The sequence below is a fragment of the Adiantum capillus-veneris genome, chromosome 8 (genome assembly GCF_014529385.1).
Source record: "Adiantum capillus-veneris isolate H3 chromosome 8, ASM1452938v2, whole genome shotgun sequence".
Classification (NCBI taxonomy): Eukaryota; Viridiplantae; Streptophyta; class Polypodiopsida; order Polypodiales; family Pteridaceae; genus Adiantum; species Adiantum capillus-veneris.
This window is the reverse complement of record NC_140938.1, coordinates 95819521-95891609: the sequence shown is the minus strand read 5'-3', so window position 1 is coordinate 95891609 and position 72089 is coordinate 95819521. Positions and strand designations below refer to the sequence as shown.

Sequence of the window (72089 nt, the reverse complement as noted above, 5' to 3'; positions counted from 1 at the left end):
TACAAGTTACTTCAACCTTGGAGCGAGGACGTAATTAGCACGGGTAAATACCTATTGCGGTGCATCATATGACGACGAGATTATTTTTGACTCCATGTATTTTTCCTTCTGTTCCTTCCACTGCATGGTGTTGCCATGGATTCGGATATTAATACGACTTTTGATTTCGAGCATCAAACGCTTGATCCTGCCCGTGATGGCTCGCGGTCGGGTGCTCTCACGGAGAGTGCCCGCGACGCTACGGCGGGTGATGACACATATGAACTGCTTGATATTCAAGAATTTCGTGCACTTTAGACACGCACATTAGTCATGGAAGGAAAATTTGCATCTTTAAATGAAAACGTCACTAAATTATCTACATTAATGATACAAATTACGCAGCAGCATGCCAAGGGCCCTATTGCCACACACATGCATGAGCACGCTGCTACACAGGGGCAAGGCCCTTCTGATCGTAGACACTCTCACTGCAAAGGAGGTGGATGAGTTGTTGAAAAACACCAAACCACCGACTTTTAAGGGAGAATATCAAGATCGCAATCAGGATGCAATGAATATCTTTCTCAGCAAGTGGGAAGGAATTCACGCCTTACGGCGTACTCTGGACGTTGTCAGAGCACTGTAAACAAGCTTAACTCTAGAAGGCAAGGCCTACAAGTGGATGTCTCTCAAGGAGAAGAATATCATACCACAGAGTTGGGCAACTTTTGAGGCTATGTTTTGCAAAGAATTCTTGCCTACAAATGAGGCAAATCGGAATTGGACGGCTTGGGACACGTGTTCCATGCGCCAATAGCCATCATTACTTGAATATATATCTCACTATCGGGATGTTATCCTCGAGTTGGAAGGACTAGACACCTTTCAGCAAGTACGTGGGTTTATCCGTGGTCTGACGCTAGAGCTTAAGAAGCACGTCAAGACTCAAGACCCTAAAACACTTGAGGAAGCCATAGTGAAAGCACATATTCATGATGATCCAGATGAAAAGAAATCACATCATAATCACGTGCCTGGCTAATACACATGGTAATACACGCACACAATACGGGCACAATAAAAGGAAATTTATAGTAGCCAATTCTGAAGCATCTAAAAAACCCAAGGAGTCCAGAGGTCCTCTCTCTCCTGAGGACTTTGATAAGGCTAAGAAAGAGAAATTATGTTTGTTGGGGTATAAAGCCCAATGTGGTCGCCCAGGTAAGTGGGCGGGCCGCAAAGGTATGTACACATATTCTTTTGTAAAAACCTAATAACACTACAAGAGGTTGTGTGCTCTTGTGACGCTATTAGCGACGGAAATACATTGGGTTTTTATAACCCCCGGCGTCGCTAAAACCGTCGCTAATAGCGTCGCTACGAGAGCGTCGCTATATGCATCGCTATAACCGTCGCTATGACCGTCGCTATATAGCGACAGTCATAGCGACGGTTATAGAGACGTTTACACAGAAGTCTATAGCGACGCTACAGAGCCATAAATAGCGACGGTTATAGCGACGCCCGAGAGAAATTTTTTTTGGTGACAGGGCATTGAATGCCCTGCCACCCATCAACCATATTGTACTTGATTCACTTTTTTAAAAAAGTGCAAGGGTAGATAATAGACCCAAAATAGTCACCCACAAGACACATTGTTTGCAAAATTGACAAGCGTAAAATTGACAATTGTACACATCATAGGCAAAATGAATTGATTGGCAAATGTAATAATGACAATTGTACAACATCATAGGCATAAAGAATTAATTGGCAAAATGAAGTGCGATGACAAATGTAATAATATACATGGTTCAAAAAGACGTATAAAATCCGTCTCATGATACATAAGCTATGAGAAACCCTAAACTAATGCTATCTAGCTACGGCTAAACTGACGTCGTCTAGTCAGACGTCTCATCGCGTCCAAATGGCGTATCTGTCGGATTCTGCAAAAAAAGACAATAAGACAGCTTTCAGTAAGTATAAACATATAACGACATTTATAAAACAATACAAAAAATAGAAAAGAGTAAACCCTAATACTAACCATGCCACCGCGAGAACTGAGAATGTCCATCAGGGCGTTTAAGCCCTTCCTGCCTGCGTACTCGCGCTCGTACGGTGTGGGATCACGTCCTGTCATCGACCACTGTCAAAACATACAAAGATTTCATTATGTTAGAATTAAAAAACTCATAAACCCTAAACTATCGAACATAAAGAGCAATGCGAAAACACTTACAAAATCGGCCTCAAATGATGCCCATCCACCGCTCCCCAAGTGGTGCGAGCTCCTCATCATCCATACCTGCATTAAACACATGAATATTTAAACTTAATATTGAATGAATAGAGTAGACAATGACGCAAAGACCATTAAATACAATGACGTAATGACGCATATAAATACAATGACGCAATGAATTGAGTGATAGAAGAGGCAAGTCGAAAACTCAGAATTTTCAATCAAAAGATGTGAGCGCGAGTAGAAAAGAGCGTTATACACCATGGAAGGTACTTAGAGAGCCAGAGCTTTTACAACACGGAGCAAAATTGTTCAAATACAATATTTGTGGCTTTAAGAGATCTCTCTCTCATCCTCGCATAACTCAGCATAACTTCCTATATCTATATAGAGCTCTCCGTTTAAACACATATCCTCTGTTTCATTTTGTAGCTCCTTTGCATGCACCCCATATAGAGTAGTAGTATCTTGATGCTCGTCTGGCACCACCGCAGCGGCTTCTGATTGAGCATCTTCTCTGATCTCCTCCATTGATGCCGTTGTGATTGGCACATGGTAGCCTTCATACATCCTTGCACTACGAGGGGCTACCTCTATGACGTACCACCAGTTTGATGTAGACTTTGTAGGATGAAATATTACCTGCCAGAGCCACATAACTTACATGAGAGCTTTCAAGCACATAACTTGTAAAAGGGGGATGTTAACTATTTACATACTTACTTGTTCACAATGCTCGGGTAGTACGAAAGTGTCTCTTAGGTCAGTCCATTTCTTAGTAGAATCCACCTCAAGAAAACCAGACTCTCCTCTACGCACAGTAGCGTTGCGACCCTCCATGATTATCTTGAACAACTCGATCTATAATAGATGGATTGAACTCGCCAAATTCGCGAACGTGCTGCAAAGAAACACGTCTTGTCTGTCGCACAGCATGCTTGCATTGATTACAAGGACATAAGACCCTCGTTGAGAGATAGGTGTTTCGGTTGGACGGTCCCACATCGTCGTCACTACTCATAATGAGGATAAAAATCTTAGAACCTGGACAACAAATTTAATATTCTATTGGCATTCTTCGTCTTATCTCTCTCTCTCTCTCTCTCTCTCTCTCTCTCTCTCTCTCTCTCTCTCTCTCTACCTCACATTCTCTAGTCATGTCCAATCCCCGCACACCTCGGTCTAGAGGTGCACGGAGATCAGAACCACCGGGTTATAATCTCGTCTTTATTGGTCAATACCTATATTTGTGGGTACAAGAAATCTACAGACCCACGTCTACATGATACTGCATGTAGTGGACAAAACCCCTTTGCCTCTTCTCTAGCTGCAGCACTTCACAGCATCTTAACATCTTTTCACAGTAGCTCTTTTCATTGTTCGTCTAACTCTAAACCCTAAACCGTAAGTAATTCTTGCGTGGACTCGATCTAACGTAAATAAGCGTAAATCTAAATAAACGTAAATCTAACTAAAAATAAACCTAAATCTAATTTAACGTAAGTCTACATCTAACCTAATCTTTAACGTCTTTTGGGATAGTTTCCTACGACGTTAAAACTCTCTTCTTCTTGTGTGTGTGTGTGTGTGTGTGTGGGTAAACCTAAATAAACCTAAGTCTAATCTAATATAACATAAATCTAAATCTAACGTAAATTATGTTATATTAAAAACAAAGAACTAAACTAAGAGGGATTATAAGAACCTTAAAACTGATTTAACACATAATTTTTCACATAACTCGGCAAAAGTTGGCATTCTCATCACTAAAGATGTGAGAGTTAACTTCCGGCGGTGACGCTGCCTCATCTCCATCCACATCTGACGACAGCAATTGGCCCTTTGGACCGTTCTTGCTCTTGTTACTAACTTTGAAGTTGCTGTTGAATGACTAGAGGTTGTCTAGATGGTCATTGTCGGGGATGTAGTGACTCTTGCCGCCCTGAAGATCCACCTTCTTCCCTATCTTCTGAAGACATTTCACCAGTACTTTTGGATCGACGGAGCCCACCATGAGTGAAGGCAGCAATACCCTATATTCCATTGAGGGCTTTCTTCACCCGCTTCATGCAGGCATCGTAGTCTATGGAGACCTAAATCTAATCTAATATAACGTAAATCTAAATCTAGCGTAAATAAACGTAAATCTAACTCAAAATAAACCTAAATCTAATCTAATTTAACTTAAATAAACCTAAATCTAATTTAACGTAAGTCTACATCTAACCTAATCTTTAACGTCTTTTAGGATAGTTTCCTACGACGTTATAACTCTCTTCTTCTTGTGTGTGTGCGCGTGTGTGGATGTGTGTGCCAATAAAAAGAGATAAATGGTATAACCTTTCTATCACCCATGCCAAGTATGATAGATTGGTTATGCCATTTCCCTCTTGAATAATAGGTCTTGAGTTCAACTCCTCGTCGGCTAGATCTTTAGGTCTTTTAATTTTAATTAGTTTCCTACGACGTTAAATTAGTTTCTCTCTCTTTCTCTCTCAATGTGTGTGCGTTTTTTTGTTTATCCATGTTTTCTCTCTCTTTTCCTCTCTAAATGTGTGCGTTTTTTGTTTATGCATGTTCTCTCTCTCTTTTCCTCTCTCAATGTGTGCGTTTTTTGTTTATGCATGCTCTCTCTCTCTTTTCCTCTCTCAATGTGTGTGTGCATTCTTTGTTTATGTATGTGTGTGTGCGTTTTTGTTTATGTTTGTACTCTTTCTCTCTCTCTCTCTCTCTCTCTCTCTCTCTCTCTCTCTCTCTCTCAAAAACACTATGTGTGTGTGTGTATGTGTGTGTGTGTGAGAGAGAGAGAGAGGGAGAGAGAAAGAGGGGAAGGGAACATGAGAGTGAGGAGAGGGAAGGAGCATACCTGGCTCTGCTTCCTCTCCTCGTGTGTGTGTGTGTGTGTGGAGAAGAAAGAGAGAGAGAGAGAGAGAGAGACAGAGAGAGGGAGAGGGAGAGCATTACATGCTCCTTGCTTGAGGGCGCCGAAAAACTCAGATCTGAGATCTGAGTTTTTGGGCGCTCTCTGTTATTTTTTTTATCCTAGCCGGTGTCGCTATGAGTGTCGCTATGCGCGTCGCAAATTTACTTGTAAATTTGCGACGCTCATAGCGACGCCGGGATTTTTTTTTTTAGCGTCGCTGTGTGAGCGTCGCTGAATAGCCTCTTGTAGTGTAAGAACTCACTATGCTCTACACATTACAGTAGAGCGAGTTCACCATATCGTCGTGCTCTTCTTCTCGTACTCTCTCTCGCGTCACACTTCCGCTCGTACTCCTTCAACTGGTATCAGAGCTCAGATCGAGGCTCGGGGCAGCATTTGCAGGTAGCCAGAGTCACCTGCTCAGATTGGAGTGAGATTCGACAAGCGAAGACACGGCCCCAAACCCTGTGGGTAAGCCCGAAGGTATCGGTGTTCTCAGAATTTCATTCTGAGGTCATCTCGGCCATCGTTCGGCTTCAACTAAGTTTTGCGCAGGCCATTTTCGACTACGTGGTCTCGGCGGGTGCAGATCCGACTCTGCAAATTTGGGGTTTCGGCCTACGACTGCAAGTGCTGAGGATATCTGTACTTCGAGAGTGCTAATTTGTGGTTGTCTACACAACGAAGGACGGCTCACAGTTCTTGGAGGCGTGTCACATATGACACGGGTGCACCTACACACAGACTGTAGGCGACATCCACTCGTTCATCAGGTAGCTTGTGTTTGCTGCTTGATATTCCAGATTTCATCCTGACATTGCAGGTACTTCCACATGGGATGTATTGTAAGAGATGATGTATGTCTGTTGAGGGTTTACTGGTTGTGAGTCACGCAGCAAACAACCGCCGCAGCGGTTACAGCATACAGTGGGAAATTTGTGGATGTATGACTTTGTGGGAAGTCTATGTATTGTCAGATTTACTGCAGCCTTTGTTGAGGGTCAAGTGAGGTTTTATTGAGCTGGGGGATTCTCGAATGTTGAGATCCTTTCGGTGATACAGGTCTTGGAGCGATCCCTCGAGCACCCTTAGATAGGCAGCTAGGATGTATTGACTGTGAGTTAGACAGTTGGGATTGCATCTTTGCTTTACTGCCGTTGAGGCATTGTCGCAGTCTATGCTTACAGGACAATGACACGGCAGTCAGAGACAGTACAGGTGACACGGCAGTCAGAGACAGTACAGGTGCAGGATAGGTTTACCCGCAGCTTACAGTGTCAGAGAGACAATGTTTTTTTTTGAGCTGTTTTTTGGTCTGTTTTTAGTACACCAGAGCCATTTTACAAAGGAGACTCTGCCAAAATTTCTGCAGAATCTGAAGCTTTCTTGGTTCATTTGACAGGTTGATATTGGTTCAGAGGTCAGTTTACAGGGGAAACTCTGCCGAATTTTTCCCAGAAAAGTAAACTACTGTGAAGCATAGCTATGGTTGGATCATAGGACACTGCTCTTTACAATATCAAGAAGCTGGATGGAACCAATTTCCCATTGTGGAAGAAGCAGATTTGGCACGTGTTGGTACAAAAGAAGCAGATAAAACCTATAAAGCTCAAGGGGATAAAACCAGAAGATATGGACGAAGATGAATGGAACGAAATGGATGAATTGGCACTTTCTACCATTATGCTGACTTTGGCAGAAAGCGTTTACTTCAATGTAGCAGACGAGATGTCGGCTTATCAAGCATGGTTAAAGCTGAGTGATCTTTATGAGAAGCAGAGTGCAGCTTCACAGGTATACTGGCTTAAGAAGCTTGTTGACTTGAAGATGAAAGAAGGGACACCTATGTCGAATCATCTGAATGAATTCAACACAATCTATAGTCAGTTGTCAGCTCAAGGTGTCAAGTTTGATGAACCTGTTAGAGCTATGTTCCTGTTGATCACATTGCCGGAAAGTTGGGACACTTTTCGCACAGCTTTGAGTAATTCTGCACCTCTAGATGGTTTGAACATAGCAGGTGTAGAAGGAAGTCTGCTTACTGAAGAAACCAATAGAAAGACAATGGACAAAGGCAAAGGAACAGCCTTAGTTGTCAGGGGAAGGACCAAAGAAAAGTACAAAGGTGGAAAGAGGAATCAGTCTCGTAGCAAGTCCAGCAGTGCTAAAGGCAAGAGTGACATAGAATGCTACCATTGTGGCAAGAAGGGTCACATGAAAAGAGACTACAGAGAATGGAAAGCAGAAAAAGGCAAAGACAAAGCTGAAGACCATGGTGAGAAGAACAAGTCCTCAATGAAGATTCAAGAAATAAATGTGACAAACACTGTTGCAATGGATGACAGTCTAGTGTCAGGAGACATCTACTTCTTGAAGAATACAATGGACTCAACTCTTCTTACAGCATCTGATGGAAATGCACTGAGTGACTGGATTATAGACTCAGGGGCATCACTTCATGTGTCTCCAAACAAGGAGTGGTTTACCTCTTATGTGCCCACTAAAGATCATGTTCGGCTAGGCAATGGGCAGCCATGTGAGATCTTAGGTGTTGGAGATGTTCAATTGAAGTTTCAGAATGGCTCTTCTTTCACGCTGAAGAATGTGAGACATGTTCCCGCAATTACAAAGAGCTTGATCAGCACGGGTTTACTTGATGATGCTTGCTACGTCACCACTTTTGGACAGAACATGTGGAAGATATCCAAGGGTTCTATGACAATAGCACATGGAGTAAAGTGTGGAGGACTTTACATGATTTATGTATCAAATGTCTCTAAAAATGTAATCAACGTAACCGAGCAGCCGAACGTTTCTTTGTGGCATAGCCGGTTAGGACATATGTCCAAGAAGGGAATGGAAATCTTGTCTCGTTCTGGTTATTTGCCTGGCTTTTCATTTAATGATTTTGAATTCTGTGAACATTGTCTGTATGGTAAGCAAACACAACAGCCACATAAGCATAGAAGCAGTAGAAGGGATACACAGTTGGCACTTGTTCATAGTGATTTGTGTGGACCTATGCCTAACCTATCTCTAGGGGGAGCTTCTTACTTTATGACATTTATAGATGATTACTCAAGGAAAGTATGGGTTTACTTTCTCAAGCACAAGGATGAAGCGTTTAGTGTTTTCAAAACTTTTGTGACACTTGTGGAGAATCAGAGTGGCAAGAAGCTTAAATGCTTACGCACTGACAATGGTGGAGAGTATGTTTCAAAGGCCTTTCAGGACTTTTGTGAGTCAAAAGGTATAAAACGTGAACTTACTGCTCCTTACAATCCTCCTCAAAATGGTGTTGCTGAGAGGATGAATAGGACCATACAAGAGAAGGTCAGAAGTATGTTGTCTAATGCACAGCTGCCAAATGGGTTTTGGGCTGAAGCTGTATCAACAGCTGTTCATCTTGTAAATAGATCTCCTAGCAAGGTTTTGCAGAAGGATTCAGTGCCAGAGATGGTATGGTCAGGCAAAATGCCCTCATACAAGCATCTCAGAGTCTTTGGCTGTGAGGCATATACTCACGTTCCAAAGGAATTTAGGAACAAACTTGAGCCAAAGAGTAGAAAGTGCATCTTTCTAGGCTATGGTAATTCTAGTGAGATGGGGTACAGACTTTGGGATCCTGAATCCAGAAAGGTTGTCCGCAGCAATGATGTTCACTTTAATGAATCCAAATATCATTCTAAACCAGAGAGGGTTGAGGAGATTAGAAGAGTTGTCTTCCAAGAAGATGGACCTGCACGTGCAAGACAAAATGTCAGGGCTCAAGAGGAGCAAGGACAGGATAGAGTGGAACCACAGGTTGTGGCTGAGCCTGAGCCACCTATTGTGCGTAGATCTGGACGTGTCACGCGACCTCCTGATAGGTTTGTTCCATCTATGAATTATGTCATGTTGACTGATTGCAATGAGCCTTCATGTTACAAGGAAGCAGTGCAAATGAAGGACTCCGGGAATTGGCAATTGGCCATGCAGTCAGAGATGACAGCTCTGCATAAAAACCAGACATGGAAGCTAGTTAAATTACCACGGGGCAAAAAGGCTCTACCCTGTAAATGGGTTTACAGGTATAAGATCACCGCTCATGATAGTCAGCCAAAGTACAAAGCAAGGCTTGTTGCCAAGGGCTTTAAGCAAGAACAAGGCATTGACTTTGATGAAGTCTTCTCTCCGGTGGTCAAGATGACTACATTGAGATGCTTTCTTGCATTGGTTGCCATATTAGATTTGGTGTTGCACCAAATGGATGTCAAGACAACGTTCTTGCATGGTGATTTAGATGTGGAAATTTACATGCAGCAGCCAGAAGGGTTTGTTGAGAAAGGCAAGTAAGATTGGGTATGCCAGTTGTTAAAGAGTCTTTATGGCTTAAAACAATCACCGAGGGCATGGTACCATAAATTCCACAAGTTTATGCTTTCTCAAGGCTACAAACGTAGTGAGTTCGATCACTGTCTATATACAAAGAAGGCTAAGGATGGTAGTTGGCTGATCCTTATTTTGTATGTGGATGACATGTTGATTACTGGCAAGCACTTGGAATAAATTCCAGCTTTGAAGTCAAAGATGGCAAAATCGTTTGACATGAAAGACATGGGTGAGGCAAGTCATATACTTGGTATGCGCATTGAGAGAGACAGATCAAAGAAGTTGATTTGGTTATCTCAAACAGAGTATATTGACAAGGAGGTTTTGCAACGTTTCAATATGGAGAAGGGAAAGGCACTGAGTGTTCCATTGCCACCATATGTGAAACTTAGCAAACAAGATTGTCCTGTGTCTGAGGAAGAATAGACTGAAATGGATAAGATTCCATATGCGTCTGCAGTGGGTAGTTTGATGTATGCAATGATTGCTACTCGCCCAGACATTGCATTTGCAGTGGGAGTAGTAAGTCAATACATGTCAAACCCAGGCAAGAAACATTGGGAGGCAGTGAAAGGAATATTGAGATACCTGAAAGCTACAAAGAGTATGCGTATATGCTATGGGAGTCAGGAGCTAAGTGTAAAGGGTTTTACAGACTCAGATTATGCAGGTGACTTAGACAACTGAAGGTCTACGTCAGGGTATGTCTTTACATTGGCTAGTGGAGCAGTATCATGGCGTTCTAGATTACAAGATTGTGTTACTCAGTCTACTACAGAGGCTGAATATGTTGCAACATCAGAGGCATGCAAAGAATCAATTTGGCTTAATCGACTAGTAACAGATTTGGGAATCAAAGAAGAGATGCCTGTGTTATATTGTGATAGTCAAAGTGCTATACAATTGGCTCGCAATCCAGTTTATCACTCAAAGACAAAGCATGTGGATGTGAAGTATCATTTCATCAGGGAAATGCTCGAGGATAAGCAACTTCAGCTTGTCAAAGTTCACACCACAGAAAATCCTGCTGATCTACTTACAAAAGGACTTCCCTCAGAGAGCTTTGCGCATTTTTGCAAGCAGTTAGGTGTAGGGTAGTACATCACTTCTCTACATCTCTTGTATATTAGCTTGTATAGTAGCTTCTCTCACACTTAAAGTACCACATTGGACTTTAAGTGGGAGGTTGTTGGGGTATAAAGCCCAATGTGGTCGCCCAGGTAAGTGGGCGGGCCGCCAGGTATGTACACATATTCTTTTGTAAAAACCTAATAAGAACTCACTATGCTCTACACATTACAGTAGAGCGAGTTCACCATATCGTCGTGCTCTTCTTCTCGCACTCTCTCTCGCGTCGCACTTCCGCTCGTACTCCTTCAATGTTTTCAATGCTTGGGAAGCGGTCATGGCAAAAAGGATTGTCCCAAGGGGAAATCTGCTGCTCATGGCAAGGAGAAAGCAGTACACACGGTGCAACTGTTGCCTCTTCAGTCTTCCTCCCAATTCTCTATAGTGGAAGTAACACACACCGAAGTGGTGCATGAATGCTGTCTCATAGCTTCCATGTGGCAACAGACCTTCGGACCACATGAGTTAGTACGTATGCATGGATCTCTGCAAGGGCACAAGGTGCGCACCTTGGTAGATGACGGTGCTACTCACAATTTCATCAATCATGGATTGGTGAAAAAACTCAAATTGCCTCAAACACCGAGTACCCACCGCTAAAAGGTAGCAATGATGAATGGATATGATGTCGAGATCTAGGATACTCAAGTCCGAGCTGTACCGTTGGAAGTACAAGGTTACTCCATATCCTTGGATTTTCAGGTTATGAATATGGAGAGGGCAGACGTGGTCCTTGGTAGGGAATGGTTGCATAGCCTATGACCATCACTGAAGCGTAGCTATGAGCACAACAGCTTAATGTTTGAATCCCATGGCGCACATGTGTTGTTGTTAGGAGAGAAGGATGAACCTTCTTCATCATTGATATGTACAACTGAGGTTATGCAGCTCGTTTCTGATAATGAAATAGATCAAATTTTATTGTGTTACTCATTGTCTCGTTTTCTCTCTAACATTAAATTTGTTGAACATTCCTCAATGCCGCATGCTTCTCTCTCATCTCTTCCACCAATGGCTACTTCTTAACAAGCAAAGGTTGCTAGTGATTTAAAAATTTATTAAAAGAATTTCACGATGTTTTTCCTAATGATTTGCCACCAGGATTACTGCCGACACGATCGGTGCAACATAGCATCGATGTAGTTGCAGGCAGTAAACCTGTCAGTAAACCACCCTACCGCATGAGTTACTCTGAAGCACTGCAAGGTGGAACGTCAGCTTGCTGACTATTTTAGCAGAGGGTTTATTCAACCCAGTTCTTCACCATGGGCTTCTCCTATCCTATTAGCGAAGAAAAAAGACGATAGTATGCGCATGTGCGTAGATTACTTTGGCTCATATGTGGTTACTATTAAGAATAAGTACCCATTGCCATGCGTGGATGAGTTGTTCGACAAGCTCACTCATGCTCGTATTTTTACGAAAATAGACTTGCGGTCAGGTTATCACCAATTACGTATTCGACTTGTTGATATACCCAAAACTGCATTCCAAACAAGGTTTGGACACTTTGGTCATGCCATTTGGCTTAACCAATGCGCCCGCAACCTTCATGACACTTATGGATAGTGTCTTGAGGCCGTACTTGGGCAAATTTGTCATTGTTTTTCTCGATGACATTCTCGTATACAGTGCTTTTGAAGAAGAACACTTACAACATCTGAGGCCAGTGTTCGAACTTTTACGAACAAATCAATTATATGCCAAGGAATCTAAATGTGATTTTTTGAAAGAAGAAATTCACTATCTTGGGCATGTTATTTCAACTAATGGGCTAGATATGGATCAATCCAAAGTGGATACAATTCGGCAGTGACCTTCTCCTAAAAATCTGGAAGAGTTACATATTTTTTTAGGATTTGTAGTTTTTTACCGAAGGTTCGTTAAAAACTATGCTAATATCAATGTTCCCATGACGGATCAACTGAAAGGCAAAGGCAAAGCTTTTCAGTGGGGACCCGCTCAACAACATAATTTTGATACGCTCAAGGATGCATTAGCTATAGCTCCAATACTAGCTATTGTAGATCCTTTGAAACCATTCGTTTTGGAAACGAATGCCAGTGACCGTGCTATTGGAGCAGTCCTGTTACAAGACGGGCGGCCAATTGCATTTGAAAGCAAGAAGCTTGATGCAGCACAACAGAACTACTCTGCTTATGAACACGAACTCTATGCAATAGTGTCTGCCTTAAAAACATGGCGACATTATTTGTATGGTGCTCAGTTTGAGATTGTGTTTGACCATGAAAGCATCAAATGGTTTACACAACAAACCAATTTGAAGGGTCGGAAAGCCAGGTGGGTTGAGATTCTTCAGGAATATGACGCCAAGCTCTGGTATCGTAAAGGACGATACAATGTGGTGGCTGACACTCTTAGTCGTATGCCAGAGTTCAATTCTCTCTTGTTCACGGAACTTCGCAATGAATTTTTGGATTCTCTAAAGGGCAAATATGAGCAGAATGACACATATTCCAAAGTGTGGAGCCGTGTACAAATGAGGGATCCTTCTCACTCCAATGATGGTAGTGTAGCGTTAACCTCCACACACAGTTCTCCTCTGTCGAGTGATGAACTACAGCGATGGAAGAATTTTACCATCGACAATGGGTACCTACTCCATAAGGGGAGAGTTTGTGTATCGACGGACACAGACATTCGGCGCCAAATTCTTTATGAATGTCATGATAGTACAAGTGCAGGGCACCCGGGTATTAGAAAGACTTATACTCTCGTACGACGACAGTTTTACTGGCCAGGTTTACATGGCTTTGTTCAAGATTATGTCTTGCATTGCCAAAAATGTCAGGTTAACAAAGCAGAGTGCCTGAAAGCAGGAGGACTCTTACATCCTTTGGAGATTCCCGATGGTAAATGGGAAAGTATCTCAATGGATTTTATTGTGGGTTTACCAACCACTGTACGAGGTCATGACTCGGTATGGGTAGTCATAGACCGGTTGACTAAACTATGTAAGTTTCTTCCAACCAAATCAACGATTAAGACTCCAGAATTAGCCAAGTTATTTGTGGACAATCTATACAAGTTGTATGGTTTGCCAAGTAACATTGTCAGTGATCGTGATCCCAAGTTTAACAATCATTTTTGGAGGGCTGTGTTTAAACGATTGGGTACACAACCAAACCTCAGTACAGCCGATCATTTAAAAACGGATGGTCAAACTGAACGAGTTAACCAAGTGCTAAAGGATATGCTACGCGCATACGTTAGCAAGAAACAATCAGATTGGTAAGAATATTCACCTATTCTTGAGTTTGCCTACAATAGTGCTAAGCATGTCACGACTGGATTTAGTCCTTTCATGCTCATGTATGTTTTCAACCTAGGTCACCTGTTACGGTGGGGTTGGCAACTGAAAAACTCCAACAGGTTAAGGATTTTCTCCAAGACCACATGGATATGCTGAAACTCGCTCGTTAGAACGTCCGACAAGCGCAAGATCGGTATAAGAAGTACGCTAATGAGAAACGTCTTACCTTTGAGGAAGGGTAGGAAGTATTTTTACGTGTGCCAGAGCATTCAGAAAGTCTGAAAACTGGGCCAACACCTAAATTATCTTCACGATATTGTGGGCCTTTCAAAATACTCAAGTGAGTGGGTGATCGTGCCTACAAATTATCGCTACCTAGACATTCTCATATTCATCCGGTGTTTCATGTAAAGCCGTTTACGTAAGCGGTTACATGGGGACGACAATGTCATTGACCAACAGATTCTGGTCGATTTCGTTGAACCTCCTACCTTACCGCATGAACCTGAACGAATTCTCGACTATCACGATTTACGTACACGTCCTCATGTGCGTCGACAAGCTTTAATCAAGTGGAAAGATCGATCTGAGGAAGGTGCCACTTGGGAAAACATTAGTGTTCTTAAGAAGAAGTTTCCCACTTTTGTTTTTGAGGACAAAAACTCTTCCTTAATGGGGGAGTAATGTCAGGACAAGGGCAAGGCCAGAGAGTCTTGGACTGGGCCAAGGGCCGGACTAGGCAATGTGGAAAGGGAATCCAACTAGGGAAAAGGGGCTAGGAGCTTAGCTTATATAGTGGGAGGTTGGGAGGTGGATTCCAGGCTCTAGTCGCCCCTAGTCTTTACATTACCCCCTCAAGCACCTTAGTCATGGAGCACCTTAGCACCTTAGTTATTAAGCACCCCAAGCACCTTAGTCAAGCAAGCATGACAAGCACCTTAGTCAGCAAGCACGACAAGCACCTCAAGCTTGGGCTGGGTTCCCACCTCAAGCACAACCCTAGATTACCTAAGGTCAAAGGACTTTTAACACTAACCTTTTGAGGTCTTCAATGGAACTAACCCTAAGGTCTTTAAGCTCCATTGGCTAGCCTTGCTCTTTGACATATCATCTCTCATTTGGACCCCTTTACCATTGGCCCCGTGTTGAGATAGACCTGTAAGCACATGTCTATATTCTAATTTTGTTCTCGTCTATTCTCCCACATTAAATGATCAGTTTAATATGAGAGAATCATTTGGGTTGGTTAGATATTAGATTTTATGACATACCCAATTCATAGCAGCCAAAGACACACCTTTCTCCAAACTGTAGCATTGATCAAAACAACCACCATGAACCTCCTCGGGAAGAGAACCATGTCAACAATCGTATGGTATCCTAAAATCCTATTCCCACGCCTTGTGTGGAATGACACCCATCCCCAAAGCTAGTCCGAGCTTGATCGTCCCTGAGCTGCCGCCTCAGAGCTTTTTCCATCAGAATGGCAGGGGACTGCCGTGCAGTCGAAGTTCTAGAAAAGACAGGTTGACGAAGGTAGGGGAGAGATGAAAGAAGGCCTATCTCGACAAGGAGCCCTCCTCGCAGGGCCGATCTTCGATGGCTCCATCCAATCTCCATCTCCCACTCTAGCGAACGCAAGAAGAGCTAGAACCGTGCCCCTGCACCCCATACCCTCCTTGCTCAAACCCCTTGTAGAACTTGAGCCTTTTTGAATATATAAACCATTCTTGATTATGTAGGTATAATGAATAATATAATGTATATTTTTATTGTATATTATTTTCATTTTTAAACGTAATGTGCAACGTGCAAACATGCACCTCTCACCGTATAATTTGAGAGCCTTTCCTAATATATAAACCATTTGTGACTATGTATGTACAATGGATAATATAATTTTATATTAAAACACAACAAAAATAATATCTGATTGTAAGCGCTCGTTTAAACTTGCTCTCCATAAATCTCACTCCCCTTTAACTTAGCAGGCCTTCGTGCCTCCTCACCTTGTTACACCCGAGCCATGTGAGCTAACAATCTTTGTGCGCATTGTTGTCCGTGTGGGAGCCCAATCGGTGTTATGGTCGATAAATTCAAACAAACCATGTTTACTTGCTTGTAGAATTAAGTTTGTTTTTGCTGGTGCATATCTAACGATTGACGCCGCCTCGGGACCTAAGGGGCACTTCCCTTCCATGGATATCCTTACTCCACTAAGTGTCGCATGGGTGCGTTGAGGGCCGAGGCTGCACATGGCAAGGACTGCCTCAACACTAAGTAACACCTAGCATTTTATGAGGGGGGGGGGGGGGTGATGGGATTGACGGACGGAGCTCAAGGGCAAGATCTCGAGGCGCAATAAAACTGGCCAATGCAAAAAACAAGGCGGCACAGGACTCAACTACCCCCCATGACCCAAATTTGAACCCACGAAACTCACCCGCACGCACATCGTGTATTCCCAACCATTTCTATGAAGTTTTATCGTGAGTTAACATGCACTATCCGGGTTTAGTTTTGATTTGACACTTACGACTGCGATCTCCTTGACCTTCGTGCGTGGACTTCCAGGCCCTTGATCCACTCTTGTGGAAAGGACCCCCTCGCCTATATCTCACACAGGCATGGGAGGAGATGGGATCTTCGATCGGATGATTGAGGACCATAGATCTTGGGCAATATAAACTCGGGTACAATGTAAACTCGGGTACCCGAGTTTACTTCACCCCTTCCCCCCCACCCCACGGGATTGAACCCACAACCCTAAACCCTAAACCCGAGTTTACTTATACGAAAAGATCTATGGCGCGCGCCTAATATCGGGGCCCAAAAGTGATGGGAGCCTTTGATCCCATCTCCCATGCCTGTGTTAGATATAGCTGAGGGGAAGGACCCTGCTCCTATGGGAGTCCATGACACTGAAATAACTAACAACCTACATATAGTACGGCACAGCTAGATTTTTCTTTGAAAAGAAACCCTAAAAGCACCGTTCTAGAACATTTCATCTCTCCCTCACATCCCTTGCCTTTGTAAAAGAGTCCGTTTGTTTGCACAGCTTGGTGCTCAAGCCGTAGCAGCCTGAGTGTCAGGTCAAGCAAGCAGACATGGGGGACTCTTAAGGATATCACGTGCTCTGAGCTCCTTTGATCCAGCCTCCTTCATGAGCGATCTCTCGTTATTATGCCGTCCCTCTCTCTTACCTCTCTCGACAGGCTCATCGAAACTGCCAGCCCCTCCTCTACCTCCCAGGCCGGCCCCTCATTTGATCGAAGCACGCCATTTTCCTTCTACCCTCCATTATATGCGACTCCTCCCCAGCAGCGTCCCCCTTCTCCCACTGCATTTTCCCCGTCTCCCTATGTTTTAAATTTCAAGAGGCGTGTGCCTGTGCAACAGCCTCAGACTGGCGGGAAGGAAAGCAAAGCCGAGCTTATAGCAGAATCACCCTTGCAGCAACAATGTTATCGAATGGACGGAACACAAGAAAAAGATATGGCTTTGCCACCCCCAAAGCTTACAAAAGCCGAGGAGGCTATCTCTAGCGACAGAGGATCGCGAAGAAAAGGCCACAAGGCATTAACTGAAAATGAGGTTTTCGATATGGAGCTGGAGAAACGTGAGGCTTCTGCCTACAGAGGCAGGGGTATTGCCAAGGAAAATATGCAGCTCTGTGACAGTCCTCCTGTCAGTCTTGGTCATGGCAATGGGGATGATCTAACAGCTCCATCTTCCAGCCGTTCTTTTGCTGCCATCGAAGAGGTTGAATTTTTTGATGCTGCTGATTCTGTTTTCTCTGGTGAGATTTCGTTATAATAATTCTCTTTGTCAGTTTTTAAAAAAAACTTAGGAAGTGTCTTCAATGTTCTACACACCTGAGCCATGATGTCAAACTTTCAGGCATTCTGAGTATACAGGAGTTTTGTTGATGATGGTCTTCAAGTTCACTGAGTGGTAGTTTACTGTAGCAAGCTTTTAGCATGTAGCGGTTTTCTGAACTAATTTACCTTAAGGGATTTGCCTTGTATGGTATGGCTATTTCAAACGCACAGGATGATGGTAGTGGACCCTACTTTGTATAAGCGTTCAATTTGGCAAGTTTCTTCATTCTTACCAACTGTGCATGATTTCCAATAGAAGTAAAGAAAACTCTTTGGTAATAGTTCTTTTTTTACTGGTTAATACCCAACATGGACTTTGGTAATTTTCCTTAGTTTTGGACGGACTAAGCTGAGTAGTTTCAAGTATTATGAGGCCTTTGAACAATTTGGTTGCTAGGAATCTTCAGCATGGAATTTGGAAATACTTTCTGTTTTTGATTTTTCCTGGTTTGAGGTGCTGCCGGGATATTAGCCACATGCTCCTTGGATTGACAGGGAATCAACAATTTACTTGAGGTGAGCTTGTGTTCAATGACTGCCGGTAAACAACTCTGATCACATTGCCAAAAATAGTTTAATGAACCTGGATGCTTCCATTGGGAGGGCTGCATATGGGGCTGAGTGATTGAGTGGGCTGTGTGCATTTGATATTTGGTCTGAGTGATTGAGGAGTTTATTAGACTTACACCACTCTGCTACTTCGTCTAGGGTTAGGGCATACTTGTGTGTTCCTGGACTGGCCACTCTTTGCATTGCATTTCGGTTGCATCTGATACGGGTGAGGGCATACTGGCCTGCCAAACATTATTTGTCTAGAGCCATCCTATCCTGGCTATATTTTTGTTTTTCCTGTAATGGGGGACTGATATATGCCTTGCCGACCTAGCTTCTCTCAACAATGGCGGCCGCTTAGGGCATGCTCATGTTATTGGGCTGCAAGCTGTCTCTCTCTCTCTCTCTCTCTCTCTCTCTCTCTCTCTCTCTCTCATTTCTCCTTACACTAACACTCCACTTTGACTTGGTATGAGAGTCTAGGTGCTTCCCCTCTCCACTCGACTGTCTTAGCTGCCTTCCGGCAGAGTTTGTAAATACGTTGGCATCTATGGCGCTAAAGGAGAGGGGGGAATCACCAGGAAGAAAAGCACCTTGTAGTTGTTATCAACGGTGGGGCAGCTTATTTCTCGTGGCGTTTTTATCAAACATGGGAGCTTGCTCTTCAGCCCCAACGTTCTTCACGGGCTTGTTCCTCGAGCGGGTTCCTTTACTCTCCTTTTGAGTATTGGTATCATGTTGTCTTGGATATTAATTGCATAGTTCAGTTGTGGGCACGTTCTCTTCATCAAAAGTACAAAGGACAGTTTGGTGAAGATTTTAAGGAAGCAAGTTACAACAGGAGGAGTATATGTGCTCTTCCGAGTCTGTATGCACTTTGGCTTATTGTATTGAATTGTAGCTACAAGTTAGGTTTGATCTCGACATATGCATAGAGGTTGTGTAGGTCCATTTTGGACTTTGACGGCTTCTTTTGCAAACATGATCCTCAGGTGACGACCTTTTTGGTCTTCATATTCTTAGCAATCCAAGTTTACCAATGGTGTGATTCTCTTTGAGTCGAGTTCCTTGAGACTCAATTTTTGCTATTCAGTTACAGAGGAAGTATGTTATTTCAGATTTCTTTTTGGTGGTACTCATTCTCTTTTCTCAGAATTGAGCAGGAGGGAGGCTTCCTGGGGGAGAGTTCTCAACTTTAGCTCTTGAGCTTTCAACGACAATGTTTGCTTTGTTTGGATGTGTGGTTGAGTCAATTGCTACCTCAACGTGTACTTTAGAGCAAGGTAGGATCCAAAGTATGTACCGGTCCATATGATACCGCAGGTCTGTATAGTACGGTTCCGTACCGTACGGATGTAAACTGTACGGTATTTTTTTTTTCGAATTAGAAAAAACCTAGCACGTCGGTATTTTTTGCTTCGTCCTTTTTGTGGTTATCCTATCGCCTAATTTTTTATTCAGTACTCTACAACAGCGAGCAATACTTCCATCTGTAGAGCCTTGTGCAGTACTTCCATCTGGAGAGCCTTATGCAGAGACCACCAATTTCACTCGTGGTAAGTGATCCCGTGTCACAAAACGGGAGCGTACACGAGCACTTAGAAATCTGAAAAATAAAATACTTTGCAAAGGTGAGAGAAGAGAGAAGATCGACACAGTATTGGGGACCAGAAGATGGGCTGGTCCCCCCCTGGTCAAAAGTATTCTTTATTCAGGGAGAATTCTTATACAAGCACGAGAACCCGAGGAAACTCCTCCGTTCTGTAATCTTAGACCCGAAGGTCGTGCTTTCCCGTAAAGGGTTTGGGCACAAGGCCGTTCCTTCCCGTGAGGGACTTAGGCACGAAGCCGTACTTTCTCGTTAGGGACTTAGGCGTGAAGCCGTACTTCTCGTGAAGGGCTTTCCCGTAAGACGGGAGATTCCTGCAAAACAAACCACACAAAGCAATAATTCTCAATGCGTATCAACACCTTATACCTGTCGCTCCCTGCTCGGAAAAGCGACCTCCGTACTCAGTCGTCACACGAACACTTGCAATTTCCGTCGCCAACACTTGCTCCAGAATCCCAGCGCTTCAGACTTTTGCTGCTCCTTGCCTTCTTCCAAAAACTGAACGTTGGCTGCCTTTTTATAGGCCCGTGCACCCGGCGGAATTAGGGCATAAAAGCAGAAGCTCTGGCGCTTCTAGAGAGAGGAGAGAGAGAGAGCTCGTTGTTCTTGGCGCTTCTAGAGAGAGGAGAGAGAAAGCTCACTTGTATCAGCCGTGCGTAGCTTATTAGCGCCGGGTTTTTAACGTGGGCTTTTTTAGAATAGCCTTGCTTTATTTTATTATAAGAGGGTTGGTCACTTAAAAGTGACCGGCCACTTTATAAAATAAAGTGTGAACCTGTTCAAACTTTAAAAACTCACTCAGTTATTGAAAACAATGCTACACGAACACATTCCAGGCATCCCCGGGTGCAGAACACGGCACAGATGCAATGCAGACACAGACTCCTCGCGGGAAAGCATCTGCCCTCCCGCGAATGTTCCTGCTTTTCGTAAAAAGCTTCATTGAACCCATCTTTATTCTTGTGCTTGCGTTCTTACGCGCATTTTCTTACTCAGTTCGGATTTCCTCCTTAGTCTACGGAATGCCCCCTTACTGATGCACCTGTCACCCATCATGTGACGCATCAGGGGCACTCGTAACCCGGCTCTTTCCACCGAACTTACGGAAACTCCTTCGCGATGTTTACCGTCACCCATCAAATGACACATCTGAGTTGTCTGTTCTTGATGGCACTTCTTGTAGCTACAATCTTTTAACAGTTCTTAGTGTACACAATACAATATTCTAGAAAAAGAAATTAATCATTAGAAGAAAAAGAATAGTTCAATCCCTCTGGTTTCTAAACAATTGACCTCAACTGTAGTGCTTAGACATATACCTCCAGTTCTTACTGATGCACCTGTCACCCATCATGTGACGCATCAGGGGCACTCGTAACCTGGCTCTTTCCACCGAACTTACGGAAACTCCTTCGCGATGTTTACCGTCACCCATCAAATGACACATCAGAGTTGTCCGTTCTTGATGGCACTTCTTGTAGCTACAATCTTTTAACAGTTCTTAGTGTACACAATACAATATTCTAGAAAAAGAAATTAATCATTAGAAGAAAAAGAATAGTTCAATCCCTCTGGTTTCTAAACAGTTGACCTCAACTGTAGTGCTTAGACATATACCTCCAGTATCTCGGGATAAGCTGCTAATTCCTCCTGCGTCATCCAGTGAGCATCTAGATTCGAATAGTTCTTAAATTTAAGCAAATACTTCCGTGTTATTTTTCCGGACTTGAGGGGCCGCTCTTGATGACTTACTATCTGCTCCGGTTGGAGTATTTCTTATGTTTCCTCAACCCCAGGAGGTTCCTCAGCATTAGGCTGACTCAGAGGTGGTCCCACATATGGCCGGAGTAAACTGACATGGAAAGCATTATGGATGATCCAATTAGGCGGTAGCTCTAATCGGAAGGTGACATCATTCACTTGCTCAGTGATCTTAAACGGCCCATAATAACGGGTAGAAAGTTTTACCACCTCCCCTTATGAGACGCTTGTTTCTTGAGTCTTGCCTTCTCAAACTTGAGTAAGACTAACTGTCCGACTATTAAGTCTAGATTCCTCCTGTGCTTGTCTGCAGCTTTCTTATGCTTTTCCTGAGAGCGTAGAATAGCTCTCCTAACTTGCCCGTAGGCTGTGTCCAAATCCCGGACAAATTCATTTGCTGTAAAGATCTTATCCCTGGTTAAAAGGATCAGTGGAAGCAAAGGCTTACCATAGAGAATCTCAAAAGGTGCTTTCCCCGTCGATGAGTGTATCGTATTGTTTTACGCATACTCGACAAGGGGCAAATATTTCTCCCAGTCAGATTGCCGGTCAGACACATAAGCTTTTAACATATCCAATACTGTGGAATTGGCTATCTCACATTGCCCGTCCGTTTGAGGATGGTAGGCAGATGAAAAATTCAACTTCGTACCAAGATTATCCATCAAGGCACGCCAAAAATTTCCTGTCATGCGAGGATCTCGATCACTCACAATAGACTTAGGCATTCCATGATGCTTAAAGATCTGTGTCTGAAAAACCCTAGCCATATGATCTGCTTTGATCGTTTTCTTGACTGGTATAAAGTGTGCTTGTTTGCTAAACCTGTCCACAATGGTCCAGATCGCGTCATTTCCAGTCTGAGTTCTAGGGAGGTCCATGATGAAGTCCATGGCAATACTTTCCCAAGGTTCATTAGGCACAGGCAATGGTTGTAGCAACCCAGGCGTCTTATGCCGATCATACTTCACTTTTTGGCAAACCAAGCATTCCCTGACATACTTATCAATGTCTGCTTTAAGGCTAGGCCAAAAGAAATATCTTTCCATTGCCAAGGTCGTAGGGAGAATACCCCGATGACCCGCATAAGGCGAAGCGTGTGCTTCATCCATGATCTTTCTTAATGGTTCCGCCACACATATGGCCTGATGGTGGTAGAGATAACCGTCCCGAATGGAATAGGGAAACTCATTCTCTCCACGATGTAGCTTTTCTCAAATGGTGGAGAAATCTGGATCATTCGGATACAAATCTGGTAGTGCTTCTAATTCTTGGTGATACACCGAAGTGATAGCGTTCACCCTTGGCCGCCTAGACAATGCGTCCGCGACCACATTCTTACTCCCAGCCGTGTGAAGGATCTGGAAGTGAAACATAGACAAAAAGTTTGCCCATCTCATCTGCTTCTCAGATAGTTTCCTTTGCGTAAGGAAATCATAGTTACCAAGAACGGGAATCCGAAACGGGAACGGGGAACGGGAACGTGGAACAAAATGCCATTCCCTGTTACGGGTACTCACGTTTGAAACACGGAACGGGGATTCGGAACGGGAACTTGGAATGGGAACGAGGAACAGAGACCTGAAAACGGCCATTCCCTGTTACTATGAAGGAAATACCGCAAACTCTGGTGATCAGTCTTGATCACAAAATCCGCTCCTAGAAGATAGTGCTTCCAGTTGGATAAGGCGTGAATCACAGCTGTGAGTTCCTTTTCGTAGATTGATGCATGCAACTATGCATCCTTAAGCCGTCTGCTTTCGTAGGCCACTGCATGGCCTTCTTGGTTTAACATTGCTCTGATGCAATCGCTCGAAGTATCGCAGTGATGGTTTTCTTAAGTCAGGCACTATCAAAATAGGTCCATGGCTTAGCAAGTACTTGAGCCGATCAAAAGCTCCTTGTTGTCTCGATCCCCATCTGAAAGGAATCTTCTTCTTTGTCAAGTCATGAAGTGGTCCTGCTACATGAGCAAATCCTCGGACAAACCTTCGATAATACGAACATAATCCTAGGAAGCTACGTACATCATGTACTGTAGTGGGAATAGGCCAATCTTCTACCACTCAGATCTTGGCAGGATCCATACTCACTTGATTGTGAGAGACTATATGTCCGAGATAGTGTATCTCTGAGAGAAAGAACTCGCTCTTCTTTGCATTCACATGCAACTCATGCTTTCGTAATTCTTGAAACACTAGGTCCAAGTGCTTCCGATGTTCCTCTTCTAACTTAGAGAAGATGAGTATGTCGTCAAAGAATACTCTCGTAAAAGATCTATACGGGTTGAAAATGCGGTCCATCATGCGTTTGAACGTCGCAGGAGCATTGGTCAAGCCGAAAGGCATTACCAAAAATTCATATAGTCCAAGGGTTGTGCGGAAAGCAGTCTTATGGACATCCTCAGGGGCGATCCGTATCTGATGATACCCACTCTTTAAGTCTATGCGACTAAAGACACTTGCACCCTGCAACTTATCAAGTATGTCATCAATCTGAGGGATCGGAAAGCGATTCTTGATCGTGATCTTGTTTAAAGACCTATAGTCTATGCACATTTGAAACGTGCCATCTTTCTTCTGCACCAGTAGAACTGGAGAGCAGTAGGGTGAAGCACTTGGCCGTACTAAACCTTTCTCTAGAAGCTCGTTGACTTGCTTCAAAATTTCCTCTTGCTGAGCAAGACTCACCCGATAAGGGGGTTGATTGGGAGGCGAGCTACTCGGTATGAGATCTATGCGGTGATCTTCCGGACGTACCGGAGGTAGTTCATCAAGGAGTGTTTCCGTGAAACAATCTTTGTACTTTTCAATAAATTGAAAACGTTTAATGTCCATACTAGAGAGTGAATCCCTACTAGTTTTATCCTTCTCACGTGCAAAAATCAAGTAATCAGAAACACACTTCTTCATCTCTTTCTTAATGGAGATATGGCTTACAATTGGGAACTGCCAATCTCCTACATCAGCATGAATCTTTATTTTCTTACCCCCATGATCAAAAGTGAGGGTCTTTTCCACATAATCGGGAATAGGTGTCATGTGGAAGTGCCATGGCATACCCAAGATGATATCACATCCCTCGATGGGTGCCATCAAAAATGATTCGCGGTCCTTGTACTCGCCAATCCAAAGATTGAGCTGTCCTTGCACGGGAGTTGCATTGGTTGTCAACCCCTCGAATGCCGATCCGGATGTAACCGGTGTGCCAAGCTGAGCCGGTGTGAGGCACAAACGTTCCGCAGTATCCAGGGAGATGAAGTTATCCGTGGATCCTGGATCATAAAGAATCAGTACTTGTTGGTTGTTCAGAGACCCCAGCCCTTCAGAAGCTGACGCTTCCCCTTCTCCGTTGCTGTGTTTCCTTGAACATCTGGAATTGAGTTCGAGCTTGGTGGAGCGAGTTCCTTCCTTGCTTTATCTTGCCTCGTAGAGGCTTGTTCTTGCCGTTGCTGCTTTAGAGGGCAATCCGGCTTCATATGTCCTTTCTCTCCACAGTAGAAGCATCTTCCTTCCTCTCTGAAGGTTTGGAGTTGAGTAGGAGAGAGATACTTAGTTCGCTTGCCATTGCCCTCTGGCTTCTTAGAATGATCATGGTCCCTAGATGGAGTACGTTTTCTTCCTTGGCCCCTTTGGTCATCGTAGACCCCTCTTTGTCTTGCACGGTAAGTGCTATGCTCCATTTTTCTGGGTGTCCCAGTTGAGTGCAAATCCTCAAGAATGATTGCTGACTCCATCATCCTCTGAAGAGTGTCATGCGGATACACTTTCATACTCTTTCGAAGCTGCGGTTGGAGACCCGCTTCGAACTTTCGTTTCTTTTCCTCGTCGGCAATCTTCATGAAGGGAGTGACCTTCAGAAGAACCGACCAATACTTGTCCACATAGGTAGTGACTCTCTCATGTTCCTTCTGGGCGAGCCAATCCCATTCCTTCCGTATGTCCTGCTCGAAGTCGGGCGGAAGAAACTGTTCATAAAATTCAGATTTGAATCTCTCCCAAGTTCTGGCCAGAGAACCTTCCAGAATCTTGGCTAACCACCAATTACTTGCCGTTTCCTTGAGGTGCATCCCCACATGGCATAATTTGGATCTTTCTGTGAAGTGCCCATTGGTAAAGGCGACTTCAAACTGTCTGATGAAGGACAGTGCTTTGGAGATGTCTCTCCGTCCGCTGTAGGTTTCGAACTTGATGTCCTTGTCGCCCGATTTGAAAACTCTCATGCGATGTTGAGACTTGCGACCATGCTTCTTGAATCGAGGCTTATCTTTAGGTTGATGTATGGTAGTAGTAGTAGCGGCTTCCTTCTTCTGACGAGATGATCGAGAAGTAGAAGTATAATCAGGAGAATAGGATGGAGATGAGATAGAGATGCCCTTGCTCTCGTCTAGCAAAGAGAGCGCTTTTTCCTGGCCTTTCCTTGGAGTAGGCCGTTCATTCCGATCCGAAGATCCTTTGTGCACCTCGGCACGTTCTTCTTCTCTTTCCTCCTGTGGTCTCACGCCAACAGTGTGGTCTGGATGCCTGGCTGCATCGGTTCCATTTGTTTTCTTCTTTCCGCCCAAGAGCTTTTGGACATCTGGCAATAGTAAGATTTGTTGCAAATCCGCAAGCTGAGCTTGCGCTTGTTGAAGCTCCTCTTCAACGCTTCTCCCTTGGCCCGACATGGTTCTTCCCGTTCTTCCCGGAATCGTCCTTCTTTACAGAGAAAGAGAGGAGTTCGAGCTCTGATACCACTGTCACAAAACAGGAGCGTACACGAGCACTTAGAAATCTGAAAAATAAAATACTTTGCAAAGGTGAGAGAAGGGAGAAGATCGACACAGTATTGGGGACCAGAAGATGGGCTGATCCCCCCCCCCCTCAAAAGTATTCTTTATTCAGGGAGAATTCTTATACAAGCACGAGAACCCGAGGAAACCCCTCCGTTCTGTAATCTTAGACCCGAAGGTCGTGCTTTCGCGTAAAGGGCTTGGGCACAAGGCCGTTCCTTCTCGTGAGGGACTTGGGCAAAAAGCCGCACTTTCCCGTTAGGGACTTAGGCGTGAAGCTGTACTTCCCGTGAAGGGCTTTCCCGTAAGACGGGAGATTCTTGCAAAACAAACCACACAAAGCAATAATTCTCAATGCGTATCAACACCTTATACCTTATAGTTGGTGTATTGTCGAGCGAACATGAAGCTCGTGCGTAGTTTCCATGCTTTGGGATCCCCCAAGCAAGTAAGTCTTAAATGATCATCGCTACAAGATTGGAGACTCTCAAGTTCAAAGTTAATGCTTGGCTACTTATACTTTCGTGCAGGTAGATTCGACTCAAGTGAAGATGGTTCTTGAATCTATTGCACAGGAGATAAGAGTGCCCGATCAGAGATGAGTAGGAGGAGATTCTATGAGAGCTTCATAGAGAGCTTGAGAGGGTGGATCGATGGGTCACTCTATTACGAGCACGATCTTACAACAGCCCTCTTCGCTAGTAGATTGCAGATCCAGAGAGAGTCTGACGGGAGCATTTGGCGAGGCAAGTTGCTTGTGCGTAGTAGTCATGATCGAGCAAATGAGGCAATGCGTGCGTCTCATTCAAACTTTCGAGGAGGATGACCCAATTGAGCAGGAGGCAGGTGCTTCAGTAGGTCCCACCATTGTTGAGCCAGAGTTTGATGAAGAGGGCAATGTGTTGAGAGAGGGAGACATGGTCTCCTCATCTTCGGAGTCCAATGTGGATGTTTTGAGTATCTGATTCTCATGTAGACAGTAGGAGTATGTACTTTGTAGATGCTGCTAGTGTCACAACCTGCTGACCGTCAAGCCATTGAAGAACGGAGCCAATCTGCACATCTCGTCCGAGGGGCCTAAATTCTAAGAAGTGGGCAACAGCAGAAGTAGCAACAGAAGTTCTCACCAACTTATGGGACCTCGTCCGATGGGGCCCAAGTGACCTAAAGATAAAGCAAGATCCACTTACACACAAAAAAGAATCGCGTGGAGCATGATAACGTGGCACATGTACGGGTTTTCGCGTTGATGATGTGGCAGCTGTACAGATTTTTGCATAACATGCTGTAGCTTTTGGACCAGTTGCTTTTGAGTTTGAAGCTTTTCATGTAACTGCTTTTCATAGGCCAAGGGCATTTAAATTTGTGCCATGGGCTCATTCTCTGGCACTCTTCCAGGTGAAGGTACAGAGCGCGAGTATGGACATTGTACTGAGTTCAAGCAATATAAAGTAATATCGAAAGGGGTGCCAAGGTTTGGGGCCAGTTCTCTCTTGGGGTGAAACTCGGCCACTCCTCGTCTCGTGTGTCGTACATCTCTTTCAGTATGTTGTTATTTGAAGTGCTGAAGTTGTTTAGGTTGTTCTTTCTGCTGGTCCGTGGTGCTCGTTCCCGTGACAATGGTATCAGTTCAAGCGTTTACTTTCCTTAAAGAAAACTGGTCCTACCAAAGAGTAGACAGAGCAAGATTGCGCTTGTAAGTTTCACAGGAAATTTTATTAAAGAACCTTCGTGTCCCGCAGACAGAGCAAGATGGCGCTTCTAAGTTTCATAGGATTTTTTTAAAAATAACCTTCGTATTTGCAAGAGAAGGATCATGGATTTTTCAAGCCGTTGCATTTCTTAGATGCAGTACCATTAAGCCGCACACTCCAAGGTCTTGGCAAGCCGGGTGGTATGGGACGCTTGGTCTTACAATGCACGCCTATGTCCTCGGAGGTTGGCCCTAGCCATGGTTGGCTGGTTCGTTCGACGCATGTCCATAGGTAGTCCGTGTAGCTGGGAGATCCTCTCCGCGGGTTTGTTTCATGTTGCATGTATGTGCATCTAAGTTTTCGTGTGGCAACTACCTCGAGTGGCTCCTTCGTGTTCAAACGCTAGTGTCACGTTTGTGACTTAACTACATTACAATACTTACTCATTGATGCAGATACGCGAAGTGCCATGCCAAGGAGGACCCTTGCGCTTGGATGGTCACACCGCTTCGCCCAAGAGATGTGCTTCTTCGCCAAAAGCCACACTCCTTCGACGACTGGTCACACTCCTTCGCTCTACGGGTGCGACTCTTGGCCCAATGGTTGCAGCTCTTCGTTGAAAGGATGTGTCTTTACGTCTAAAGTTTCGTCTCTTCACCATGAGACGTGTCTTTTCATTTATGTCTCTTCGTCTCCTATATAAGGAGCCCTTGTATCACACTTTCAATAAATAAATCAAACACAGTCTTCTGAGTCTTTCTTTGAGTTCAGTTTAGTTTCTTAAGTCTTAATCATGAGTTTAAGTACTTAATAAAGGATTAGTACTTAGAATCCTCACAACTAGTAACAAGTTTTTGGATCGCATTGGGAATTGATCGAGTAGTTGCAATTCCTACGCTAAGGCTTGTAGGACATGGTGGACGACATGGAGATAAGACGAGTGGTTTAGAATCAATAGGTGGGCTCGACTGAGCGAGTTTCTTCAATCATGCATTGATTGGGATTCGAGTAATGTGAAGGCCATGTCTGCTAGCCTTCATGCACTAATGAAGGAATCTCTCTTGCAACATAGACTTTAAAAATCCCCAAGGAGATGTAGTTAAAGCTTGGAGGTATGTTTGATTGAGACTCTAGAATGCGAGTTGTTAAAGACTTGGACACTCGAAGCAAGAAATCAATAGCAATACAGGAACAAAAACTAGAAATAACCGAACTGAACTTGAATAGAGAGAGAAGATGAGAGTCGACACGGAACGGCGGAGTCCAGATGCATTGGCCCCAAAGATTGGTGCCCCTTTCGGTATTTCTTTCTTGATTGCCGATCACAATAGTACAACTCCTCAAAGGTCCAGCTCTTCGAGACTGAGCGTTCGTATGCTCATTGAAAGAGTGGCCAAGGGATCCTTATAAACAATACAAGGGATCCCAAAAGCAACCTTTGTGTTTTACTGCCACATCACCCAACTTCCACAATTTTCCGGGGATTCTTTTAAAAAAAAAGGTTTAGGCCCCTCTGTCGATACTCCATAAGTTGCACTCTAATTCCTTGATCCTCTCGACCCATCTTTACAATTGGGCATGCCACTTCACAAACTTGTGACACGAGTGGTCACCCTTCCTGGAGAGTTATTCTTCATCAAGTTCAAAGTTCGGACTTCCTTGCTATCATTTTTTGTGAAGGCAACGATCATCCATGATCAACTCTTGGCTATGGAAAGTGCATTGACTAGTACTTAGTTATCTGCCTTGGTACTTGCGAAGTTATTAAAGGAGTTCGAGATGGTTGGAAGGCATTACACTTGCAAATCACAAAGGAAAAGTTGGATTTTAATGCTCATAGTTCTTTTCTCATTGAGGAGGAAGGAGAGTAGACAAGGCAAGGTTGGTGAAACCGGCCTGTGGGGTGGTAGGCTTTGGCCTTCACCCGAAATTCTTTACTTTAGACACACACAGAGAGACCGTTCAAAGGAAACCTGTGACGGGAATTAACACTTAAGCACACACACGGCTCGGAGGCTAGAATGCTCCGAGCATACGCTGACAACATGTAGGTCCCAAAATTGGCGCCCTTTCGGTATTTCTTTATTCTTTAGGAGGGTAAATTACAAAGTAGAGTCCTAGGAATCCCTTTACATGTATCCCGCTAGATACCATGTGTTTTGGCTAAATTTCGGCAGCATGACAGCTCCAAAACTTGCGCGAAAACAATTCCCCTGCTAGAACTCACTTCCACTAGCGAATACCCTTTGATTCCTGTCCAAAAACAGTAAATTCAGCACGTTGTATTTACTGGTTTTTGCCCTGTTTTCAGCCCCAAATAGTCCCCTAGTTGTCTTTGCCAGCGGGGCACAATTCCCAAGGAATCTGGTGTCAATTTACAGCGCATACACAACGCTGAATTTGCACCTGTACGGTGAGGTTATGACCCTCACCGGTGCTTGCTTTGGAGTAGCAGCTAGGCACCCCTGTTCCTGCTCAAGGAGGCTCTTGCCTCAGCACAAAAGCATGAAACCACACAACTATATATCAGTCAAATGAAGAGCCCTCTTGTGGGGCATCACATAACTGCACGTAGGGAGAGAGAGAGAGAGAGCAGTGTGTAGCGTGCAGGGCATCATTCCTAACACCACACTGTACATGAGAGGGAAAGAAAGCACTCCATAGCTCTTAACCTGTGACAATTTGCAAATGAGGCCTCTCCTAGCATAAAATTCAGCGTCCTTTTTCCTTTGTGAGGCAAGTGCATGAAAAAGTGCCACTTGGCGCAATTACAAGCCATTTACCATTTCGCGGTTGCTGCCTAAAAATCTCCCGACTGGTTGCCCAATTGAGTGGGAAATTACAAGCCATTTCCCATTTCGGGGTTGTTGCCTAAAAATCTCCTGACTGGTTGCCCAATTGACTTCGCGGCAGAGTTGTTAAATGTTCCCTTGGTCATACCAAAGGTAATGACGCGAACACATTTCATGGCCCAAAATAGCAGTTTCGTAATTTTTAGGAGATGCTTCCGTTGGGCTCCCATTGGTCATCTGACCATCTATCCTCATTGGGACCGCATTCAAAAGTGCAATGTGATCCAACTGTCAGATACTTTCTGTTGATAGTCCCACCTTGACTTTATGCCTTTATTGAGTTCATGTCCTAGTATCCACCAACTTGCTAAGTGCGACGGGGGGACCTACATGATCTTGCACTGAGCCTAGACATCCTCTTACCATACGAATTCCAGTGCCGGCCAACTTCCCGTCTACAGTTGAAACTACCGTTCACATTGGCCATACAATGCCTGACCGTTTGCTACTTCAAAAAGAGGGTTTCAAAAATAAAACAAAAATCATTGGAAAGAAACCAACAACTAATGTTAGCAGTTGCCACGTCCTCGTGACATAGTTAACAGCTGCCACGTCCTTGTGACATACCCCCCTCTTGAAATCGCAAACGTCCTCTATTGCATACCATAAATACACGGCATTGATGATCTTGTGCTATGAACACTCTTTTATCATTGCATGTATCCGCAAGAAAGGTCGTAACACATAGATACAAATGATTTAATGAGACCTTCATACTTTTGTCATTTCCATCTATTACACTGAATTCATATGTACATTTGATGTACTAGCTCTATCATTACCCCTCCTTTGCACATGTTGGGTTGTGGCATAAGTAGGTTGTAACCCAAAGGCTTCAAGGTAAATTTGCAAATACTTGGTGACTCTGACAGTTCATGCTCTTCCATCCACTTTGTATCCATAGGCGGATAGTTCTTGAACCTCACCAAATAGCGTCTTGCAACCTGTCCTTTAACTTTTCTATCCTTATGTGCCAAAACTTGCTCAGGTACCGGTTGATCCTCATCTGGCATATCTTTTGGCACATCACCCACGAAGGGTCTTAGAAGACTCTCGTGAAACGCATTATGAATCTTCCACGCATAAGGCAATTTCAGCCTATAAGCCACATCGCTGATCTTGTCAAGTACTTGAAAAGGCCCATAGTAACGCATACTGAGCTTAGGAAACAACCGTTCCTTGCCCTTCATCTTCTTTAACCTTGCCTTTTCGAACCTTAACAGAACCCAATCACTAGGTGATAATAGCAATTCACGACTGTGACGATCAACAGCCTTTTTCTGCTTTGCCTGAGCCTTCTCCAAGGCAACTTTAATTTTCTTATACATTTCATCCATGTTCTCAACATATCAATCTGCCTCAAAGATCTTGTCCTTTGTATGCAAAATGGGAGGATCCTTGCCCTTCATCTTCTTTAACCTTGCCTTTTCGAACCTTAACAGAACCCAATCACCAGGTGATAATAGCAATTCACGACTGTGACGATCAGTAGCCTTTTTTTGCTTTGCCTGAGCCTTCTCGAAGGCAACTTTAATTTTCTTATACATTTCATCCATGTTCTCAACATATCGATCTGCTTCAAAGATCTTGTCCTTTGTATGCAAAATGGGAGGAACTTTTTTGCCGAAGGCGATCTGCCTCAAAGATCTTGTCCTTTGTATGCAAAATGGGAGGAACTTTTTTGCCGCCTTCAACATTCTCAAAAGGTGCCTTGCCTATGGACGCATGCACCGTCTTGTTGTACGCATACTCAAGCATAGGCAAATAGTGTTCCCACTTGCCCTTATTATCTGACACATAGCATTTCAGCAGATCTAAGACAATAGAATTAGCCTCTTCTGACTGTCCAACAGTTTGTTGATGAAACGAAGTCGAGAACTTGAGCGTAGTGCCCATGTTCTCAAACAATCCTCTCCAGAACAAACTGGTCATGTGAGGATCACGATCACTGATAATCGATTGTGGCATACCATGGTACTTAAACACATTGTACATGAACAAGCGTGCCATCTGATCATATTTTATCTTCTTCTTGACAGGGATAAAATGGGTTTGCTTGCTGAACCTACAGATAATGGTCCATATACCATCATTCCCTGCTGGCGTTCTTGGAAGATCAAAGATAAAGTCCATAGCAATGCTTTCCCATGGCTTATTCGGAATCGGCAGTGGTTGTAACAGCCCTGGTGCCTTTTGCCTGTCAAACTTGACCTTTTGGCAAATCACGCATGCTCGCACAAAGGCATCAACATCTCTCCTCAAGGTAGACCAATAGAAGAATGTCTTTACCGCTTTAACTGTCGCATCAATACCACGATGCCTTGCATATAGTGGGATTGTGCGTGTCGATTCCTAATCGTGTTTTTGAAGAGTGACAGGAATCCCAGGAAAGAAAAGCTTGTCCAGCCTCCCCTTGTGCCTCTTTTCACTCATTGAGAAAGGACCGTGCACTTAGCGGCCGGCCAATCTACGTGAGGTGGGAAAAAGCAACCTTGGTTTGAGCGCAAGGCCGCCAAGGGGTGCGCCCGCGGAAAAGAGCAAAACTCGGGCGAAGAGAAGATCCATCTCAAACACAGATTGCATAGCGAAAAAAAGAACCTCAAGACCCTCAAGAACTCAAGACCACCAAGAACCCAAGTTCCTCGTAAACTTAAGAACCTCAAGACCTGCAAGAACCCAAGTTCCTCGTGAACTTAAGAACCCAAGACCACACGACTCACAAGAACCCACGACTTCAGAATGGTCATCACTCTAAGCGAAATGGATACTTCGCTTGGAGGTGATGAGCATGAGAGAGGCAAAGAAGAATTTTCCCCACCAGGAGGTTCTTCCGACCCTCCCCCTTCCCCATCTATGCCAAGGATTGCACTAACCCCTATGGAAGAGTTGAAGCTGTTGTTTATGGAAAGGAATTTAGAATGCGAAGCAAGAAATGCAAAAGAATGGTAGAAATGAAACGCACATGCAGAAGACAAAGCAGAAAGAGAAGCAGAAAGAAAGGCAAGACAAGAACAGAGCGAGCGACGCATGCAAGAGTTCTTGCGACTTTTTTCTTAGGTGCAGGCACCGATGCAAGAGATTCGGGAAAAGGAGACTCTCTCAGTCTCTTCTTCTCCAAAGCATGATATAGAGGATTTGCATGATTGTGTGGAGCATGATGATGATTTGATTGACAATGATTTGCATGATGATTTGAATGACAATGATAAGCAACTGATTTGGATGTCAATGATTTGCATAATGATTTGGATGATAATGACAAGCATGATGATTTGCATGATCAAGATGTGATTTCTCATAAGAATGATGAGTTGCATGAAGAAGATGTGATTGTTCACAAGGATGATGAGTTAGTTGATGCTTTTTCTAGCGAAGCTAAGCTCGTTGTAGATTCGATCAATCACGAAGAACCGTCTTGGCTTTCGAGTCGAGGTCCAAAGAACCCCCACAAGACGATTCAATCATTCAGGAAGAACCGATCTTGGCGCTCGAGCCTAGGGGTAAAGAACCCTCACAAGAAGTATTATGTGTTCGCATGATTGATACGCACGCATTGTTCGAGTGTTTCATTCGTGATCGTTTCGTGTATTTTAGTCAACATCTTTATGTGATCCCTTTTTCTAGGCATGACATATTGTACGTTGAGCACGTTTCGCTCATGGATAAGCACGGGAAGTCACATTCCATGTCTCTTCCTTGGCATGACATAGTTGTAGAAAGAACACATGAAAGTATGAGCACCAAGCATGGGTATTTCCGTTGTGAATCGCCACAGTTGATTGCTTTAGATCAAAACAGAAAGATTCGATCTCATTGTTTGCGTGTGTGTGGTGAACGGTTTGGCACTCCGTCTCTTTGTTCATCTACATTGCATGCACAGTCTATTAGGACGACAAGATTTTTTCCACTCACTTTACATGGAATAGGTATGTTCATGTTTTTGTGTTGGAAATGGTTTCAGGAATTTTCAGCCATGAAGATTCTTTAAGAAGAAAGAAGCATGACTCTCGACGAAGTTGAAGCATCGAAGGAGCCAAAAAAGACTTTGTCGCTTTCGGCGCGGCCCAAAGAAGCAAGCGTTGCAGACTTTTATGAAGTTCAAGTACCGCAGGACCCACACATCAGAGTGGGCTAGCGAAGAGTCCCTTCCAGGATTTCGGATTCTATTGGCGATCTCCCTCGACGCCATACAATTCTGTACCGGTACCTCACTTTGAAAGGGAGGGGATGTCAGGTGACACATCCAACCCTATGTGTCCGTGGACAAGCTACAACATGATCAAGGTTCAATCAGTCCAGTCAGTCTAGATTTAGAAGTGATCTGACACTTTTGTGAGTCTATTCGTAGACCGTGCATGCCGGTCACTTAGTGTAGATGCATATCCTCTGGTTGCACACAGCATGATCATAAGCATTCCCATCAGAATCCCATGATCAGGGTTCAATTAGTCCACTCAGTCTAGATTTAGAAATGATTTGGTACTTTTGTGAGTCTATTCGTAGACCGTGCATGCCGAGTCACTTAGTGTAGATGCATATCCTTTGGTTGCACACAACATGATCATAAGCATTTCCAGCAGAATCAGTCAGGGGAATTTTCCAGCGCATTTAGCGTATTTTTCCTATTTTTGACATTTTTCACTTATTAATTTAAGTGACTTTCCAACAAAAGTAGGTAGGGAAATTTGGGTAAGAAAATATATAAGCAAACCAAAGTTAGCACTAAATGGCAGAAGAGGCAACAGGAGCCAAGCTCAACAGGCAACTTCTCAGCAAGACCAAGCCTTGGTGGTTCCCTCCAAGCAGCAGATCCTCCCCATTGCCTAATGTTTTCAACAAAATCCATCGCTAGAACCAAGCCCTAGTGTCTAGCGTTTTTTGCATCAACAAGGATCGCTAGTAGAAGACCCCAGCCTACCTAGCGTTTTTGATTTCCAACAGCCTAGCGTTTTTGACAAATGCAGCTTGGCATTTCCATGAGGATTCAGCCCCCTAAAGAAGCAGCAAGATCAGCCATAAAGAAGTAGCAGATTCAGCCCGGAAAGACCTCAGTTTTCAGCCCTAAACCTGCAGATTTTCAGCGACAAAGACCCACAGAAATAGCCCCCAAAATCAGCGTTTTTGGACTAGCCGCAGATTTCAGCCCACAACGTTTTTGGACAGCAGTAGAAAGATTGCAGATTTCAGCCCTTAGACTGGTGTCGTCATCCCCGTCGTCATCGCCGACATAGCCTAGACTTGCATCAGTCACATGCATCCGCATTGTACCAGATTGTGCAATCATAAGTAGACCACTCTCCAACGAGAGTGGGGCCTTCGGAGGAGGGTTTTACACCGTCTCTGGTGTCGTATCTCTCTTCTCTCTCTATCTCTTAGTCTCACACACTTGCACGCACAGTGTCCATTCACTTTGTTTGTGATCATAGCATTCTCTCATTAAGAACGGAAGGCTCTACCTTCCATAAGAACCTTGAGTACAGTTCGGAGCACTCATCTTGAGCAAAGCGCAAACATTCATTCCGTTGCACCTAACAACATGACTCTCTTCCATGACCTTATGTCGCAATGGCCTAGCTACACAAAGTTTGCCATGCATCATCATAAAACCATCTCTGAGGAGGTAGTGCTCATGATGTTGCCTCTCTTGCAACTATTCAAAGATCCTTCAAAATCTTCATCAGTAGCATACTTTTCCTTCATGTCATCTAACTCATGATGATAAGGAATTGACACAGCTGAAATTTGTGGCTTCCTTGATAACGCATCAGCCACAACATTCTTCTTGCCGTCCAGATGCATAATCTGGAAGTGAAACATGGAAAGAATGTTTGCCCATCGCATATACTTTTCGGATAACTTTGACTGTGTCAAGAAGTATCACAAGGTATGATGATCTGTTTGGACAACAAAATCAGCACCTAAGAGGTAGTGCTTCCAACTAGAAAGCGCATGAATCACGGCCAAGAGCTCTTTGTCATAGACTTCCATAGTCTTCTCTGGCTCTTGCAAAATTCTGCTTTTATAAGCTACTACCCGTCCATCTTGCATTAGCACTGCTCCGAAGCTACTGCCACACGGCTCACACTGGACCACAAATGACTTCCTGAGATCTGGCAAAACCATTACTGGATCTGAAGTCGACTTTTCCTTTAAGAGACTAAAAGCTGAAATCTCTTTTTGGATCCATCTGAAAGTGACCTCTTTCTTTTGCAAAGTGTGAAGAGGTGATGCTATCTCTGCAAAATTCGTGATAAACCTTCTATAGTAGGAACACAATCCCAAGAAGCTTCTGACATCGTGCACAGTCTTCAAGTATGGCCATGTCTTAATAGCTTCGACCTTTGTGGGATCCATTCAGACACCATCCTTTGAGACTATGTGGCCAAGAAAGTGGGTCTCTTCCAGGAAGAATTCTCTTTTCTTAGGATTGACAATTAGCATGTGACTGCGCAACTCTTCGAACACAATGGTCAAGTGACGCCTACGCTCCTCTTCATTCTTCGAATAGACTATCATGTCATCGAAGAACGTCCCAACAAACTGTTGATGCAAGCGGAAAATCCGGTCCATCATTCTGTTGAACGTGGCAGGAGCATTTATTAGACCAAACGGCATCACTTGAAACTCATAAAGACCAATGTCATTCTAAACGCAGTCTTGTGCGCATCCTTTGGCAATCTGATGGTACCCACTCTTAAGGTCTATCTTGCTGAAAATTGCAGCACCCTCTAAACGATTGAGAATATCATCAATTCGAGGAATAGGAAACCTATTCTTGATGATATTCTTATTCAACGCACGGTAATCAATACACATGCGCCATGAGCTATCTTTCTTCTGCACTAGGAGCACTAGGGAGCAAAAGAGTGAAGAACTAGGCTGAATCAGCCCCTTCTTTAAAAATATCTCAACCTGGCCCATAATCTCTTTTTGTTGCGCCGCACTAACCCTGTAGGGAGGTCTATTTGGTGGGCTACACCCTAGCACCAAATCTATCTGATGGTCCTCAGGTCTCTTTGGCGGCAGTTGCGACGGTAATGAATGAGAAAAACAGCCACTAAACTTTTGCAAAAATGCTGACCTTTCTTTACCTAACACATATTAGATTGACTGATCATTATGTGAGACATCGCGTGCAAAAATCAAGTACACAGAAAGATTTCTGTGACGCTTTAGGAGCCGTTTTCACAAAGGGCTTCTGCGCTGAATTTTTCTTTTGTTGCCATCCTTTCTTGTTGCTCGGAAACCCACTATCCTCTCCTTTCAACAAGGCAAGACCAGTGTTCGCAACTTCCATAAGCTGAGTGAGGGTAGCCACTCTGTTCTTGGTACAGTAATCGCGAAGCCCTTTAGGCAGCCCACAACAATACTTCTCTATCTGCTCTGTCAGTGGCACAAATCTGTAGGATGTCACGGAGAGTAACGCTTTACAAAACCTCCGATTGTACTCCAGCAAGCTCTTGCATGTAGCCGAAGTAAGTTAGTGCCAGACGTCGGCTTCAAATTCATTTGACAGCCAAGCAGATACTAACATTTGCTTGAAGTAAACCCAAGTGGCGGGTGCCTGTCCTTGCATTAACAATGTCGTCCACCATGTAAGCGCATTGTCCTTTAAGAAAGTGGCAGCTTTCCTGACCCTCGAGGCCTTTATAAAATTCCCTCTTGTACAAGCTGTATCAAACTGCTGGAGGAAAGTGAGAGCCTTTGCTTTATCCTCAAAGCCACTGAAAGTATTGAACTTTACAGCTACACCACCTTCTTTGTAAGCTTTCGGCTTCTCCAGTGCCCCCAAGTTGTCATACGGAATAGTCTGCAACATGGGCACTGTAGTAGGCATGATCAGCACATCTTGGCCATTCACATTTTGCGTTAGAGGTGTGATATTTGGCTGTTGTCCAGAAAAACCAGCCATGCCAAAATGATCCTGTGGCACCCCAAACTGGCCCTGGTTGCACTGAAAACCTTGCTGCATGCCGATACTACCATACATGGGGTTTGGCATCATGCCTTGCATACCCCCAAACACTGTTCCTCGCATGTATGGCTGACTTCCAGGCGCATAACCAGCCATACTTTGGAACACTGATCCACCCTCGAAATACCCAGGATGTACCGCAGGTGGTGGAAAAACTGGGTGCATTGCCTGGTAACCAGTTCCCTATCCATTCAAGACAGCATGCGGGCTCTGAAAGGTGGCGGGCGAACTGGCATAACTTGTGGAATAGGCGTTCTAGCCACTTGTTCAAGCACGGGAGGAACCTGTTTTGGAGCCCCTGACTTCGCAACATGCGAGTGTTCCCTATCCTGTCGAGTCACATGAAGTACCTAGGCTTGAGCCTCAACAAGCTCTGTACGCGGTGTAGGTTTCCTATTTTGCTGTTGCACTGGTGGTGCGTGCAAGAACTCCATAAACCTTGGATTCTGCACCAGCCGCGAAAAGACATTCACCATGGCAACTAATGGAGTCCTGAACGCATCATCCTCAAGTTGCCTAGTCATAAAGCCCTGTACTACTGGAGGGACATTCACATCGGCAGGAGGTACAGACTGACGTGGCCGTGAGCTCTTGCCAATCTCGAAGACCATAGGAGTTTCTTGTCTGTCCTTCGAAGAGGAACCCTCTTCCATAATGCCCTTCCCTTTGTCGGCCATAGTGTAATCCCGCGTTCTTGTACTTTGTGTCTTTACCCAAAACAACCGAGGCTCACTTCTTGAGGAAAAAGTGATTGAGGTCCCGACAACGGCACCTTGACACCGGCCCGTGGGGCGGTAGGCTTTGGCCTTCACCCGAAATTCTTCACTTTAGACACACACAGAGAGACCGTGCAAAGGAAACCTGTGACAGGAATTAACACTTAAACTTAAGCACACACACGGCTCAAAGGCTAGAATGCTCCGAGCAGACACCGACAACCTTTAGGCCCCAAAATTGGCACGCCTTTCGGTATTTCTTTATTCTTTAGGAGGGTAAATTACAAAGTAGAGTCCTGGGAATCCCTTTACTTGTAACCTGCTAGATACCATCTGTTTTGGCCAAATTTCGGCAGCATAACAGCCCCAAAACTTGCGCGAAAACAATACCCCTGCTAGAACTCACTTTCATTGGCGAATACCCTCTGATTCCTGCCCAAAAAACAGTAAATTCAGCACGCTGTATTTACTGGTTTTTGCCCCGTTTTCAGCCCCAAACAGTCCCCTAGCTGTCCTCTGCTAGTGGGGCACGATGGCGAATACCCTCTGATTCCTGCCCAAAAAACAGTAAATTCAGCACGCTGTATTTACTGGTTTTTGCCCCGTTTTCAGCCCCAAACAGTCCCCTAGCTGTCCTCTGTCAGTGGGGCATGATTCCCAAAGGTCCTCGCATCCGTATGGCTGAAAAACAGTCAATTTGCAGCGCATACACAGCGCTGAATTTGCACCTGTACGGTGAGATTATGACCCTCACCGGTGCCTGCTTTGGAGTAGGAGCTAGCTACCCTTGTTCCTGCTCAAGGAGGCTCTTGCCTCAACACAAAAGCATGAAACCACACAACTGTACATCAGTCAAATGAAGAGCCCTCTTGTGGGGCATCACATAACTGCACGTAGGGGGGAGAGAGAGAGAGAGGAGTGTGTAGCGTGTAGGACATCACTCCTAGCACCACACTGTACATGAGAGGGAAAGAAAGCACTCCGTAGCTCTTAACCTGTGACAATTTCCAAACGAGGCCTCTCTCAGCAAAAAATTTAGCGGCCTTCCTTTGTGAGGCAAGTGGTTGAGACATTCTTCTATTGGCCTACATTGAGAAGGGATGTGGATACCTTTGTGCGAGAATGCCTAATATGCCAAAAGGTCAAGTTTGACAGGCAAAAGGCACCAGGGTTATTGCAACCACTACCTATTCCAGATAAACCATGGGAAAGTATTGCTATGGATTTTATCTTTGATCTTCCGAGAACGCAGACAGGAAATGATGGTATTTGGACCATTATTTGCAGATTCAGCAAACAGACTCATTTTATTCCTGTGAGGAAGAAGATAAAGCCAGATCAGATGGCACGCTTGTTTATGAGCAATATTTTCAAGTATCATGGCATGCCACAGTGGATTGTTAGCGACCGTGATCCACACATGACAAGTTTGTTCTGGAGAGGCTTGTTTGAGAATATGGGCACCACGCTCAAATTCTCTCCGTCATTTCATCCACAAACAGATGGGCAATCAGAAGAGGCAAATTCTACTGTCCTAGATCTGCTGAAGTGCTATGTGTCAGAGCATAAAGGAAAGTGGGAGCAGTATTTGCCATTGGTGGAGTATGCATACAATAATACAGTGCATTCATCAACTGGCAAGGCACCCTTTGAGATAGTTGAAGGTGGCAAGAAAGTTCCTCCCATACTGCATACAAAGGACAAGATATTTGAAGCAGATAAGTATGTTCAGGACATGGATGAAATGTACAAGAAGGTCAAAGTGGCCTTAGAGAAGACTCGGGCAAAGCAAAAGAAAGCAGCTGATCGTCACCGTCGTGAAGCGGTATATTCACTTGGTGATTGGGTGCTTTTACGCTTTGAAAAGGCAAGGTTAAAGAAGATGAAGGGCAAGGAAAGACTGTTTCCAAAGCTCAGCATGCGTTACTATGGGCCTTTTCAAGTATGCGACATAATCAGTGATGTTGCATATAGGCTGAAATTGCCTGACAGTTGGAAGATTCACAATGCGTTTCATGTGAGTCTTCTCAGACCCTATGTGGGTGATGTGCCAGAAGATATGCCAGTTGAAGATCAGCCGGAAGTCGAGGAACTTGACGAGATCTTGGTCGTTGAACAGATTTTGGCACACAAAGAAAGGAAAGTGAAAGGCAAGGTTGCTAGGCGTTACTTGGTAAAGTTCAGAAACTATCCACCAATGGATGCTAAGTGGATGGAAGAAGGTGAACTTGCAGAGTCACCAACTGTGTTATCACTTTACCTGGAAGCCTTCGATTTGCAACCTACCTTGACCCCTTGAGTTTCAAAGCTACATGGATTGTCAGTGTGACAATGGCTTCTGAAACAAATGATGTACATGGTATTTAAAGTGAGCTCAAATCAAATACCTATTACATGAATGTTAGAGCTGTACAGATTGTCAGTTTGGCAATTGCTCTTATGGAATGTCCAAAAGTTTGGTTAGTGCTATAGAAGTGAGTATTTCTTGTCAGTTTGTCAAGGATACAGTGATTGCTTCTATTGAAGAGTACATGTGTAACTGCATTCTTAAACTGTCGGTTTGGGTATGCTCGAAAGTGTTACGGGATCCAACGTGTACTATAAGACAATGGCAAAATGTGCAGCTACCATTTTGTCATTTGAAACTTAGTGACTCAAAGCAATGGCAGAGTGCGCAGCTACCACTATGTCATTGGGACAGGGTTCACACGCAGGCAATACATGAGTCGACGAGGTGTTGAATACACCAGGGTTGACAATGAGCATGTATGTGTCGTTCATGTGTCGACAGGTGTTGAATACATCAGTGTTGACTACGAGCATGAACTACATAGATGCAAACGAGGACGTTTGAGATTTCAAGAGGGGGGTATGTCACCAGCGTGTGACTAGTATCTATCCTTTCTTGTTGATTTCTTTCTTATTATCTATTTACTTTCACTTTTTGGAAACACCCCTCGGGAAATCTAACTGCCCTGCATGGCATAGCTAGTGTGGAACTGTCCAGAGGGAGTCCAGAGGGCAAGAGAGCACTAAGGTTGGACAAGGACTATGGTTAGCCAAGTGGGGCCATTGACTAGCCAAAGTGGAATCCTTTGCTACAGAGGCTACATTTCAGTTCTGGATGTGGCCGCAATGTACAAAGAGGGTCGGATGACCTAGAAAGATACAATGGCAGCATCTCCTAAAATTTAGGGAACTGCTATTTTGGGACCTGAAAACGTGTTGACGTCATTACCTCCGGAATGACAAGGGGAACATTTTCTTACTCTGCCATGGAGTGAACTGGGCAACCGGTTGGGATATTTTTAGACGGCAACCCCGAAACGGGAAAATGCTTATAAATGTGCCAAGTGGCACCTTCTGGTGCACTTGCCTCATGCAACAAGAAGTGGCGCTGAATTTAGGAGACATCCTGCACGCTACGCACTGCCCTCTCTCTCCCCTTTGGCAGTATGTTATGCCCCTCTAGTGGGCTCTTCATTTGACCAATGTACAGTTGTGTGGGTTCATGCGCGATTGCCGAGGCAAGAGCCTCTTGCACAGGTACTGGATTAGCTAGCGGCTAATCCCCCCGTAGGTACAGGTGTATTTGGAGAGGTTTCACGCCAAAAATCTCGTCCGATTCAAAGGGCAAGTAGCCCTACAGGTGCGGGAGCTCAAGGACTTGCTAAGGATGCGACCGGCAGGCGAAACGGAGCCCGAAACAGTAAATTACAGCCTGCTGTGTATTTTTGCAGGTTTAGGGTTTTGGCCCTAAACGGACATGTGCCTGTATGCGTCGGGAAAGTCAGTCATTGCGTGGGAATACTGACTGTGAAGGGTTCTAGTACAGTTATGTTGCCGAAATCGGGCTGGAACAGTGGAAATTCAGCCGAGTTTGTGCGGGGCAGCTTGTAGGGAACCACAGCGTTTATTCCCTGTTTTGAACAATAAAGAAATACCGAAAGGGGCGCCTAAGTTAGGGGCCAAATTGGTGTCAGTCTACTCATACAGGTGCAATCTAGCAGCCTGTATCCTTCTCCCCTTTGTTCCTTCTCCCCTTTGTTGTGTCTTGAAAGTACAGGTAAAATAGACGACTAATAATGGGTGAAAGCTAAATCAAGGTTTAAAGTAAAGTCTACCGCCCTTTTTGGATTGAACAGGCCGGTTTCAGTGGGCAATTGAGTTGAGGGGTATACAAGGATCCCTAGCCCCCCATCGCAATGGTCATCTAATTCATTACGAAGTTGGTTGGTTCAAAGAATCTCTCTCTCTCTCTCTCTCTCTCTCTCTCTCTCTCTCTCTCTCTCTTCGCTTCCATATCGTCTACTATGATGAATTCAAACAAAGGTAAGCACTTGTAAGACTCTTTTACTTTTGTCTTAAAACATAACACTTTCACAAATTAAGCATCATTGGATTTGTGATCTTAGACCGACTCCGATGAGAATTGGGTCAGGCAATTCAATTGACGGGCGGGCCCCATCGCAGTAATCATATAATTCATTGCCGAGTTGGTTGGTTCAAGAACCTCTCTCTCTCTCTCGCGTGCATTCTCTCTCTCTATGCTTGGTCACTGTCAAGCCCCTAAGTTTCAGCGGTTTGCGTCTGTCAAGGGCTCTGCTCTAAGAGAGTAGATAATGCTGGCCTCTTGGGGAGATGAGTCCTCGCGTAGTCCAGGGGGAACTAGTGACAAAAGCGTCTGCCCTAGGAGTATGGGCTGTTGTCTCTTTTCCTTTTGTGTAATTTGTAGATACATCTTTTTCTATTTGTTTTGGGTAGACTATAGAGGGTACCCATACTCGACTCCTAAAACAAAAATAAAAACTTAGTAGTTCCCAGATTCTCACAAAGAGTTGGCCAAATCAAATTGTTCATCCAAGGATTTTGATCAGATGCGATGAATGTACGCTACCGAAGATATTTGAAAAGTTTAGCAACGTTTGCTATACGATTAGGTTCAATGGCTCTTATTATCATGATAAAATGAGCTTGCTTGCTTATTCTGTCCATGTAAGTCCATATACTATCATGACTATCTCTTGCCTTGGCCCTTGGGCAAATAAGAAAAGAAGTCCATACAAGGCGATCGTACGGTCTATCCGGAATAGGCAAAGGTTGCAGGTGCCTTATGCCTTATACTTTGCTTTGACCCTTGGGCAAATAAGAAAAGAAGTCCATACAAGGCGATTGTACAATCTATCTGGAATAGGCGAAGGTTGTAGGTGCCTTATGCTTGTCATACTTTCTGGCAAATTGTGCATGTAAGCACTATGTATCCACATTTGATTTGTATTGAGGACAAATGAAGTAAGGCTCAATTGCCTTGAGTGTTTTGCTTCTATGGATGGGACTATGTTTCTGTAACCTTGCCTATCTAATACTATTGTTTCTTTGAAGACCAAAATTTTCACTTAAGTGGTTGCTGTCTATTCTATTTGACATTTCAAGTTTTAGGTAAGCCACGAGTTTTCTGGCTCATCATACTCGTAACTCATATCTTCAACATCTTGTGCACTGTGCCGTAGTTACTAGGAACACAAAACTGGAACGGGGAATGTGGAGCGGGAAGAGACCTGAATTGCTGTCATTGTAACAAGATCGCACCTAATACACAGAATGAAGATCAGAACGGGGAGCAAGAATGAGAAACGGGGAAGAGAGACTTGAGAATGGCCATTTTCTATGATGCAATGTGCATTATCATTTAATAGTTACCCTCCACATATATGTCGATATTTATGATAAAGTTTTTTCACCAAACCTCTCGGACGAAACATGGATAGAAACATGTGAAACCCGTATGTAACTCCATGGCTATTGAGCTTCTATGACCCATGGCCTCCAAATGGTAGGTTTTTAGCACTTCGTCAATACCTTCTATCTCAAGACCTGTGTAACACACCTTGCACGCCCTCAAGAAACCATCCTTGAGAAAGAATCTAGAGACTGTTTTTCCAGCACTGTCAAAGTCAGGATTTTTAGTACACCGCTCCCTCTCATCCTCAAACTGATGATGAAACACCAATCCCCCCCCCCCCCCCTCTCTCTCTCTCTCTCTCTCTCTCTCTCTCTCTCTCTCTCTCTCTCTCTCTCTCTCGTTGCTAGTGTGGATGAGCTCACCCTCTCGCAGATCGCTCATATGCAGGAAGTAATGCCGGAGATTAGAGCGGCAAGGGGAAAAGGCAAGATTGCCTTTTACCGAGATGGAAGAGTGGTAATACTAGAGCGACGCTCCACATGACGGTGCGAGACCTATGGGACCACACTCAAAGTGGCTGCATGGAACTGTAATGGATCTATGCGTCTTGATGTGGGTGCTTTTGAGGATAGCTTTACTGGAAGAGACATCATCTTTTACTTTGAGACACACCAAGCCCCTGGGCAATCCATGCCTCACATTAGTGGATACAAGTGGGAGACAGCTTACAGACAAGAGACACGCTCAGAGCATAGAGGACGAGGCTCGGGGGGAGTGGCAGTGTTATTTAGAGAGGATTTGCAGCCATTGATACATATAGCCTGTAGGGATGAGCAGGCTAGGTACATGTGGGTGAGATTGAAAGCAGAGACAGGCAGATATCTCTACATTGCTATTTGCTACTTTCCCTCGAGTACATCAGTCTATGCATCACCCAGAGCCTAGAGGACAGTCCCCCTTTTCTATTTTGGATGATGACATATGGGAGTACTCCAGAGATGGTGACATTATCATTCTAGGGGACTTCAATGCTAGGACTGCCCATCACCAGACAGTGTTTTATGATACTTGAGAGGAGATGCTGAGAGAGCTAGATGTTGTAGAGACGGGCCTGTCCAGACTATTACACGATGTGCAATATACTGAGTATGGGCGGCACCTGATAGACATGGGCACCGCACATGGATTGGCCATCTTGAGTGGCCTACAAGGATTTCCTGCTGCGGGAGGTTTTACATGCTTCCCACACAAACATGGAGCCAGCACAGTGGACTATGTCATGGCACAGTCGAATCTCATCTCTAGTATCCAGGATCTCACAGTTGGGCCCATACCGATCGGGGTGGCAGTGGATCATGCTCTTGTGTCGATGACCATCTCCTTCCAGTTCAGTGCAGCACATAGGCCACGGGTAGCAGCCCCTACTCGCTACACCTTCACATGGGAGAGGGATTCCGTATACATAGACGGGATCTACAGACGCCTATGCACTGAGGACTCGGGGCAACCTCTGGAGGAGCTAACTACTATACTGACACAGACATTACATGATGCAGCAGCAGAGGCATACCCACACACACAGCCTGAGTAGAGACGCCGATCAGGGAGCATGCCTCAGAACAGGTGGTACGATGAGGAGTGCCGCCAAACTAGAGCTAGACTTCAGGGGGAGGTGCTTTTGGGGGACGTCACACACAGACAGTCACAGATTGACTTCCGACGCCTGGTGCAGCGGAAGAAGAGGGCTTTTTTGGCTCGACTCGAGCAGGATCTATACCAGCTATTCTTGAGTTAGGACACGCGTGAGGCGTGGCGGCTCTTTCATGAGCAGTCCCCCCTCCCCCCCCCTTGCTGTTACCTCCACAGAGACTTGGGGTCAGTACGCATCATCTTTGTACACAGTATCTGGACAGTTGCCCCTTCCCAACCCCCTCGATCCATGCCCACACACATGTGCTTTTTTCACCACTGAGATGGTGAAGAAAGCCATTGACAGGATGAGGACTGGGAGAGCATATGATCATGATGGCTTAGTCGATGAGCATTTCATGCATGCCAAAGACCTACTAGCAGAGCTTCTAACAGTTATGTTTAACCGTGATATGTGCGCGGGCCTACCGGACACTTGGAGCCTATCTACGATTGTACCTATCTTCAAGTCAGGTGACCCCATGGAGCTTGGGAATTATCGCACTATCATGATTGGACACACACTGGTATGGTTGTATGCATCCATTCTTGAGCAACAGTTGAGTAGATGGGCAGAGAGGGAAGGAATGAGTGCAGGGTTCAGGAGAGGCTTCTCTACTCTTGACCATATCTTGACACTCAGGGCCATCATCCAGGAGGGCAGATCTCACGGGAGACGGATCTATTGTAGCTTTGTGGACTTCCGCAAAGCTTTTGACACAGTACCCAGAGCTAGTTTGATGCGCAGATTACAAGAGATGGGAGTACCCACAGAGCTCATTTGGGGGATCATGGCATTGTACAGATCAGTAGTAGGGCATGTACGCACTCCTGAGGGACTTTCTACACCGGTTCACTCCACTATTGGGGTGAAGCAGGGCTGCCCGCTCTCTCCTACTCTTTTCGGTATGTATGTGGATGAGGTTTTTGACTACATTGAGAGCGATGGTGATAGAAAAGAGACCCAGCTACATGGACACCCACTTGTCTCATGGGATACGATGTGCTAGTGGCCAGTTACGCACATCTTCTCACCAGCTTTGGATTGAGGCTGGGAGATACAGCGGAGTACCAGCAGAGGCCAGGACATGCCCCTTGTGTGACATGGAGCCTGAGATAGAGTTGCACTACACATGCCGCTGCCCCGTCTACTACGAGATACGAGGCTGCTTCCATTGCTTGTTTAGAGAGGGTTTTGGACCACTCTCAAGAGTCATGGGATACGAGGATCAGAGATGCCTGGGTTTGTTCTTGCTCGAGCTCCGTCGACACAGAGATAGCCTGATGAGTGGCGAGGCTAGCCAGTCTCAAAGACGGATCACAGACTTCTTCAGAGCAGACACGGGACAGCCGCTGGGGCCACTCCCACAACAGAGCTCCTGTAACCGGCCTGTCCAATCCAAAAAGGGCGGTAGACTTTACTTCAAACCTTGATTTAGCTTTCACCCATTATTAGTCGTCTATTATACCTGCGCTATAGTGACACAAGAGAGGGGAATGGGATACAGATGCTAGAATGCACCTGTATGATAAGACCGACACCAGATTGGCCCCTAACTTAGGCGCCCCTTTCGGTATTTCTTTATTCTTTAAAAGAGGGAATAAATGCTGTGGATCCCTACAAGCTGCCCCGCACAAACTTGGCTGAATTTCAACTGTTCCGGCTTGATTTCGGCAGCATAACTGTACTAGGACCCTTCACTGTCAGTATTCCCACGCATTGACTGACTTTCCCGACGCATACGGGCACTTTGCAAAACCTGGCGAGAATCTGCAGCACGCTGAATTCTCTGTTTTCAGCCCTGAAAATGCGCCAGATCACCTGTACAACGGTCCCCTTGCGTCCCCAAACCTCCTGGGGGTATTAGGGTCCGTTTAGGGCCAAAACCCTAAACCTGCAAAAATACACAGCAGGCTGTAATTTACTGTTTCGGGCTCCGTTTCGCGTGCCGGTCGCATCCTTAGCAAGTCCTCGAGCTCCCGCACTTGTAGGGCTACTTGCCCTTTGCATCGGACGAGATTTCTGGCGTGAAACCTCTCCGAATTCACCTATACCTGCGGGAGGATTAGCCGCTAGCTAATCCAGTACCTGTGCAAGAGGCTCTTGCCTCGGCAATCGCGCATGAACCCACACAACTGTACATTGGTCAAATGAAGAGCCCACTAGAGGGGCATAACATACTGCCAAAGGGGAGAGAGAGGGCAGTGCGTAGCGTGCAGGGCATCACTCCTGGCACCGCACTATGCATAAGAGGGAAAGCAAGCACTCCATAGCTCTTAACCTGTGACAAATCTGAAAATGAGGCTCTCCCCCTCCTAAATTCAGCGCCACTTGTTGTTGCATGAGGCAAGTGCACCAGAAGGTGCCACTTGGCACATTTACAAGCATTTTCCCGTTTCGGGGTTGCCGCCTAAAAATCTCCCAACCGGTTGCCCACTTGACTTCACGGCAGAGTAAGAAAATGTTCCCCTTGTCATTCCGGAGGTAATGACGTCAACACATTTTCAGGTCCCAAAATAGCAGTTCCCTAAATTTTAGGAGATGCTGCCGTTATATCTTTCTAGGTCATCCGACCCTCTTTGTACACTGCGGCCACATCCAGAACTGAAATGTAGCCTCTGTAGCAAAGGATTCCACTTTGGCTAGTCAATGACCCCACTTGGCTAACCATAGTCCTTGTCCAACTTTAGTGCTCTCTTGCCCTCAGGCGTGGACTCCCTCTGGACAGTTCCACACTAGCTATGCAATGCAGGGCAGTTAGATTTCCCGAGGGGTGTTTCCGAAAAGTGAAAGTAAATAGATAATAAGAAAGAAATCAACAAGAAAGGATAGATAGTAGTCACACGCTGGTGACAGCTCCCTCTTGTCTCACACCAGAGGCACACTGATCGATCGAGCGACTGAACTGGAGAAATTCAGGCTCCCACGACTGCGGAGGACTACACAACATCGACGGAGGCTACGTCAGAAGATTCGGAGCACTCTGGCCAGGCATGCACGACGCCTTGTCAAACTACTAACCATGGAGGAGATTGATGAGATCCGCCAACGACCGATGCTAGATCTCCTGGGATTTAGCTATCCCAGCAAGCCGCCCATTTTTGCTTAGTTCACATCGACCAAGCTAGGATCCCATAGTATATATCTTTGTTTTGTATTGTTGTTATTTTGTTACTCTGACTTTGTATCAGATCCACCACCTTGTAACCTTCTGGTCTCATAGGTCACTTTGGCCTTTTGAATACGTTAATATAACATTTCATTTCTCTCTCTCTCTCTCTCTCTCCCTCTCTCTCTCTCTCTCGCAGCTCCTCTGATATCCTCTTGTGCTCAAAGCTTGTCTACTGGTGTTGCTCTATAACGAAGGGGTTTTAGCATGTTTATTGAGGCTCTCTTGATTGTAGATGGAAAGATTGATGTATGGAGAAGTTCAAACTCAAAAGTCTTTAATCCACGTCCTTCATTTTCGAGAAACTCCTGTTTTGGAAAGTGAAATGTAGGCATTGCTGCCTCTCATAAGACCTCTTTACTAACATAGGAGCTTTATATACAATGGCTGGCTTGTTCGCACTTGATCGGACACGGAGCAATCATGTCCAGACTTGTGTGCCGGACTCCAGACCCATATGGCTGTCCACAGCCGCCTAGTATCCTATATGGCCACATTGGAGTCCACTCCCAAGCTATATTCACGTATGGTGTGCTCTGTGCGCTCTATCTGCAGATGCCACTGAGCTCTGTGGTCCCACTGCTACAGGTGACGTTATAGAAAGTGATGCCTACTTCCCATTTTTTCGTGCACTTATGTTTTGGCTTTTCTGCTGTTGGAGGGTCAGTTTGTCACGTTGGCTGCGCTTGTACAAAGGGTATTCCATTTACTTGCCATTGCCACTGGCTCACAGCCTACCAAAGGTTGTATGTAGAGGATCATTTTGTTTTCCCAGTTTTTATTGTTTTTTCTACCTAAGGACCATTTGTTGAAACGTGGGTAAAATTGTTGGTCTCTTAGTGTAAGCATGGTGAAAGATTTCAGACATAAATAGTGCCTTGAATAATTAGAGATTTTAGTTTTTGAATGGTTGAGCTGATTGATTCACTTGTATCTAGAATCGGCTAGTGAAGATGACGTTTATTCCATCAGCATTAAGAACGGAAGGTATCTAGTGGGAGGGAGTGCAAGGACAGCATCAAGATTGGAAGAGGAGATGGCAAAGCGGATAAAAGCAGAAGAAAATGTTGTGCTGTGGCAAAGGCGTTGGAATGAGATGGCAAAGCGGTGTGCCACAGCAGGTGTGTCCCTCCCTTTCGAGATCGATAGTGTTTTGGGAAGTCAAAGTGACTCTGCTGCTGACGTCTTGGATCAAGAGTTAGTGGTTGCAAGGCTTGTTGGAGAGGCTATAGCGCGTGCAGTTGCTAGAGCTGAAAAAGAGGAGGAACTTGAAGCCGTCTTAGGAGCCAAGAATCGGGAAATCTCCAGATTGTGGGATAAGCTGCAGTACGTGGAACTCGTGAATCGGGAAATGTCGCAGAGGAATCAGGAAGTGACAGGTGGGTATATCAAAACATGTGCTACTACTTATGATGCTGTGTTTCATGAGATGATGTATTACAACCTTTTTCCTTGAATTTTTTAACAGAATCAACTCAGAGGAGGAAGAGAAGACGTCGAAGGAGACGAGGGCTTGCTCTAAGTGGCTTTTGTGCTGCAATTTGTATTGGAAGTGCAGGATTATTGTGTTATAAATATATTCCTTGGGAGCAAGTTAAAGGATGGGCTGACTCATTGCTGAAGTCTCCCGCATCTGAGAATGAATCAACGTAAGCCTGCAAAGAGAGGAAGTTTGGAAGGAGGAATACTATTTATTTGTACTCAATGGAAAGGGCTCACATAATTTTCCTCCCTCAATGCCTTTCCCTTATGCCCTTGGCCAATTGCTGCCTTCAAGAAAACAAGCAGAAATATGCAACAAGCTACACACAGATCAATACGGAACTCTACGAAAGTGTATCTCATGAATTCCTCAGTTTTTTGGTTGTGCCAAAATGGAGTTATTGAGAGAAAAGGATTCTAAGATTCAAGAGTATGTGCACGATTTTTGAAAGTACATATTGTAGGACAATCTATTGTAGATTCTTCTGGGATTAGCTAAAGAAGTCAGGTTAGTGTAACTTTTAAAGTGGTTGTTTGTTGCATGTATGCTAGAGGGGTGCGGAGCGGCCGAGGGTCTCTCTCTCTCTCTCTCTCTCTCTCGTGATCAATCAGTCTTTCTCCTTTGCTCTGCTAAACTAGGGTTTGATTGATATGAAGATGAGGGAGGGGAGGAGAACGTAGAACCAAGTCTCTCTCTCTCTCTCTCTCTCTCTCTCTCTCTCTCTCTCTCTCTCTGTGTGTGTGTGTGTGTCCGGCATGTAGTCTTTTGATTGCTTTGGTGGGGGAGAGAATACAAAGGAGAGGTGGATGTGACAGAGAATTCTGCGATAGGTAAAGGTAAGGGGAGTGCATCAGAGGCGGGAGGGGAAGTCGAGGCGAAGGATGTAGCATTGTGCCCTGCGGACGGGTGGTTTGGAATATTCCTTTCTATTGCATTTTATTTACGTCGTACTAGCATGAGAGAAACCACAAAATAAAGTTGCTCATGCAAAGTTGTTGGAAAGATTTTCAATGGAAACTATGGGAATTGCCGTTGCATGTGATCAATTGACCACCTATGAAGGCACTAGATGGTGGTGTTCCAAATGAAGCTTGGAGTGGATATGAACATTCATATGCTCATTTAAGTGTCTTTGGTTGGAGATCCTTTGTGTATTTGGTAGAGGCGCTTAGAAAGAAGCTCGAATTAAAGACACATCAATGTGTTTGTTGCTATGAAGAAGAAGGTGAGATGGAGTATCATTTATCGACCAATTTTCTCATAAGTTAATTCGTAGTAATGATGTCAAATTCAATGAGAAAAACTCCCCAAGAGGTTTAGGGTTAATTAGAAACCTTGTGTGCATCCTTGGGCATAAATTCATAAGCACCTAAACCCTCTCTCTCTCTCTCTCTCTCTCTCTCTCTCTCTCTCTCATCCAAACCTATGACATGGTTGGTGATGTCCTTTATCTGTTTGCGTTGCTTTCGCCAAAAACCCATTTGGTGGTTTTCATTTGGGCGGCAAAATATGAGACAAAAAATCCCAATTCTACAAGGTCTATCCAAAGAGTCTTGAGACTTGAACTACTTCAGCAAAAAAGCATCCCCTATTCCCTACTTCTTTAAACAAGTGATGAAATCATGAGGCTTGACTTCTTTACTTTGTATGCTAAAGGTGATAGTTATAGGGCACGTAACTTCGGCTATTGATTACATGTACTTGTGAGGAGAATCACCATAGACGCATGCAAGGGATGTCGCCCATTGTAGAAGCAACTTGCATAATAGCTTTGGGCTCCAACCATCAACCCTGTGAGGCAACATCAAGCAAATCGTCACTTGCTTTTTTTTTTTCTAGCAAAGCAATGAACTTTATATTAACAGAAGAAGAGAGAAGACAAAATTACAGTAGTGACATCTTACCCTATATGACTCTCATGTCCAAGACCATACCCAAGGAGACTCTCCCTCATTAAAATACATGTTACCTGACTGTAATGCCGACCTAGATCAAATACAAAATAGTTTTTACACCCCATCAACGTTTAAAGAGTTAATCATATCCTTGATATTTTCCATGAAATCTCCAGCTTTGGAGACCGCCTCATAAGCCTCTTGAGAAGCTTCCCGATTAGCAGCCAACATATTCTTAATTTCGGTAAGTTTCCTCTTCTTGATGGGGAGCTCTAGATCCTCCTCATCCGTCTCCATGTGCGCTTTCTTCGCATCTTTGATAATCTTGTTCCTTAGATAGTAGATGTTGACTTCATTGATTTTCAGTTTGTAAACCTGCAAATTGAAATCCACAAACAGAGATCTCAGGTTGGGAGCCTCATAAGCCTCATTAAATACATAGCTGTTTCTCAGTTTCCAAATGATCCACAAGAACTCAGCCCTCGTAGCATGTCAAGATGCCTATAGAATCTCCTAGAAGAAGTTGTCTCCAAGAGACTGGCTTTTTAAGGGCATTTCTGATAGGGGACATAATGACTTCAGATTGGGGACAATTTATAAATAAGTGACAAATTGATTCTACCATTGTTTTGCATTTGAAGCAGATTTTGGAAGATAACCCTGCATTTAAACTTTTCTCCCGAGTCCATAGGGCTTTATGGAGGATGAGCCATAGAAGGATCAATTTCTTAGGTTGAACTGTCTGATCCCACAATTTCTTGAACTTGAACATCCACTGTCTCCTGTCCAGACTGATATTCTAGCGATTGTTTAGAGTAATATATAACGGACCACTTAGTTCATTGTATCTCATCTGTGGATGTTGCAGCTTATAACCCCCTTTCCATCCGAAAGCATTAAGAGGGACTGAATCTTTGAGGGACAACTTTCATAACTTAAGACTTGGGAAGTATTTCCATCCGAAAGAGCTATGACCGCCTCGATGATCCTCCTCCCTTTGATAAAGCCTTTCTGTTCTGTACAAATTCATTTCATTAAAATTGAAGTGATCCGGAGAGGACCCACTTTAGCAAAAATCTTATGACATGTGTTGAGCATAGTAAGAGGTCGCCAATTAGACAAGTCTTCCTTGGCACCTTTCTTGTGCAAAAGCTTGATGATCCCCATGTTGATAGAATAGGGGAGTGCCTGAAACCGAACTGCTTCTTTCCATATCTTTAAGAGATAGGGGGCAATAATTTCTTTAAACACCTGAAAGAATTTAGAGGGCAGGCCATCTATCCCAGGGGATTTATTGGGTCCAGAGACTCAATTGCTGTCTTTATTTTAGACATCGAGAAGGGGAGATCAACTCGGATACTGGTGTCTTTTGGAACTACTTTCAGCTTGTACTTCCATATTTCCTCCTTTGCTTGCAGCACTTGGGGGGAGATCACCTCATAAGGACTAAACAACTTCTCAAAATGAGTCCGAGCAAATTCCAAATTTTCATGTTCATTTTGGATAGAGCCATCGAATGCCACAAACAACGGGGAGGACTCTCTCGTTTGCTTTTTCCTGAGAATCTTAAACATATGTTTATAGGGTATGTCAGTTTTCCCTGCATACCACTCTCTGAAGAAAATAGTAGCATGTTTATTAGCTACATCTTTTTCATGTTTCAATTTAGCCCTTAACTCAGCAATAGAGTTCTGGTTATCTTCACTCTGTGGACATCTTTCAAGTTGAAGGAGGGTGCTGTAGATTTGATCCCTTCTATTCTGAGAATCAAAGACACTTCGTTGCAAAATTTAGATAGTATTCTCTGGGTCTCTTTGACGACTGCTGACCATGCTGCTGCTGGACTAGCTGCCCAAAAAGTGCTCCTTCCAGATCCTTCCCACGGTTATCTGAACCATTGGAAGGTGGAATAGGGCCGGGTCCATATGGAACCACTGGTTCCTGATCTTATTAGCCTTCTGGTCAATTGCTGTATCACCAGAAAGACAAGAATTGCACTTTATCCTGCTCTTGATTCAATTAAAGGAGTTAGCCAAAAGGAAGAGAGATGTATCTACGGTCTAATCTGCCTTTCCTAGCCAGACTTCCTCTGGAGTAATTCTGCCAAGAGAAGAATCCTGGTTCCCCACTATTCCACAGCTCCAGGTTTTCCTTCATACTGTCCCAGGCCACCTTCTCCCCCTGGCATTAATGACCACTCCTTTTCCCAAGAATTTGTCATGAGCATCTTCCACCATATTGAAGTCTCCTACTAACATGCATCACCCCTTAATTGAGAGAGGTCATTCCACATCTTGATTCTTTGGGCTGAGGAGCCCGTAGAATATAAAGAGACTATGGTGACAGAAAACGGAGCAGAGATGGGGACCGCCACCCAATGATCCCCAAAACTAACATCAACGTTCTGAGACAACCACCCAGTCAGAATGCCTATCGCGGTGCCACCCGACCCTTGTGCATGTGAGGAGGAAAACCATCTGAGGGAAGCCGAGACTTCCTTGAGACGCTTGGAGAGATCCTCTCCATTTACCTTAATTTCTTGTGATGTCTATTGGATTACCCGAGACCCAAGCCCTAATTTTGCGAGATTTACCAGGATCTGTCAGACCCTTAATATTCCAGTTTAGGAATTTTATATGTGCGATCTTTTGTCCTTTTTAGCTTTCTCTGTTGGGGACTTGTTCGCTTTCTGAGTGGCTTGATCATGGGCTCTTATATTATCTTTCTGAATGTCCATGGGTGCCGGGGGGGGGGGGGGGGGGGGGGATGGGGGAACATTTTCCTTGTTGGCAATATCAGGTTGGGGAGAGGCCAAGTTGAGGTCTATGAGCATGTCAGCATTCATTTTTTAACCTGGGCTTCAAGCTCAGAGGGTAGCGACTCTTCCACATCCGATTATGACACTTCCGAATCTTGGAAGTCATTATCGTCAAAGCCTAGTAAGGGAGCCATAATAGAGAACCTGTTTGGCTGCCAAGTTTTCCCCTTATCAAGCTGCTTGTCCCTACCCTGGTCATTGTTCTGTGTAGCGGGTCTGCCTCTGTTGTGTGTTACCGTGGTGAAACCACTTGAATCCCCTTCTTTGCCCTGATCAGGTTCTTCTGAAGTTGCAGCTTGAGGGGCAGGGGGGAATTTGATAGGACAATTTCTTACAAAATGAGATTTGGCCCCACAATGGAAGCATGTATTAGGTAGATATTTGTATAATATCTCCTCTCAAACAGCTCTCCATTATCAGTATAAATGTCAATGGTTGTAGGAAGGTCTACAAAAATGTCCATTTCAATTAAAACCGGAGGATGCCAAGATGGGGTATAGTTGGCCTTCTGACTTCCCCCTAGGACCTTTCCCAGTGGAGTGCCTATTTCAGCCAAGTGGGCATGATAACGCATTGGGAGATTGGGAAACTCTACCCATACCGGGTAGTTAACTAGGGTAGAGCGGTTAGGGTTGAAGTCTTTATTCCAACGAAAAAGACTCAAGGGAGAAGACCCAATTACCCACTATCCATGACTGAGAACTGAAAATGCCATCGCTGCATTTTTGAATACAAACAAATAATGACCCTTGGGTAAAGCCTGTATTGTTTCTACTTCTGCAACCAAAGTACCCCATTGAGATCTAATCCAATTTTTGAGGATGTCTACAGGGTGGACGTAAACCTGCTAGCAGACCAATGAGGGCTGGCTCTTCTAAATCTTTTTGTTTCTTTTTTATCTGAGAAGCAGATAATGTAACATGAGGCTTACCTCTGTTACTTGGTGCAGGGCCTCCTACAAAAGCTCCTTGGCTTTCCCCTCGAGAAGGTCCTCGGGCAATAGATCCTGCTGCTCGTGGGGGACCAACACGATGAACTTCACTATTTCTTTTTGCTGATTTTTTGAGATGGAATGTCGGCAAGGGGGCTCCATTTCTACATGTAGTAATAGAAGCTTTGAGTCGCTGGGCTAGCCCTTGAGGAAGCCCTTGAAGAACCTCTTGAAATAGAGAGGGTTTGAATGTCTGTTCTACTCCGGGCATGTTGGGTGGAATTGGAGCTGATCTCTTTAGATAGCTGATTCCAGTGTCTGAGTTTACAGCTACTGGTGATTCATTAGTTCAATCAGTAGAACTGGAGGAAAAATAGAAACTGAGCTAGAACAGTTATATGAACTGGAATACATCTAATTAGACAAGCTGAATGATTGGATTCAGATTCACATTCACATTCACATTCAGAGGAAATGGATACAAAGCATATCTTGCTGAAGTGTACTTGACTACTATATTAGAAATTACAGAGTAAGAGTATAAGTGGAATAATGTAGCCTAGGAACAACTTCAGGACTACAATCACACACTAAGAGTAGGAAGTTAAAGGATAAAACAAACTAAAAGTACAGCCAACAATTGCCAACCCGATTACAATGTAATGGGTCCTATTTATAGCTCTTTGGAGTTACAGTGGTAACCGTCATGATAATTATTGAATGGTCCGCTGCTTGGCTTTCCAAGAGCTGGTTCCCACCTAGTGAAACTGCCTCTGCCATCTACATCCTTCCCTCCTTTCTTGAATTTTGGTAAGACTCCAAAATTTTTGAAAAAAAAATCCATCGTATGATCCTTCTAAAACATGGCTTTATGCCATACTTCATGCTTTGTTGAGTGCTTGACACCCCCTATAGTTGTAATTCCATGGCTGTCAGCCAAAGAGATGTCCACACCTAGCTGAGAAAAATTCACAGTCTGAATCTGAAAATGTTTGGAAAAATCCACCGTTTGATTTTGAGACGGCTGGAAAATTCCCAGTATCCTTCCACTGAACCCGCTTCCTTTTGCCCTTGGGTCTGGATGGTGTCTCCAAAGTCCCAGTGCCAGCATTGTCCTTCTGAATGAGTCTATAAATGGCCTCTTGATCAAGCTGATCACGCCTCTCTGTGGTCATTTCTAATTCATAAGGCGTTGTCAGGAGTTTTTTGGAGCAAGGAATTGCGCATATGTACATATCCATGCATGGTGCATCGAATAAAGGTTTGCCCAATTTCCATAGCCAGGTGGTTACGTGGGGCCCACATGTGTACAGGTAGGACAACATGTACATAGTGCATCGATTTTCACTATTACCAGTACGAGTGTGTTTTTTCTACAATAATGAGGAGCTGGTAGCGCGTAAAACTTCTCGAGGAAGTTATCCGCGGGCCGACGACATGAGGTAAGCAGGTGCGTCAGATGGCATCTAGTGGCGCCAGGAGGGCGAACGAGGTCAATATTTGCACGCGGATGAGGACGGACACAACGTGGGTGTTTTCTTGTGAGAGTTATGCAGAAAGGTCATCATTAGGACCACTTTTTGGGGTCACTTCACGTGGTGGCGAGATGCATTATTGGAAAAAAGCTGAGTGCCAGGTGTGCAAATGATGCAAAAAGGTGACAACTATGCACTGCGAGGTCAGTTTTTGGCCTGTTCGGGGTCCGTTTGAGGTCATCTAAAAGGCCAAGGGTGCCCAAGTAAAAAAGCTAAGTGTGGGAACTGAAAAAACAGAGAGGAGACCAGAAAAAACGTGGAGAAGAGAGGAGGAACAGCCGCAGGTGTGTTTTTGCTCATTTTGGAGCCTGTTTTGGCCGTAAACTGCTCATCCGAGGTCGGATTTGAGCACTTTGACATTGTAGACTGGGGTTTTGGGCCGTTCCGGACGCGATGGCGCTGTCCATTTTGCCAAATTCCTCACTCTTTTTCTACTGTTTTTCTGTGTAATCTTCTCCGGTGAGTGAAGCTTCTTCTCCAATTTGTGATTGTATCTGGTATCTTTTACCCATATTGTGTGAGCTGTTTGCCCCATTGGTGTTGGCCCAAGCTCATTTGTATCTAAACATCAGAAGTTCTCCTCTTTTGAGCTGAGTTTTTGTGTGTGTGTGTGTGTGTGTGTGTGTGTCTCTGTGTGGAGTGGGCAAGTGGATAGTCTCTCTCCTCTCACTCCAGAGGCGTGTTCCCTGTCTCAGCCAGGTGTGTTGTGTAAGCCGAGTGGTGCCCCATAGTGTGTGTGTGTATCTTCCCAAGAGTGTGTGTCGGGTCGTTATAGAGGCGCTGTGTGTGTTTTCATCCCGCTCACATTCTTTTGGCGCCCCCACGGAGGATCTTCTTCGAGTACCTTCTCCTTCGAGCTTCGAGCTTCGGGATTATAGGTTGCAGGTTGCAGATTACAGGTTACAGGTTACCGGTTATAGGGACAGGGACAGGTACAGGTGATTCACACAGGTACAGGTAGCTGGAGCACCCTTTTTGTGACCTCGCCATAGGCTATGTACTAGTGAGTCCTACTTGATGCTCGGGTTCTATTGTTGACAGTTTATGCATACATAGACAGTCTATATTTTGGGTTCCTACTGCTCTACTTCTGGGGAAACTCTGTCGAAATTTTCCCAAGTTATGATGGCTGGTTTTTTGGTATTTTGAGCCATTTATGCTGTTATGCTGCTGAAATTTTGGCAAAATCAGAGGTTGAGTCAGGTGTGCCTTCTTGGGAGCTTCATGGTTGGCTTTAATGGATGATCAAAATGGCCCTCAGTTCACTCCTTTTCATTTAACTCAAAGAATTCAGATTAATGTTCATGTGTCCAGGAAGATCTTTTTCCAGCAGCGCATAGTCTTTATGTTTGGGCCAAGAAGATTGAGAGAGATCCTGGAATGTCCTTTGCCTGTTATCATTCCGATGATTAACTATGAAAACTCATTTGATGTGCATGTGTTTGTCCTTATCTAAAGTTGAGCTCCATTGAAGTTTCTGGGGATTGGGTAGTGAAAAGTTTTGGGTTCTTGCACGTGTGTTCGAAGGGGTTCTCAAAGCATTGTAACTTGGGTAGCCATGGCTTTCTCTTATCCAGAGTTTCATGGAAGAAGTGATGAAGATGTGGAAGAATTTTTGGAAAAGATGGAGGTTGCCTGCATTAGCAACCAGATTCATGACCCTACGCAAATGTTACGCCTTCTCCAAATTTGTTTGAAGGGTGATGCACGAGTTTGGTCTAAAGCATTTGAAGAGGAGTTGCGTGTGGCTGATCCACCTGTAAGGTTGAGTTGGGACAATCTACGGCATGGGTTGGAAGTGGAGTTTGTGAAGATAGAAGATCCTGACAAGGTGTGGCAAGAAGTACAGGCTTTGGTGCAAAAGGAAGGTGAGCCAGTAGATGCGTACATACGTAAGTTTTCATTGGCATGGGAGCGAATGTGCAAGGCTTTAGCACCACAGGTACCCCCGCCTGACATGATGAAGAAGGACAGGTTCTTGGCTGGTCTTTGGGAGAATATACGTTGGAGAGTGGAGCTAAAGAAGCCTAGGACATATGAGGATGCACTAGAGGTAGCAAGGAACAAAGAGTGGAAGCTGAGGAAAATGAGCCAGTTAGGGGTGGAGTCTTTGCCAATGAGGTCTGAATTTCATCCTATAGAGTCTTTACAAGGGCGCATGTCAGGGGTTCATCATGAACCAGTAGTTCCTGTTACTACTCAGTTATGCCAGCAGTGGTCACTACAGCAGTGCAAGATGATGGGCTAAGGCAAGACATGAGGCAAATGGTAGATTTGATGAAGAATCTCAGCCTAAACATGATAGGTCAAGTGGGAAATAATCGAGGTCGAGGGAGGTTTGCAAATCAGCAAGGAGGTGAAGAAAGGCCTAGGAATGGTGTTGGACAAAGCAATGGTAGGTTTTGGAGGCAGACGCCCACATGTTATAATTGTGGAGAGTTGGGTCACATCAGCCCGCAATGTGATAAGCCACCAAGGATGGGGGGAGACATGTATCCATTGCCAAGACAGGTACTAACTAGGTCAAATGATTATGGCATCGAAATTAAGGGAGACGAAGGAACCAGTGGACTGACCCAGGAGGAAAAGGGAAAGACAAAAGTGCTAAGTGTAGTCACCTTGGAGAAGGCATCAAAGCTAGAGGATACATTAGTGATGCCTATTGGGAAGAGGACCACAGAGGATAAGGAAGGAAGAAGTGTCCCAAGTCCTAGTAAGAAGAAAGGAAAGAGCCATGAAGGCGAGGATGTCAAGGCCAAGAGGAAAAGGAGAGCTCATCGAAAGTTTCATGTTTCAGATTTTCCACTAGGGGATGGGCAATTAAGCTATGACTTGAAGGAGGATCTGACGAGCAGGAAGGCAGATGTTACTTTTGGGCAGCTTATAGAGATGGTGCCTAAGCTAAAGCGACAGTGGAAGAGGATGGTTAACCCAATGGAGAAAGAGCCAGAGAGAGGTTCAGTGAAGGTGTTGGCAATGGACGAGCTACCAGACATTTGTCCAATAGTAGATGTGTGGCATAAAAGGAAAAATTTGGGACAAGGTTATGTGGATGGCGGAGCCCAAATATGTGTCATAACACACTCATGCGTTGAGAAGATGGGTCTCACAGTGGCTGGGGTGTCAGGTTTTCGGATCAGATTGGCAAACCATCAAAAAGTAAAATGCTTGGGTGTTGTAAAGAGCTTAGAAGTGGAGGCATATGATGCAAAGGCAGTGGTTGATTTTCATGTGATGCCAGCAGGGTTGGGAGCATATCCTATTATACTGGGCAGACCATGGTTACGTGCAGTGGGAGCTGTTCAAGATTGGCGACATGGTACGATTAGCCTCTATGGAAAGACAGGTACCAAGAAGCTTTATAATATGGACACAAGGAAACGATTAGAGGAGATTTATGAAGATGAGGATGAGTCTAGTGATGAAGACTCTTCCACGGTGACAGATGAGGATAGTGATAGCACTACCAGCAGTGATGAGGATGCTGATGTTGCATTTCTTTTGATGGATAAAGAAATCCAGGAGTGTGGTTTAGTCGCATTTGTGAATGAGGTTGAAGATGAAAGTGAAGGGCCTTATGAGGTGATTGAAGGGCTGATGCAAACCAAGGTTGAGTTGTCAAAGAAGCAAGAATTGATGACACAAATTATCAATGGAGACCTCTCAGCTATGGAGAAGGAGATATATTTGCACATGCAGGTCTATGCCAAAGTAATTGATGGTTTTCTTGATGCAAAGTTGATATATGGCATCTCTATGGGTTTTCCTTGGGAACCAGGTGGAACCTTGATTAAGCTTTTGATGCAGGGAAGGCAAAGTGTTTTTGTGTGGGATCCAGGTGGAATGAGCATCTACTAGTGTTGCTGCTGCTGAGCATGAATGCTCTAGCAGGCTAGGGGGTGGGCAAATTATGTCAGGAGTTTTTTGGAGCAAGGAATTGCGCATATGTACATATCCATGCATGGTGCATCGAATAAAGGTTTGCCCAATTTCCATAGCCAGGTGGTTACGTGGGGCCCACATGTGTACATGTAGGACAACATGTACATAGTGCATCGATTTTCACTATTAACAGTACGAGTGTGTTTTTTCTACAATAATGAGGAGCTGGTAGCGCGTAAAACTTCTCGAGGAAGTTATCCGCGGGCCGACGACATGAGGTAAGCAGGTGCGTCAGATGGCATCTAGTGGCGCCAGGAGGGCGAACGAGGTCAATATTTGCACGCGGATGAGGACGGACACAACATGGGTGTTTTCTTGTGAGAGTTATGCAGAAAGGTCATCATTAGGACCACTTTTTGGGGCCACTTCACGTGGTGGTGAGATGCATTATTGGAAAAAAGCTGAGTGCCAGGTGTGCAAATGATGCAAAAAGGTGACAACTATGCACTGCGAGGTCAGTTTTTGGCCTGTTCGGGGTCCGTTTGAGGTCATCTAAAAGGCCAAGGGTGCCCAAGTAAAAAAGCTAAGTGTGGGAACTGAAAAAACAGAGAGGAGACCAGAAAAAACGTGGAGAAGAGAGGAGGAACAGCCGCAGGTGTGTTTTTGCTCATTTTGGAGCCTGTTTTGGCCGTAAACTGCTCATCCGAGGTCGGATTTGAGCACTTTGACATTGTAGACTGGGGTTTTTGGCCGTTCCGGACGCGATGGCGCTGTCCATTTTGCCAAATTCCTCACTCTTTTTCTACTGTTTTTCTGTGTAATCTTCTCCGGTGAGTGAAGCTTCTTCTCCAATTTGTGATTGTATCTGGTATCTTTTACCCATATTGTGTGAGCTGTTTGCCCCATTGGTGTTGGCCCAAGCTCATTTGTATCTAAACATCAGAAGTTCTCCTCTTTTGAGCTGAGTTTTTGTGTGTGTGTGTGTGTGTGTGTGTGTGTGTGTGTGTGTGTGTGTGTGTGTGTCTCTGTGTGGAGTGGGCAAGTGGATAGTCTCTCTCCTCTCACTCCAGAGGCGTGTTCCCTGTCTCAGCCAGGTGTGTTGTGTAAGCCGAGTGGTGCCCCATAGTGTGTGTGTGTATCTTCCCAAGAGTGTATGTCGGGTCGTTATAGAGGCGCTGTGTGTGTTTTCATCCCGCTCACAGCGTGAGAGGATGATAAGTTTTGGTGTCAGGATCATAGAGCGTGCGTTTGCCTTTTGTGAGACAAGTTCTGGCCAGTTTGTGACAATGCGAGGCTGTATGGATCCATCCTTTTGGAAGAGGTTGATTAGTTCTGATCCTAGCTTTAAAAAGAATCTCAGCCATCTCCCTGTACTGGGGTCTTAGACCTGGTTTAGCCGTAATGTCCTTTTCAGGTACTTTAGAGGGCTCAACATTGAGTTGCAGCAGTTGGTTGGTGATCTTAGTGAGACCTCTGAGCTGAATTTTCCACTCTGCCATACAGAGTTTGATCCTCTGCACCTCATCTCTCAGCTCTTGAAAATCATTCAGTTGGAGAGCGTCATTGAAAAGTGTTTGCCAGGTCTTCCATTCTACAGTCGATCGCTCATACCAATCCTGAAGATCATCAGTAATCTTGAAGTATGTGAGCCGATCTACTGGTTCTATGTGTTGAGGATAGAGTGCTGGAAAAAATTTTGGCAACTCTGCCTCTCTTGCTGGTAAATCATACATGAGAATTGGGGAATCAGGCACAAATTCTAAGAAATTAAGGACAACCTGGTTCTGTTGCTGCATCATCTTTTTGGTTACCTTAACCAGCTGAAACAGTCACCAGAGAGCAGTTGCCTGTTCTCCTATTGACATTGGAGTTTGAGGTCCCTTGCTGGTGGCAGTCTGATCTTCAAGAATAGCTCGCACCTCTTTGATGCAGAACTCCCATAGCGATCTGCATTTGTACTAAGACCTCTTTTAATTGACTCCTGACATCCTTCATGCATCTATACGTTGGCTTGTTCCCCAACAGAAGTTCTAATTCCATAGCTAGGGAACAACAATCTACAGTAGAATGCCGTTGCCAATGTGGATTAGATACTCTCTCTGCAGCAGCTAGTATCCATTCAGACACCCTTTCTAACAGTTGTATTGTATTGGAATGCTCAGGATTTTGACAGACCTCCTGATCATGGACATCAGCTGATTTCCAATGCTCAACCATTTCCCTGGCGCCGACATAAAGTCGCTGAAATCGCTCTAGATCAGAGATAAGATCATCATCCTCCAAATACCGCCTGGTTATAGGAGCCTGCTAATGTCTTAATTTCTTATTCAGCATGATGAGCTGTAATGAATGTTGCTCATCACCTGCTAAACCCTCAGTCACAGCTTTGTCTTTCCCTTTAGCATCCCTACTGTGTTGTGACTGGTGTGTTGTTGATTTTCCAGTGTTGCTGGGTTGTTGCTTTCCCAGCTGCTGATCGCTCGACTACTGCCCTTCAGGCTGGTCTGCCTAAGATTGATTATTTCCTCCTGTTGTCCCTGCACCACCAGTATCAGGTTCTGAAGGTGGAGATGGAGGAGAGTCATCATCATCATCATTATGCTCTTCTTCTGATTCATCCTCCTTCTCTGATTCTTCTTCCTCCTTATCATCATCCTTTTGGTGTTCAATATAATCAAGGATAGCTTAATTTTCCAGAGCACTGTTATATTCAGAAATTTTATCTTGCAAATCACTCTGCATTGTCTCCATAAGAGCCCATAAGTTATCCATGTCGAAAACAGCATTCCCTTCTGGATTCAAGATCTCGGCCAGATTAATATAGATATACCTTTCTATTAATGTGGTCTTCAGAGCAATGTGGCTGGTCAGTAAGGAGTTGAACTCAACTCTCTTCATTCTAAGCATAGTTTCAAACCTATCAGCAGTTCTTTCAGCTTCTGTCTTTTCTTCCCGTATGGTTCGTATCTCAGACTCCACCTTGTCAAGCTTACTTTGTAAATGCGGAATAGTCCTAGCTGACTGAGCTTCAAGGATACCGTGGTGCAGGTTTTGGGCTGCTCTCCCTTGCTCCAGCTTTTCAATCTGCTCCTCAGCCTCCCTTAGTTCAGTCTTTACCTTAGTTAGTTCATCTTCTGACCTTGCAGTATCCAACATTTGTCCCATGCAATTGACAATAGTGTTCCATGATGACTGAATAAGCACAGAACAACCATCCTTAACTGTTGCTGGATCAAAGTCAATTGGCTCATAGACCGTGACAGGAGCAAGGTAGGTAATGCAGAATAATCAAATTTTTGCAAAACTAGGCGTCTGTTGAGAGGATGAGTCTGCATCTACTGTAAGAATCTTTCTTTGTCAATAGCAGGGCTGCTTCACTGTATGGGACAGAAACTTTTCCAAGTAGACTTGGAGATGCTGGTCCTTTGCCCTTATCAGTCTAGTCTACTGGCTGATTGGACTGGCCCTTTTTGATTGGTCTTGTCCAGTACTGGTGGTTGCTAAAATCTGGCCTGCTGGCTGGTTAACTCCACTAGTGGTTTGGACAGTATGCTGTTCAGTCTGGCTAGCTGAAGTATTTTCAGTAGACACTGTTTTGATTTGGCTTTCTAGCTGCTTCAAGAGAGCCGTGCTTTTGGTCAGTGTCGTCCTTGGCCTCTTTGAAGTGCCAATTTCCTCTTGTGTAGCCTTTCTCTTTTTTCCGGTGGGAACTGAATGGCTTCTGGGGCTTCTTCATTAGATGATAATTCCACATTCTGGGATACTGGGAATGGCTTCTGGCTCCAAGCCATTCTTACATGATCATGGGCGTCTAGAGAAGTCGCCCAATAGAGAAACTGCCAAACATACCAAGCCTTGAATACACTTTGAGACTTCAACTTGGTAGTTTACTGAAGTACATTATGCGACAATATTTGACAGAGGTTGATATCGACTTTAGAATCCAATCTCTTTGCTAAAAGCATAGCAAAGAGTTTCTCTGACACATATGTCGGATTATTTTTTAGGCCTGTAGCTTCAGCCACAAATCGGTAAGCAGCAGGAATGTTTAGACCTGCTACTAGAATCCCTTGCGCATTGGCTTTTCGTCTCCTTTTGGTAGTGTCATCTTCCTTTAAAGATGCACTGATGTGCTCTGCGGTTGCCAGAGATGGTTTTGGATCATTTGGCATTCAAAAAGCAAAAGCAATGTTCTCTGGAGTAACTGTCACTTTTCTGCCATAGACCACGACACTTCCATCTTCAGCATTAAAAGAATCCAGGACTTGCCTTATGATGGCTGTGTCAAACTCAATCCTTGTGGCTTGCAGAACCACACGCAAATCCCATAGTTGGATTAAGGCCTTGGATTGCTCAGTAAACACATAACGCTGAATCTTACTATGCGGAATGAGTGGAAGAGTTGCCTTTGCAGCAGTAATAACGGCTTGGGTTTCGTCAATAGTCTCCTGCATCTTCTCTGACATTTTCTTCCTACCCATACACCTTGAGGAAGATGAAGAAGTAGACGTAGAAGAAGATGACTTACTTGATTTGTCGAACCCGTATCCAGGTGTGGCTGGCAAGGATAAGCGACAATCCACAATCTCTTCAAAAGAAGAGGTTTGCGGCTATAGTGAGGAAGCTTTGGAGCTTGGCGATGGGGAATGGACAACAGAAGGTAAGCGTTGCGCAGGAGGAAAAAATGCTTACTCGCCTTACTGTTATACGCGTTCACGTCATAAAAGCTCCACCACTTACCGTTCCTAGAGTTCTGTGCACTGCAAGTGACGTGGCAGACATGCATTGGACAAGAATTTCGCTCGTCTTTGAAATGATTACTATTGATATTCCATCTGACCGTTAGTCCCCCAAAAACTGATATTGGTGTCCATACTTTTCTGGTTCTGGTCTGGACAGGGTTTTATCACACTGGTGCTGTTCTGGCTTTTTGACTGTTTTTGGAACTGGTGGTACATGGAAAAGACCTAAAATAGCCGATTCCGGATTTGCCCGGTCTTTAGCTCCCAGACCATCAATGCCCGTTCCCCTGGCTTCTGAATAATAGAGCTTGATTTTAGCTCCATTATATACCCCTGACAACAATAATCTAGATAGATCTTTCAGCTGTACCGTGCCATTTGAGAACACCCAATCAACTTCAAATGGTCCTGCCCAGGCTATCTTTAAGTTTGGTTTCTTAGGGCCTATTTTGGACTGATATAATAGAACTAGATTGCCTTTCTGAAACTCTCGAACCTTAATTCGTCTGTCATGCCAGTGTTTTCTTCTTTTTGCTGAACAATTTTTTGTTCCAACATAGCCCTCTGTCTCAGCTCATCTAATTGGGTTAGCTCTTTCAGTCTGTTTTCAGATTGTGATTAAAATCTAAACCATACTCTACAGCCATTCTGAGACTGGGTATAACAAATTCCATAGGGACAACAGCTTCGGTGCCATACACCATTCTGAATGGTGTTAACCCCGTAGTGACCTTATAAGCTGTTCTATATGCCCATAGAGTAATTTGAAGCTTCAAGTCCCATTGTTCTGGCTTTTTTTGCACAATATTGGTGATGATAGTCTTAACATTTGGTCTTGTTGCTGCTTTCACCCTGCCCATTGCATCTAGGATAATATGGTGTGGATTTCCGATGCTTGATTGAAAGCATATCCATGAGGATATCCATAGTGTCATTTATGAAGTGTGTCCCTTGGTCTGACACAATCTCCACATGACATCCATAGTGGCATACAATATTCTCAAATAAAAACCTTGCAGTAGATTTTGTTGTATTGTCAGAAAGAGCCTTAGCTTCTACCCACTTGGTTACATAACAGGTAGCCATCAAGATATACCTATTCTTCCTAAGAGTAACCTTCTTGAAAGGTCCCATAAAATCCAAACCCCATTTCATGAAAACACCCAGTGGGATGTACTGGTGTTAAAGGAGTCATGTCTGTTGCTGTGGGTCTACCCATTCTTTGGCATATGTCATAGGTTTTGCAAAAGCTTTTGACATTAGATATCAATGTTTGCCACCATAACCCAGCCTGCAAAATCTTCTTGAAAGTAATATCAGTAGAAAAGTGTTCACCAGATTCCCCATTATGTGCTTCTGAAATAACTTGCAGTCTGGCCTCCATAGGCTCACATCGACAAAGAATCCCATCGACACCTAATCTGTAGAGTGAGCCACCAATAATGGTAAAATTTAAACTTTTAATAACCAGAACCTTCTTCTGGTTCTGTTTCCAGTCATTTGGGAATCCACCCTGCGAAAGAAACTAATATATTCATAGAATTCAGGATCAATTGATTCCGCCGCTTCCCCCGGGGAGGTCACCTAATAAAAATGTAACCTATCACGTGAGTTCAATAGAAGGGTATTTAAAGTTCTTGAAATTTACAAAAATATATATACAGAAGGGCATTGTTTTTTCAAATTTGAAAAAAACTTATAGATTTTAAAATAAAAGGGTACATTATATTCTTAACAAAATTGACAGATAAGGGGTTTTACAAACATGTCTTGAACGCACGTAATATGCTAGTTTTACACATAGTGAACCCCCCAAGCTGCTTCCAACTGAAATAATTTAGCATCCACTGGTTCGTCTCTAGAGTTGCACCTACAAGCCAGGAATGCCAATGAAGAGGAAGTCGTTAGGACCCGAGCACCTCTAGCACCATCTACAACAACCTCCCAAACAAGTCAACCACAAGAACAAATTGAAGATCAGCAAGAACTGCTTAACCGAATCACCAACCAGCTTGAGAATCTCTCAATCCATTTGTGCAACAAGGGCATGCACACAATTGCAACCAAGATCAAGGGAGAGGACAGTAAAGATAGAACCAAGAATACCACTGCTACAATTGTGGATAAGACGGTCATGGTATGTATTATTGCCCACTCCCAAGGAGGCAGAATTTTAATAGAGGATCAAGGCAAAACCAAGTTTCACCACCAAGAGCAAGACCACCACCACCCAGAGCACCACAACAAGCACCATTAGTGCAAATTCTACAACCACCGGTTCAACCACACCCACCACCACAACAACCTCTCATTCCACCCTTACCTCCACAATGAGCCAACAACCAAGAGGTGAGTGTTATCAGCCTTGAAGGTAAAAGAAAGGTGAAAGTGGAGGAGGATATCAAGGGAGTGGTGATAGGTAAGACCAAGGTTAAAGGAGTAGATTCCATGGGGGTAAAGCGTGCTAGGCATGGTGAATCTTCCCAAAAGGAAGAAAAGATGAAAGCCAAGGGGAAATCTAGCAAAAAATTTGTCCAAGTCACGACATAAAATTGACATTATCTATTTCTCTTTGGGTGAATGTTCTAAACCGTATGATTTGGCTCAAGATGTCTCTATGCAGGGCCCAAAAATCACCTGGTCCTAGTTACTCCACCTAGCACCTAGGGTGAGGAGACAATGGACAAAGATGGTTAGCACAAGGAGACCAAAGCCAAAGATAACTGGTGCTATCACTTGGAGGAATCTAGATGACATACTACCGGTGATGGATGCTCACATCAAAGGGCAACACATCTCCAATATCTACATCGATGGTGGCGCATAAATATGTGTCATGAGTGAAAAAATGATGCATTGTTTAGGCTTATAAGTCAGTAGGTTGGCACCATGCCGAGCCAAAATGGTAAATAATGTAAAAGTTCAATGTGTTGGCATTGTGAATGCAATTAGGGTAAAGGCGTTCAACACCGAGGTGGATGTGGACATCTTTGTCATGCCACATAAAGGAGAGGGATATCCTATCATTCTAGGGAGGCCTTGGCTTATGGCTATGAAATATAAGCAAGATTGGGACACCGGCATAATCCAGATGAAAGATGCAAAAGGGAGGCCAATACTTTACGACATGAAGATAGGTCAACAATGCGACATTGATCTAGAAACCTCCGAGGATGAGTTTTCTAGTAACTGTTCAACCACTTCAGAGGAGGAGTCAATAATGATCGAAGAAATCCAGAGTAGCATTGAGGTGATGGGGGTCATTCTCAAGGACCCTAAGAAGATGGAGCAACTTGATGCATCATCCTCAAACCAAGGGCAGCTACCAGGTATACAACCTCTGGTAGAAGCAAGTAAGCTACATTGAATGCTCTCTAGTGAGTTGTGTGGGAAGGGGCATGAATATTATGTTTTGATGCTAAGTAATTTTACCACATTGTTCATTGATGAATATGATAAAATCATTGGCATCACAGTAGTTCAACATCACATCAAGCTTAAGGAGGGAAAAAAACATGTAGTGCAGAAGCTCAGATGACTAGGAGTAATTCAACAAGAGGCCTTGCTCAAGGAGGTGAGGAAATTATTAGAAGCAAGTTTCATCTATCCCGTTGAAGACTCAGAGTGGGTTTCTCCAGTGGTAGTCACACCAAAGAAGAATGGTAAGTGGAGGCTTTGTGTCAATTACAAGCCCCTTAATGAATCCACAAACAGGGACCGTTTCCCTCTCCCTTTCCAAGATGAAATTCTCAATGAGGTAGCAGGACATGAGCGCTACACGGTATGTGATGGCTACTCAGGATGCTTCCAAATTAGTATTGCTGAAGAAGATCAAAAGAAGACAACTTTCATCACACCATGGGGATGTTTTGCTTACAAAGTTATGCCTTTTGCTCTCACCAATGCTCCAACCACTTTTCAGCGGTATGTGACATTTGTTTTTCAACCATTCTTTGGAAAATCAATTCGTGTTTTTATTGATGACTTTTGTATTTATAGCTCTCACTCTCTTCATTTGGAGAAAGTTTATGAAGGTCTAGCCAGGTTGCAAGATTTGGGTGGACAACTCAACATGGAGAAATGCCACATTGGTGAAAGCAAGGTTACTCTTCTTGGCCAATCTCGGCCAAAGGTATTGAAGCTGACCCAAGAAAAGTTCAATCTTTGGTGTCTTTACCATCACCCACTATGACCAAGCAGTTGGTCTCTTTTCTTCAAAAGGTGAGGTATTTGAGTAGGTTCATTCACCTCCTCCCTCAAGTGGCTCTCCCTTTACAACAAGTTACCCATCAAGAGATCTTCACTTGGACTAAAGAAAATGAACAAGAGTTCAATGAGTTTAGCCTCACTACCCACCATTGCACCTCCAAAGTGGGATGAACCATATTATGTTAATCCTAGTGTGGGCAATGACACACTTGGGGTAGTATTGATGCAAAAGGATCCTCAAACTTCTTTCATGTGTCCTATCTACTTCTATAGTCACATGATGACTCCATCAGAGAAGGGATACACAAC

The 72089-nt window shown here is 44.3% G+C and overlaps 1 protein-coding gene across 1 annotated transcript; it reads left to right on the top strand.

The window, feature by feature from the left end:
• Nucleotides 1-16946: 16946 nt before the first annotated feature.
• On the top strand, nucleotides 16947-52190 carry LOC147452594 (uncharacterized). Its single transcript, XM_086518228.1, has 3 exons — nucleotides 16947-17728; nucleotides 51224-51664; nucleotides 51754-52190. The coding sequence occupies exons 1-3, from the start codon at nucleotides 17113-17115 to the stop codon at nucleotides 51936-51938; spliced, it is 1242 nt and encodes a 413-aa protein (XP_086374354.1). The 5' UTR covers nucleotides 16947-17112; the 3' UTR covers nucleotides 51939-52190.
• Nucleotides 52191-72089: the final 19899 nt, after the last annotated feature.

Excerpts from the sequence above, each read along its gene's own strand:
- LOC147452594 (XM_086518228.1), top strand. The coding sequence starts at position 17,113 with ATGCCGTCCCTCTCTCTTACCTCTCTCGACAGGCTCATCGAAACTGCC. Across the intron at positions 17,729-51,223 it reads TGCTGATTCTGTTTTCTCTG|AATCGGCTAGTGAAGATGAC; the intron begins GTGAGATTTCGT and ends ACTTGTATCTAG. Across the intron at positions 51,665-51,753 it reads GAGGAATCAGGAAGTGACAG|AATCAACTCAGAGGAGGAAG; the intron begins GTGGGTATATCA and ends ATTTTTTAACAG.